Source organism: Thalassophryne amazonica, chromosome 6, assembly GCF_902500255.1.
Source record: "Thalassophryne amazonica chromosome 6, fThaAma1.1, whole genome shotgun sequence".
In the NCBI taxonomy this organism is placed as follows: domain Eukaryota; kingdom Metazoa; phylum Chordata; class Actinopteri; order Batrachoidiformes; family Batrachoididae; genus Thalassophryne; species Thalassophryne amazonica.
In genome coordinates, this window is record NC_047108.1 from 26,816,438 (window position 1) to 26,877,385 (window position 60,948).

Here is a 60,948-nt window from a genome sequence, read left to right on the forward strand (position 1 = left end):
GGAAGAGAACTGGTTGTGAACAAACAAGATTTATTTACAATAATAAATGCACAAAAGGTGCTGCACTGGGGATGCCTGCAGAGAGGAGACAAGTCCGCATGTAGCGGTGGAAATTAGGGAGCTGCAGGTCAAGCCGAGTCAGGCTTTAAAGGTGGAGAATGAACTGGGATCCTGGAGTATATGGAACTGGTACTGGAGCCAGGTGGAACGCACAGAGCCGAGGAACTAGGATGAGGAGAGACCGAGGTGAGTGATACACTCGTATCTGAGGCTTTGACAGTTCACTGTAGGTATGTTCACAGTTCAGGAAATAAAGTTCACAACTTAGGTAATAAGAAATTGATCACAGTTCATGAATTATCATCAGAGGTCAGGTGCTGCGCATCTTATGACACAATTCCAATTAAGCAGGACTTGGCTTCAGAAACAACTTGGGAAGTTCTTAATAGTTCAGCATCAGAGTTTATACCGTTCTTGCAACAGTTCTTGGAAACAGTTTGTGAATATAGTTCTTTGAAACAGTTCTTGAACACATTTCTTGGAAACAGTTCTTGGTCATGCACAGTCACAAAGAGGAGCAGCGTGAGACTGGGATCTCACAGACATTCAGGAACTTAGCTGAACATAGCAGAGCTATGCGCTTTCAGGTTGTGAGCAGATGAGTTCCACGTCGTGCAGAAGGTGGCGTGGGAGCCAGGAGCATGCAGCATGGAAGCCGCACAGGAAAGTGTCTGGAAACACCAAAAGATCAACAAGCTCTAATATGGGAATTAGAGGTGGCCAGGTTACCTTGAGATGAGCTGCGGGAAGCTCAAACATCAGAGCACATGGAAGCATCAGCGTAGACAGGGTCATGGATTTCTCATGGAAGGCTCACGGAGTATCATGGAAAGTCATGGAGAGTCATGGAAGACTCTTGCAGGTCGGGGTCACCGAAGACTCTGGCAAAGACTGAGCTCAGAGCTGGGGTTTAAGTAGCTGGTGCCTGATCAGGAGCTCATAAGCGTCAGCTGTGAGGAGAAGATGAGCTGCAGGTGTTCCTCAGCTCTGCAGCATGCCACCTCGAGCGAAAACAGACAAACTACAGACGAGGTTAAAAAGGGCAAGGACAAAGGCCGACCATGACAGTACCCCCCAAAGGGCACCTCCTGGTGACTAAACGGGGCAGGACGGAACCACCCAGAGAACACAGAGCCCGTGTGACTCTCCAAGGCCCACAGGGGAACAGGAACTGAGGCATGCGACTCTTCTAAGCCCACAGTGGAGACTATTAGGGGTCCGAAAAAAGAGTCCTGTTTGGAGGTAAGGCCAGCCAAGGGAATGAGGTCCATGGTCCGGAATTACAGACAGTCTGCACTATTATTGTCCAATTTGAGGTCATGGAGGACAGTCTACACTAGAAATGGGACTGCAGCTCCCTCCAGTCACTGTCTCAACTCAGCAGGACCCCCTAACAAAACATAAACTGAACTGGGAACCAGGGTACAAAACCCAGAACTGGTCTGGGAACCAGGGATCAAAATCCCGGAACTGGTCTGGGAACCAGGGGACATAACCTTTAGACTGGTCTGGGAACAAAAACTAGGAAACTACTAAATATATATATATATATAAATATATATATATATATATATATATATATGGAAGTGGAAGTTTGGGACCCGCAATGCACACAGGAAGAGACTTGGGAGTCTGAGAATGAGCTGGAGTATATGGAGCTGGAACCAGGGCCAGGTGGGATGCAGAGAGCCGAGAACGAGGTGAGTGATACACTCGTAACTCAGACTTTGACAAATCACTGTAGGTACGTTCACAGTTCAGGAAATAAAGTTCACAACTTAGGTAATATGGTACACTGTTCAGGAATTGATCACAGTTCATGAATTAACCTCAGAGATCAGAGGTCAGGTGCTGCACATCTTATGATGCAGTTCCAATTAAGCAGGACTTGGCTTCAGAAACGACTTGGAAAGATAATTGTTCAGCATCAGAATTTAGACAGTTCTTGGAACAGTTCTTGTAAATAGTTTGTGAATATAGTTCTTGGTCATGCACAGTCACAAACAGGAGAAGTGTGAGAACGGAATCTCACAGACATGCAGGGAAAACAGACAAACAACACACAAGAGGTTAAAAAGGGCAAGGACAAAGGCAGATCATGACACGTTTTATGAAGGTACAACCCCAATTCCAGTGAAGTTGGGATGTTGTGTGAAATGTAAATAAAAACAGAATACAATGATTTTCAAATCTTCTTCAGCCTATATTCAGTTGAATACACTACAAAGACAAGATATTTAATGTTCAAACTGATAAACTTTATTGTTTTTGTGTAAATATTTGCACATTTTGAAATGGATGTCTGCAACATTTTTCAAAAAAGTTGGGACAGTGGTATGTTTACCACTGTGTTACATCAACTTTCCTTCTAACAACACTCAATAAACATTTGGGAACTGAGGACACTAATTGTGAGTGTTATGATCGGGTATACGAGGTCTATTAGATAAGAAACCGACACTTTTATATTTTTTTTAACTGTATGGATTTGAATGACGTGCGATTACACCAATCATGCTTGAACCCTCGTGCGCATGCGTGAGTTTTTTCACGCGTGCCGGTGATGTGATTTCCCTGTGGGCAGGCCTTCAGTGAGATGTGGTTCAGCCCTCTCGGCTGAATTTATTTCACACGCTGCTCCAGACGGCGCGCGTTGCTTTATCAAAATTTTTTCTGGACCTGTGAGGAATATCCGAGTGGACACTATTCCAGAAATTTAGCTGGTTTTCGGTGAAAAGTTTAACAGCTGATGAGAGATTATGGGGTGTTTCTGTCGCTGTAAGGACTTCCCATGGAGTGGGACGTCGCGCAGCGCTTCCAGGCGCCGTCGTCGGCCTGTTTCGACCTGAAAACATCCTAATTTAAGGCTTAATTCACCCAGGACGTCGTGAGAGAACAGAGAAGATTCAGGAGAGGCCGGCATGAGGACTTTATGTGGACATTCCACTGTTTAAGGACATTTTGTAATGAAAGACGTGCGCGCAAATTCGCCGAGTCGTTTCCATGACGACTCGGCAAATCTGTGTGCGCCGCGACAGGAAAAACACCTCCGTGTTGAAAACCATTTGTAAAATTCAGGCGGCTTTTGATGGCTTTCAACAAGTGAGTAACTGAGAAATTGTTTAACAGCTTGGGCATGTTCCAACTTGCCCATTAAGGTTTCCAATGGAGGTGTTTTTCTTGTCGCGACCCCCCGCGTTCGGGTCCGGCCCGACATGCGACTCTGCCCGCACGTTCTTTCATTACAAAATGTCCGTTAACAATGGAATGTCCGAATAAACTCCTCATGCCGACTTCTTCTGAAAGTTCTCTGTTCTCTGACGACTTACTGGGTCAACAGAGCCTGAAATGTGGAAGTTTTCAACTTGAAACAGCGAGACGCTGCCGCCTCGAAGCGCAGATAGCCGTCAGGCGCCGTGGGCCGTCCTTAAAGTGACACTACCAGACTAAAATCTTTCATCAGCCATTAAAATTTTTACCCAAAACCAGCAGAATTTATCGAATGGTGTCCACTCAGTTGTGCCTTACAGTTTTTGAAAAAATTTTTAGCAAACAAAGCAGCAGTCTCTGAGCCATTCCTAAACAATGAAAAAACGATGAGAGGGTTTGCGACTCCTCACTCAAAGACTGCCCACAGGCAAATGACGTAACCGACAGGCGTGAAAAAACTCTCGCATGCCCACGAGGGTTCAAGCATGTCTGATGTAATCACACGTGATTCAAATCCATATGGTTTTTGAAAAAAATAATAAGGTCGGATACTTTTCTAACAGACCTCGTAAAAGGAGCATCCTAAAAGTCTCAGTGGTTTACAAGCAAAGATGGGGTGAGGATCACCACTTTGTGAACTACTGTGTGAAAGAACTGTCACCCATTGAAAATGTGTGGCACATTATGAAGCACAAAATACAACAATGGAGACTCCGGACTGTTGATTAACTTAAGTCATACATCAAGCAAGAATGGGAAAGAATTCCACCTACAAAGCTTAAACAGTTAGTGTCCTCAGTTCCCAAATGCTTATTGAGTGTTGTTAGAAGGAAAGGTGATGTAACACAGTGGTAAACATACCACTGTCCCAGCTTTTTTGAAACATGTTGCAGGCATCCATTTCAAAATTAGCAAATATTTGCACAAAAACAATCAATTTATCAGTTTGAACATTAAATATCTTGTCTTTGTGGTGTATTCAACTGAATATAGGTTAAAGAGGATTTTCAAATCATTGTATTCTGTTTTTATTTACATTTTACACAACGTCCCAACTTCACTGGAATTCGGTTTGTACTACTTCTCCTTGTGTCTACTTGTGACTCTATCTGTGCAAATGTAGTGTTCACATGCTGATTGTGATTCTGAAGAAAAACAACTGCATGTGGTGGAAACTTCCTCCGACACTTTTGTTGTGCTGTGGTTCCTTTTGGCTAGGTGAAATATTACACCCATCATTATTTTGTTGGCTGAACAGCATCACCTGTTTAATTCTTCTCAGACATTGGCTTGTGTATCAACAGCAAAGCTTCAGGTGATGCATAACATCCAGTTATAGACCAAGATGGGCAAATGCACATGTCCACCTTTATTTTACTCCCAGTCTTGGTTATTTTAACTGGATTTTTATTGTTTAACTCTGGGGTTTACACTGGGTTTTAAGGGTTTAGGGGTTTTTATATAACCAGACTGATTTATCATCATTTTCTTCATTGGTCTTGTTAATACGTATTTAGTATTCTATGAACCACAATTTTGCTAGCCAAGGATCCTTCTGGGCTTGTGTCTGCAAGCCACCAGATCAGTCGCTGTCCATTGTTCCTGCAGCACCGTACAGGTTCCATTTGTGGACCCATTGGGCGTTTTGGCTGCTGGTGTCTGAGGCTGTTGTCAGAAGCTGCTGCTGGAGCCCGCCTGCCTGCTACCTGCAGGAGCCTATGAGCTTGCTAGCCGCTGGAGCCTGCAAGCCATTGGAGCCCGTTTAACTTCAGCTGCTGGAGCCAGCTGGCCTACCGGGCACTGGTGTTTGCTGGCCATCAGTGTCGGTACACTGTTGGCAACTGGTTACCGGGAATGGTCCAAAACACAGCTAACATAACCGTTAGCTGCGCTCCGAATATCTTTGTGTTGTTAAATACAACCCCAATTCCAGTGAAGTTGGGACGTTGTGTAAAATGTAAATATAAATATAATACAATACATTTGCTCATTTTGAAATGGATGCCTGCAACACATTTCAAAAAAAGCCGGTTGAGGCAGCTACAACAAAGCACAATGATACAGCAGGGTCAAGAACTGTAGACAACTGGTTGAAGCACACATACACAACATTACCGTAGTCCAGTAGAGATGAAGGTAACAGTTATCAGGAGCTTCTGAGTTCCTAAGGAAAAATATGACTTAAGGCTATAAAGGAAACCTTGCATCACCCTTAATTTGGAGATCAAGTGTTTAAAATGAACTTTAAAAGAAATCACCATGTCAATAGTTTAACCCAAATGCTTGTAACTGCTGAGTAGCTCGAGTTTTACTTGAAGCAATTTTAATTGATGGTGTATTCTCCAAGGAAACAGGTGACTTTGAAAAAAAAAAAAAAACATTATTTTGGATATTTTTGCTTTCAAGATCAGTTTAAATTTATTCAAACTGGTCTTTGAGTTGTATGTCAATGCTGACATGCCCTCTTTGAATGTAAGGCGAAATACACATGGGATGACTCTGGTTTACAAGATTCTTATTGGGCTGGTGATGATCTATTTATCCAGTTTACTTTGGCATTCTGAAAGCCATTATGCTTTGCATTTGAATGACGTGCTTTCGTGTACCTCGTGGTCGCGCTGAAAGAGGAAAGAAAGCTTTTAGTTTTTCTGCTCCCTCTGATTGGAATGTCCTCCAATCTGAACTGAAACTGTCTGGGTTGATTTCTTTGAACGCCTTCCACTCTATTTTAAGAGACAGCGAATGGAATTCTTTTGCACCAAGCCCGTGCTTCTAAATTCTAATCTGTTTTATCCATATATTTTTCGGATGACCAAGCTGATTGTTTTTTTGTGTATATTGCTTGCATTTTATTTGTTTTTAATGTTCTCTTGATGATATTAGACTGTCTATTATGACGTGTGCTGCTGCCTTTCTTGGCCAGGTCAACCCTGTAAAAGAGGTTTCAATCTCAATGGGCTTTTTATCTGGTTAAATAAAGGTTATAATAAATAAATTAATTAACCTAAGTGTATAAGGTGGGCTCCTTACATGAATGGCATAGTAATGTGGGTTTAAATCTTCCAGTGGGATTCTCATTACTGCTTCCATTTTTAAAGCTTCCTTAGTGAACCATCGTGGGTCCTGGATAGGGACCACCCTGTTATGTTTAATAGCCACGAATGAATATAATTCAAATGCCAGAAGCAGGCAGCCAGGACTCAGAGAAATGTGTGGCAAAAACCAAGTGATTTAATAATTCCAAGGTGACAAAACATATACTGTGAGATCAGGAAGAAACAGTGATGGAACCAAGATTAAACGACCAACAAAAAAATACAGGACAACACAGAGGAGAAAATAACCAACAATACTCACTAACAAGTTATAGGAAGAAATGATGAACACTCTAATCAAAGGACAATGGACCTGCACCTGAACACAGAGTGACTACAAATACTGATGAATACTAATGACTGACAGGTGTGCAGGAGACACTGGAAGGATGTGTTTCTGAATTAACACTTGGAGATAAATAAATAATCTGAGACATATCATAAAATGGAACAACAAAGGGTGAGTGGAAAACATGATAAACAAAAAACAATCAACATCGCAGATGAAGAGAAATACATATGGAAATAATAGAAACCTCAGAGGTAAACATGAACAAAGAATGAAACATCCATAATAACAAACATACAAAATGATCACAAAGAAACCATGAACCAAAACCAGAATACAACAGATCAAACAAGGAACTAAAAGCCCAAAGTACACACACTAAGCACGGGGAATGCTGTGGCACAACCAGGAACTGACAGTCACCATCTTGGCAGTGCCTCCCAGCCAACCCATACCTAGGTAAAGAGGTTGAGTGTGGGCATGACTGGTACTCCAGCAAGGGCGGTCACATCTCCTCCTCTCTCCTCTATCTCTGCTCCAACCTTCAATGTCCCTACTTCACCGGACTGAGAATTCTTCAAACTATATTGGATTAACCATGGATCAGCTGGCTTCTGAACACTATTGACACCATTTTTTCAACAAGGAAATCAGGGCCGGGGAACCCTGCGTGCCCAGATGGAACCTACCCTGCGGGCTATGTTCTTGGTGCCTGGGAGAAATGGCATGTCGCATGCTTGGTGGCATTCTCTGTGGAGGATGATGAAGATTTATTTATATTTGGTTTTATTGTAGGAGGGCTGGTACTTATTGGTTTATGTGCTGCCCTGACCTACCGAAGAATTGGCAAGACGGCTGCCACCAGAACCCCGACCCCTCACCTGTCCGTCATGATTAACGAGTTGGGCAAGGTGATACATTCTCAGACTGCATTAACCCTTGAACCCAGACACAAGTTGGATAACACCTTGGAGCAAATGCACGCCGTGCAAAGGAAGATGTCAGAAACCAGGGAATGCTCAGAAATTGGATCTGGTTGTTCATGTGAGCTGCAAATGTGGTTTCACTGCTCAACCGTAAACATGGCAGGCTTATCACCCACTGAAGGACAAAATGCCCAGTTGTTTTCCTCCGGAACAATTTCTACGGCCTTGGTGAACCATTCGGCTGCCCTCTTATCTTCTGCAACTCCAGCACACACGGACAGAAACTGACATAAACTTAACTCATTTGCCACTCACACATGGACAGAGGCTGATATGCATGCTCCCACCCGCCCTACACCCTCCTTTGTGTTCCTGTCCCCATCCTGACTCCCGCTCATGCCACTCTGTTCCCTCTCCGGGGTGCAGTGCAGCTCTAGCTGCTGCAGCTTCCCCTTCCTCCCCAAGGTGGCTGCATGACCACATGTTTGTTGTGTGGGCCGCTGAAGAGGAGGTACTGCTTGCCCACCACCATCAGATGGCGCCCTGCTTGGAGTGCAGGCTCCAAGCACGAGAGGGCGTTGGAGCCGCTGGAGGTGACAGCTGTCATCTATCAACGCCAGCTGTCACCCATCACCACCACTATAAAGACCGGACTGCAACTCCACCTCCTCGCCAAGAAATCTTCTACCATACAGGTAATTTTCTCTGCTGACTTAAATTCGAGTATTAGTCTGATCTCTTTTTGCAGCTGTTTTCCTGGGACGGATACCCTGTCTGCGGAGTTGGCGTTTGGTGTGGACTGCGACGGCTTCGCCTCACACCCCACTCAGATAAGTGGTTATCTCAGGAGCTGCTTGAGTGTGTGATTGGAGGTGGAGGTTCTCCCTCCTTAACTTAACACAGACTGTGGGATTACTGAGTGTGCGGACTCACACTCATCCAGAACTGTTTCTGTTTTCTGCCAGCAGTACCGGGTCTGACTGCTGAAGACAGTGGCCACCTGGGGCGCAGGGCTTGGCGGCTCCGGTGTTCTTCAGGTCCGTTGGTGGTGAGGCTTGTGTGGGTTCCGGCTTTTCTCTCACCGGACGTCTCCTATCTTCGAGCCTGCCACACGTCACGTTTTTGTTTGATTGATATAACACATATTTGTATCTGTCTGTATTACATTGTGCACCTTCACAACATTAAATTGTTACTTTTTGGCTATTCCATTGTCCCTTCATTAACGCCCCCTGTTGTGGGTCCGTGTCACGACACTTCCCCAACAATGTTGCCGCGCCCCCCCCCCCCCCCCACACACACACACACACACACACACACATACACGCACTCACATTGCCTCTATTCTGATAACAGACTATTTCAAAGTTTAGCCTACATAAACAATCAAGTGTATATGTGCGGTTGTTTTAATTCTGATGTGTGCCATTATTACGTTCAATGAGTAATAATTGTGGATTAATTGCTGTATACTTGTCTGAGGTAATTGGGTGTGAAATGAATTGCCATTTTAGGGATCAATAAAGTTGTCTGAAGTCTTACCTGGCATAGATGAATGAATCCTGAACATGCCCCTGTTTCATAGTTACCAAACAAAGGCTACCAGGTTAACCTTCATTTGGGTGTTTGATTCGCACATTTTTGGGATGCGGAAAACAGTTTTCATCACAGTGGCTTGGGTTTGGGTTTTAAAAAGGACTGCCTAAGTAACCATACTTTACCTAATATCACAGAGAGATTGATAAATTTTAAATTCAAATTTAATAATTTCTATAGCGCCAATTCACGATAAAATCGTCTCAAGGCGCTTCACACAAAAAACAATTAAAAATAATAATAAAAAAATGACCATAAAAGAAAGACAACCATAAAAGAATACAAGAATAAAAACACTTCATAATACTAATGATAAAACAGAGAAAACAAATTAGTCTTTAAACGTGACTTAAAAATCTCCACAGTATCCGACTGCCGAATGTGTGCTGGGAGATCGTTCCACAGAGCTGGGGCACGGTAGGAGAAAGCTCTGTGACTGGCAGACTTTTTATTCACCCTGGGAACACACAGAAGTCCTGCAACCTGAGAATGCAGGGCCCGAGCTGGTACATAGGGGCTTACCAGGTCAGCCAGATAGGGAGGTGCAAGTCCATGAACGATTTTATAAACTAATAACAGTACTTTAAAATCTGATCTTGCAGGAACAGGAAGCCAGTGCAGGGACGCCAAAACGGGTTTAATGTGGTCAAACTTTCTGCTTTGTGTCAAGAGTCTGGCAGCAGCGTTTTGAACCAGTTGAAGACCCCTAATCCTGGACTGCGGTAAGCCAGAAAATAGAGCATTACAATAGTCCAATCTAGAAGAGACAAATGCATGAATCAAAGTCTCAGCATCAGCCATAGACAGGATGGGACGAATCTTTGCTATATTTCGCAAATGGAAGAAAGCAGTCCTCGTAATGTCTCTAATGTGGTGATCAAAGGACAACGTAGGATCAAAAATTACTCCAAGGTTCCTCACTTTATCCGTATGATGTATAACACATGGACCTAAGCTAAATGCTAGCTGATCAAATTTATGCCGATACCTGGCAGTTAGAGCTAGCACAAAGGTACAAATTAAATAGCATGCGGTTTTCACGTGATGGAAATACTGGAGCACTGACCACTGACTTCTTAGTTGGTCCGTTAGTATAATTAACCACACAGCAAGCCATATTATCTAGATATTTTTAGTAAAATGCTCAGAAAGGACAACCATGGCTGTACTCATTGCCAGGTAGGGTTGTTGAAACCAGCCTCTTCATTTGTTGGCGAGGAAAAGTTTACTGACCTTGAATTTGCAATTGATGAAGTGATCTTTGCTGAATCTTTAGACAGTCTGATTTCAGCACATGGAGAAGCTGAGTGAGAAATCAGTTTTTGTGTCTGCTATTCTCCTTGATCAAGAATTACATCTGTGGTTTCACTGACTTCCTGGACTCAACCATTAGAAATGCATCTCTGTGTGCTTGCTAATGTTGAACTTGAAAAACAACCACTCAGCCATTGAGATCTAGAGATGCCTAGGAAGAACTTAGGGTAGTATCTCACTGGGCCATGACTGAAGTAGAGTAGTTTGAGACACAAATTTGCGACTAAACACGGAAATCAGTGACAAATTCTCGGTTGTTACTGAGAATGGTCTTCATGGTCTCCGTGGTTGCGGTGAAGTATGGAGCTGCACCTAACCACCTAAACACAGAAGAATCTCCAAGGCTGAAGAATACTCAAATGATGCCCTGGTGCGCACCAACACTGCACAGACGAAACCAAGACCACCTAACAGATGCTGAATGCACGCACAATAATCCAAGCTGTTTGCCATGATTTATATGAATAAAATTCATCTTATAAAGTGCTATTATAAATTGCAAAATGAGTTTCTTGTTAGCTGATGTTCATCAAGTTCATCAGAAAGTTATGTGCTTGTTCAATACGTTGAGAGGAAATCAGGGAGAGAGCTTTGACGTCTGCTGTTCCTGCAGCTGATGGTTCATTATGGGTTTCAGAAAACTCCGGTGTCAATTCATCAGAGGTGGACATGGAGCTGCAGCTCTCTGACTCTCTCTCTCTTTCTCCAGAACGTCCATAATGTTCATAATATTCGACCTTAGACCTCAACAGTTTTTAGAAGAACTCAACCCTATTATTTCCTGTTAATTACATATTTTTTCAAATGTTAATTTGCTATGTTAATGCATTTAGAAATTGTTTTGGTTTGTGTTATCATACACACAGTATTATTACCATTATTAGTAGTAATATTACCATCATTATTATTGTTGTTTTATTTTATTATTACTTATATTGTCATTTGATTGTTTAATAGACCACGCACGCATGCACACTTTTAATATATAGATGATTTACCACCCTGTGCTGGAATGGCATGTGAGTCCAGTTTGTAATTATTAATGTCCATTGTAGAATGTTGTTAGCTAATATCCGTAGTTCCTCCAAAAATACTAGTCCTATCAAGATTTCATTTAGGCAGCATTCATCTTTTACCCAAAATACATAACCATACCAAACGGCAAATGTGCTTGAAGCTGCATGTACACAAAGCTTTTTGTCTTTTCTGCATTTTGCCGTAAGCAGGTGCGTTTAGTTTTACACACCCACAAACAGAGACAGTTGAGAAAGACACCAGATGCACTACACTTCTCACTCATGGTGACGGCTACATGACACTTAACTCACTCATGGTAATGGCAACATGACACTTAGCTAAACTGTCTAAACCACTTGAACTACAAAACACAGTAAATCAATAGCACTAACAACACTGTTAAACTAACATGAACTACAATAACAATATTTAAACCCCAAAACCCAAATTCCCATGGTGCATTGCAGCACAATGTCCATTGTTCACTGTTGTTAGCTAATATAGCAAATTTCTTCAAAAAATATTAGTCCTATCAACTTTCTGTTTTCACAGCCTTCATTCTTGATCCAAAATACATAAGCATACCTTGACAGCTCTGTGCGTATGTTTCAAGGACATCTGTCCCCCCACCAACTTTGAACTGCTCAAAAGTCCGGCATGACATGAGTGATGCCCTGCGACACAAGCAAAGGGATCGTGACACCTGCCAAATTTCATGTGAATTCTGTCTTAAATGTCATTTGCAAGCTGTTGCATCCTAGTGAGATAGTACCCTTATGGAGTCATGAGGTCACATAACAGAGGTGTTAGGTGATGCAGACACCTTTACAGAAGTAAGATGGTGCAGATCTTCAGGGTCCGGATGCTTCCTGTCTTACCATATGGTTATGAGACTTGATCACTAACTGATCACTGGCCTCACCTAAGGTGAAGATGGGATGTCTTTGATATTCTGTCTCTGCCAAGGATCCTTAGGTACAGCTGAAATGACTTAGATTTCATAAAAGTGGTTATGTTTCTTTCATTTGACACAAACTTGCATAACTGTGTTCTATAAGTAGGAATTTGCTTGACAGCCTGGAAATAAGCATGCACTGCTGAAACGCACACATTTGGTTTGATCTTTGTAATGGAACTTATGCTGCTTACAGAAATGAAGAATTAATTATGAACACTGCAGAAAGCAATGTTGTAAAAAAAATATGCCGAACAAATGTGTTTTCTGTTGGTCATATGGGACTTTAAGAGTATCTGTTTTAACTGCAGCTGCATGATTATTCTCTTCATTACCAACCTGACTTCACACAGAAAAAGAAAGATTCCCCAAGGGTTCACTGGCAATAGCACTGCTCACATGTATCCATAATGACTCACAGAAATGTCATTTTTAAAGTAGCTCTGTAGTTGTTAATAATAATGATGGCTATTTGATGCACTTTGAAAATGTCCCCTAACAGCCCCATTATAAATACAGCATGCTCTGTTAAATGTCAGATAAAGCAGTCAAAACACAGGCTGGAAATTTATGGCTTTAATAGTCAGACATTAACATCTGGGTAGCTGTTCTTGCTACATTAATCATTTGTAAAGACAAACGGGTGACTTGCTGTGCACTTAGTGACAGTCAGTAATTTACAACAACCACAGCGTGCTGTGGAAGTGGGTTAACCTTCAGTATAAAATGTTAAGGCTGACAATATCAAATGGATAAACTGAGACAGTACCATAACCATGAACCATAGTGATGTCAACAATGAACATATTAATCAGCACACTAATTTGCCCATCATTTTTTGGTTGGACAAAGATTTGTGTCTTCAAAATTTAATGTAAGGGTGTAAATGTCTGACAGCCATTTCACATTGGCTTTTACAACAACAATTCTGTGGCTCATAAAGCCTTCGCTTTTTGTTCCAGAGTTAATTTGATCCCATTTAATATTTACAAAATGTTCACATATTTAATTGTTGTTTCAAATAAAAACATAGTGGGAGAGATGGAAGCTGAAAAGGAACATAAATGTCAAAGTGTGAAATGTGATTCTTGTTGGGAAAGTGTAATGACACGGACCCACAACAGGGTGCGTAAATGAACGGACAATAGATGAGCCAAAAATACAACACTTTACTGTTGTGAAATGTGCACAACGAGAATACAGACAAACATAGAATTTGGATCACAAGCAAAATATACAAGGTGACGTGTGGGTAGGCTCGAGGATAGGAGACGTCCGTCCCGAGTAGAGCCGGATCCCACACGATTTCCACTGCCACCGAACCCGAAGGATACTGGAGCCGCCAAGTCCTGAGTCCCCAGGTGGTCACCGTCTCCGACTGTCGGATCTGGTACTGCTGGCAGGAAGCAGAAGAACAGATGTAATAAGTGTGTGAAAACAGACCCAGTAAACTGTCAGCAAGTTCTTCTTTTAATAGTCGGGTGGGAAAAACACCTCCACCTTAACACCAGATCACAGTGCAGAATCAATCTCCTATTTTTACGTGGTTCGGAGTAAGGAGTGAAAACCATTCACTGCTCGTCAATCCATGAACCTCCAGCCTCCTGCTGGAAATAGCGAGTTGAATCTCCTGCAAAAGATCACAAAAACCAGAACAGCTAGCAGGTGCGTAGGCACAATCAAGGCTGAGAATTTACCTTAGAGGTAGACGATATCTCGGCGACGAGGTGGAGATGTCGTCCGGCTTTTGTGTGTGTGTGTGATGACCTGGTGATTGGTGACACCACCAGAGTCACAGGTAGTGTCTTGTGTGTGATTAAAGGGAGAAGGGTGCCATCTAGTGCCCGCACCTTCAATGGTGAAGGAAGCGCCACCAGAGGGAGCCCTACCTCCCTTGCCCATCTACTGTCCAGCAGATTCCCTTCTGACCCCGTGTCCAGCAGTGTAGGGGCCTGGAGGGTTAGATCCCCACTCAGGATCGTAACTGGGAGTCGTGCAGAAAGAAGGGTTTGTCCCACGTGAATTTCTTGGCCCACCCTTAGCCCAGTTTCTAAGAGTGGGCGTTGGTGTTTAACCATTTGGGGCAGTCTCTCTGCTGATGCCTGCTTGAGCCGCAGATAAAGCACTCTCCACGGGCCAGCCTCCTTTGTCTGTTAGTGGCTCTGACTTCAGCAGGGGGAGCTGTCGCCACACGGAGTGCTGAGGCAGTGGAGCGTGGGGAGGGCGGTACCTTTTCAGACCCGGAAGGGAGAGGGATGGCGCGTACCTGACCATGCCCTTCGTCTCGCTCCCGACGGCGTTCCTCTGGCCGATTGTCTAATCGTATGACCAGATCAATAAGCCCATCTAAATCCCGCAGCTCATCCTTAGCCACCAGATGCTCCTTCAGGACTGACGACAGTCCGTTTACGAAGGCGGCGCAGAGTGCAGCGGTATTCCAGCCGGACCTCACAGCCACGATGCGGAAGTCGACCGCATACTCAGCTGCACTCCGACGCCCCTGTCTCATTGATAGCAGCGCTGTTGAAGCAGTCTCGCCTCTGTTTGGGTGATCAAATACTGTTCTGAACTCCCTCACAAACCCAGTATAAGAGGTAAGGAGCCGGAATTCTGCTCCCAGAGCGCCGTAGCCCAGGCGCATGCCTCACCTTGAAGCAAATTAATTACATAAGCCTGAGCGGTGAGAGCCTCCATCCTGCGATTGAGGATGACGTTCTGCTCGGTCATTAGATCCAACCGAGCAGTAAAGCCAGTGAGGATTTGCTGCAACTCACCAATCACGCCTTCTGCAGACGCCTGTGCACCCTGCTCTTCCATTGGCTGTCCAACAGATGGTTGACGCCCCTCGGGATCCATGACGATGGCTGAGATATCCTGTTGGGAAAGTGTAATGACACGGACCCACAACAGGGGGCGTAAATGAACGGATAATAGATGAGCCAAAAATACAACACTTTACTGTTGTGAAATGTGCACAATGAGAATACAGACAAACATAGAATTTGGATCACAATCAAAATATACAAGGTGACGTGTGGGTAGGCTCGAGGATAGGAGACGTCCGTCCCGAGTAGAGCCGGATCCCACACGATTTCCACTGCCACCGAACCCGAAGGATACTGGAGCCGCCAAGTCCTGAGTCCCCAGGTGGTCACCGTCTCCGACTGTCGGATCTGGTACTGCTGGCAGGAAGCAGAAGAACAGATGTAATGAGTGTGTGAAAACACACCCAGTAAACTGTCAGCAAGTTCTTCTTTTAATAGTCGGGTGGGAAAAACACCTCCACCTTAACACCAGATCACAGTGCAGAATCAATCTCCTATTTTTACGTGGTTCGGAGTGAGGAGTGAAAACCATTCACTGCTCGTTAATCCACGAACCCCCAGCCTCCCTCTGGAAATAGCGAGTTGAATCTCCTGCAAAAGATCACAAAAACCAGAACAGCTAGCAGGTGCGTAGGCACAATCAAGGCTGAGAATTTACCTTAGAGGTAGACGATATCTCGGCGACGAGGTGGAGATGTCGTCCGGCTTTTGTGTGTGTGTGTGATGACCTGGTGATTGGTGACAGCTGTCATAGTTGATGAGTGACAGCTGTCACCCCGGCTGTTCCTGTGAGGCGGCAGCGCCCTCTCGTGCCTGAAGCCCGCACTTCAGGCAGGGCGCCCTTTGGTAGTGGGCCAGCAGTACCTCCTCTTCAGCGGCCCACACAACAATTCTGTCTGTGCAGTTATTAAAACTATGTACCAGCCACAGAAAGTTCAAGTCAGATGTGGGAGCATAAGCTGCTTCTGCACATTCCACCATTCACTAAAGCAGGACACTGCCTTGGGTCCTGGATGACAACTACACTCAACAAAAATATAAACGCAACACTTTTGGTTTTGCTCCCATTTTGTATGAGATGAACTCAAAGATCTAAAACTTTTTCCACATACACAATATCACCATTTCCCTCAAATATTGTTCACAAACCAGTCTAAATCTGTGATAGTGAGCACTTCTCCTTTGCTGAGATAATCCATCCCACCTCACAGGTGTGCCTAATCAAGATGCTGATTAGACACCATGATTAGTGCACAGGTGTGCCTTAGACTGCCCACAATAAAAGGCCACTCTGAAAGGTGCAGTTTTATCACACAGCACAATGCCACAGATGTCGCAAGATTTGAGGGAGAGTGCAATTGGCATGCTGACAGCAGGAATGTCAACCAGAGCTGTTGCTCTTGTATTGAATGTTCATTTCTCTACCATAAGCCGTCTCCAAAGGCGTTTCAGAGAATTTGGCAGTACATCCAACCAGCCTCACAACCACAGACCACGTGTAACCACACCAGCCCAGGACCTCCACATCCAGCATGTTCACCTCCAAGATCGTCTGAGACCAGCCACTCGGACAGCTGCTGAAACAATTGGTTTGCATAACCAAATAATTTCTGCACAAACTGTCAGAAACCGTCTCAGGGAAGCTCATCTGCATGCTTGTCGTCCTCATCGGGGTCTCGACCTGACTCCAGTTCATCGTCGTAACCGACTTGAGTGGGCAAATGCTCACATTCGCTGGCGTTTGGCACGTTGTGTTCTCTTCCCAGATGAATCCCGGTTCACACTGTCCAGGGCAGATGGCAGACAGTGTGTGTGGCATCGTGTGGGTGAGCGGTTTTCTGATGTCAATGTTGTGGATCGAGTGGCCCATGGTGGCGGTGGGGTTATGGTATGGGCAGGTGTCTGTTATGGACGAAGAACACAGGTGCATTTTATTGATGGCATTTTGAATGCACAGAGATACTGTGACGAGATCCTGAGGCCCATTGTTGTGCCATACATCCAAGAACATCACCTCATGTTGCAGCAGGATAATGCACGGCCCCATGTTGCAAGGATCTGTACACAATTCTTGGAAGCTGAAAATGTCCCAGTTCTTGCATGGCCGGCATATTCCCCGGACATGTCACCCATTGAGCATGTTTGGGATGCTCTGGACCGGCGTATACGACAGCGTGTACCAGTTCCTGCCAATATCCAGCAACTTCGCACAGCCATTGAAGAGGAGTGGACCAACATTCCACAGGCCACAATTGACAACCTGATCAACTCTATGTGAAGGAGATGTGTTGCACTGCATGAGGCAAATGGTGGTCACACCAGGTACTGACTGGTACCCCCCCCCCCATAAAACAAAACTGCACCTTTCAGAGTGGCCTTTTATTGTGGACAGTCTAAGGCACACCTGTGCACTAATCATGGTGTCTAATCAGCATCTTGGTATGGCACACCTGTGAGGTGGGATGGATTATCTCAGCAAAGGAGAAGTGCTCACTATCACAGATTTAGACTGGCTTGTGAACAATATTTGAGGGAAATGGTAATATTGTGTATGTGGAAAAAGTTTTAGATCTTTGAGTTCATCTCATACAAAATGGGAGCAAAACCAAAAGTGTTGCGTTTATATTTTTGTTGAGTGTACATAGGCATATAACTGGATTATCTGGGCCCAAGGTGAAAGGCAGTGTGGTGGCCAACCAATTAGTGCACAAGTTTCAGAGCAGAAGGTCCTAGTTCAAGACCACCTCTGGCTGTTCTCCGTGTAACATGCAAGTCTTTGGAGTCTCGGTGCTTCCAGTTTTACTGTATAATTCACGTCATGGGGACGCACTGATGCACAGCACCTGTGATCATGATAGAATGTCTGGATTGGGCATATAATCACACATCCATTGACAGTCCAGCTCGTGTGTCAGAGGATTCATCTGAATTTTCATGTAATCATGGCTGTTAGACCCCCATCACATATGTTTGCAGTGCACGTCAATGCGTCACAGAGATGTACTGACGCACAGAGCCTGTGATTGTGGTAGAATATCTGAAATGGGCATGTAATTACACATCCATTGTCAGTCCACCTCATGTGTCAGAGGTTTCATCTGAATTTTCATGTCATCATGGCTGTTAGATCCTGTCCACCGGGCCGCATTGCTCATCAACGTGTCACAGAGTTGCACTGACTCGCTGTGACACATAGTGTGTGATGATTGTGACTTAGCACATTACAATGTTTCTTTTGTGCACCAAACAGGATGTGGGGGATGGCTCAGCGGGGGCACAATTGGGACATGCCAACGCAATCAGACTGCTCCAATTGCTGATGGGTTGCCATTTCAGATGCCAGTTGTATACCAGTTCAAATGCCATTCAGGCTAGTAGTCACACAGCAGTACGGACACCAGACAAAATATTGCCCAACTGGACTGCAGCACGACAATACTATGCATGCTCTCTACATTTGTGCTGGCCTGTCAATTTGGCGTATTTCCCTAAGTGCCACACGAATGCTGTGTGGAAAATTCGAATGCAGCTGGACTGTACCAGAACTTTGCATGAGTTCCATTCGAATGCCTCATACAGCATTCGTGTAATTCATGCTGCAGGACAAATGCAGTACAACTGAAGGTCGACTTGCATGAATTATGGTCGACTGTCCATTCCTATGGCAGTATGAATCCAGTACAAATGACTCCACCACCATTTGTATGGTTTCCAGCATGAGGCACACACAAATGTGCTGACTGGTGTAGGAATGCTGTACGAGGCCTTTGAATGCAGCATGACTTGCAGGAATGCTGTTCAAATGTCAGTTTTTATGGAATTTGTGCAATTCATGCTCTAGTGTGATGGGGTTTTACTGATGGCATGAGTGTGGAAAATGAACACTCACAACAAACAAAAAGCTTTGACTTCATTCACAAAGAAACATAAACAGTATTTTACTGCATGGTAAATCTATTTGAAGTAGATGTTCTCAAAAAATGACTATCTGAGCAAGAAAGAGATGAGTGAGTGAAGCCACCAAGACACCGCTAACAACTCTTTAAGAGCTATACAGTGCATCCAGAAAGTATTCACAGCCCTGCATTTTTTCCACATTTGTTTATGTTGCAGCCTTATTCCAAAATGGATGAAATTCATTTTTTTTCCTGAAACCTGTACACACAGTACCCCATAATGACAATGTGAAAAATTTTACTGAGATTTTTGTAAATTATTTAAAGAAAAAAAAAATCTAAGAAATCACATGTACATAATAATTCCGGGCCTTTGCCATTAAGCTGTAAATTGAGCTTGGGTGCATTCTGTTTCCATTGATCATCCTTGAGATGTTTCTACAGCTTAATTGGAGTTCACCCAGGGTAAATTGAGTTGATTGAACATGATTTGGAAAGGCACACACCCGTCCAAATATATGGTCCAATAGTTGACAGTGCATGCCAGAGCACAAACCAGGAATTTTCTGTTGACCTCTGAGACAGGATTGTCTCGAGGCACAAACCTTGGGAAGCATACAGAAACATTTCTGGTGTCTTGCAGGTTCCAATGAGCACAGTGGCGTCCATCATCCATAAATGGAAGAAGTTCAGATCCACAAGGACTCTTCCTGGAGGTGGCTGCCTGTCTAAAACGAGTGATTTGGGTAGAAGGGCCTTAGTCAGGGAAGTGACCAAGAACCTGATGGCCACTCTGTCAGAGCTCCAGCATTCCTCTGTGGAGAGAGGAGAACCTTCCAGAAGGACAACCATCTCTGCAGCAATCCACCAATCAGGGCTGTATGGTAGAATTTCCAGACAGATGTCACTCCTCAGTAAATGGCACATGGCAGCCCATCTGGAGTTTTCCAAAAAGGCACCTGAAGGACTCGCAGACCATGAGAATCAGGTGTCATGTTTGGAGGAAACCAGGCACCATCTCTACAGTGAAGCATGGTGGTGGCAGTTTTTATTTATTTAACCTTTATTTGACCAGGTTACTCCCATCAAGATCGAGATCTCTTTAACCAGGGAGACCTGGACAAATTTTAAAGTTTCCAATTCACCTAACCTGCATGTCGTTAGCATCATGCTGTGGGGACGTTTTTCAGCAGCAGGAACTGGGAGACTAGTCAGGATTGATGGAAAGATGAATGCAGCAATGTACAGAGACATCCTGGATGAAAACCTGCTCGAGAGTGCTCTTGACCTCAGACTGGGGCCATGGTTCATGTTTCAGCAGGACAATTACCCGAAGCACACAGCCAAGATAACAAAGGAGTGGCATCAGGACAACTCTGTCAATGTCCTTGAGTGGCCTAGCCAGACCCCAGACCTGAATCTTATTGAACATCTCTGGAGAGATCTGAAAATGGTGCTGCAATGAGGAATGGGCAAAACCTCCCAAAGATAGGTGCGCCAAGCTTGTGGCATCATATTCATCAAGGCTTGAGGTTGTGATTGCAGCCAAGGGCATCAAAATAATATTGAGCAAAGGGTGTTAATACATGTGAATTGTCATTTTTTAATTATTTTTTATAATGTTGCAAATAAAAAAAACTTTTCATGTTGTCATTATGGGGTGTTGTGAATAGAATTTTGAGGGGGAAAATGAATTTACTTCATTTTGGAATAAGCCTGTAACATAACACAATGTGGAAAAAGTGAAGCGCTGTGAATACTTTCTGGATGCGCTGTAGCCATTTGTGGGTGTGAGTAGAGAAGCTAATCATCATGCAACATTTGACTGCTGTATCACATCACAGCTTCATGGTGGACTGGGTTAAAGAAGGGGCTTTATATGAGAAAACTCATCAAAGCTTGTCTTCAGTCGCCCATGTGCTTTCTGGCAAACTGTAGGTGAAATATTATGTTTTTCTTTTAAGAACATCCTCTTGTTTGCCATGGGCACACTCACATTTCACCTATCTGGTCAGACAGATAGCTCCATTTGAGAGATAGGGATGGAATGGTTGTGTGCCTGAAGGCATTTCCGTATTGTGGTGGACGTTGCAAAATGAGGTTCCACTATATGTTTCCAGTGCTGACCTGACCTGAGGACAAACTCATTAAAACTTAGGGAACACTGATGCACCAGATCCATCCAAAATCAACATTTTTGAAATGTATGTATTTATTTAGGTATTTATTTACTTGCTGAGGTGATATCTCTAGATAGATGTGTCTGTCACGTGTTGGATGGTTGGATGTTGGGTTGATGATAGATTAGGAGGTGTGATGATCAGTGACACAGCTGGTTTATTTATGATTTTGTACATTTTGTTGCAGAAACTATTTCTGATTTGTTATGTTCTCACCTGGTCAAACCTCCACATCACCCTGCAGAAAGGATTTAGTTTAAATTTAGTTGCTGTGGAAAAGGAGTGAGGGAAATTGTTGACTGATGAATGGGGTCCATGAGAGAGAGAGAGAGAGAGAGAGAGAGAGAGAGAGAGAGAGAGAGAGAGAGAGAGCACACCTTTCCAGACAGAAAGTTACTAAATTAGAGAAATAAAAATATATGTCCTGATCATTTTACCAGAGTGGGTCTTCTGTGCTAAAATGTAGTGCTTTAATTTGAATAAATTTCATTTAAAAATGTTAACTGACTGAAGCTAAAGTAACATAGTGTAGCCTTTCAGTAATAATTAAACTTTTTTTGATTTAATTACATTTTGTCTTGCTGGCTCATGGGATTTATTTTCATTACGTCAGCTGAATGCTGACAAATTGACTGATGCCTGTGGTAAACACTGACATGAATGAATGAGTCGCTATGACTCTTTCAGCTTTTAAAATAAATGAATTGTCTTGTTGTGACACAAAGCACCGGCATTCTCTGGTTCAGGCTGAAAAATGCACTGGGAGAAGACAAACACAGAGGAATGTATTTTAAAACACTACGTTTCTCCGACAAGGAACAAAAGAATTTTCAGATGTCCTTTTCCAAAATCAGGAAGCTTTATGTGGATAGGTTTTCATCAGACTGTGATGATGAATCCAAGTGAAACGAACAGGTAATATTAAGACTTTATATTTACTCAGTGTGTGAGTGGATTTAATATTTGAAACAGTCTGAACTATTTGCATGCCTGCAACTTTCAGTTGTTGAGCCAATCAATGGACAGCATCAATGGATGTATTTCGACTTATGAGAAACTTACAAGAAATGTGTGTCTTATGGCCCATAAATGCGGGACATATGAGCCATACGCTGGCATGCATCGAAAATATTGTGGATGCCCAATTTATTTAATTATTTTTTTTAATGAACACACTGTACTACACCGTATACCATTGTGTTTCAATGTGCTCTTAACACACAAAACTTACTCATAACTTATTAGGTGTGCAGCAGCATGTTCGTCATGTTTTTCCATGTGTTGGTATATGCAGGGTAAATCGTGTGACAGGGCCATTAATTACATATTTTCATAAACTTTATGTCAAATTTAGCCAGCCCTGCAAAAGAAAACATTAAAATGTAGAGAAGCTCTCATAAGGGGATGGCTCTAGAATATTTATTTTTTATAATTAACATTACAACAATTAGGAAATTAATTGGCTGTAGTCGAGTTATCGACTCTAATAAGTGCATTCCCCAATAAAGGTTATGTGGTACTAAAATAGATAATGTGTGTGCCTTGAGATTGAGTTAAACAGGAATATACTGTAAATTATCTGCACCAATTTGATGTCAAACAGAAGATCTTGCTTTCAGACGTAGAAGATAAAATGAGAAATACATAATTGATCCCCAAAGGCAAATTAAATGTGTACACAGACATCTTAGATGAAGCTAAAAATAATCTCAGACAGACATTTTGTATCACCAGTTCTCCGTCTTCATGATGAAGTGGTATAGAGGAGGATTTTCTTAAAAAGAAGACCTGAAAGTTTAGCTACAAATTACCAGAAGGTACATCTGAGATGCAAGCCTGGATTTGATGTTTTGGTGAAAGAAAATCCTTTCTCTGCTGTACTCCACTGTGAAGCTAAGAGTAGTGATACAAAATGCAAAGCTTGCACTGTGCATAATTTCTCCAATCACAGCCACATAAGCCCATAACTTCTCCTGGGTTGTCTGGGTGTCTTGGTGGCTTTCTTCACTCTTCTCCTTCTTGCACAGTCACTCAGTTTTTGAGAACTGTCTACTCCATGCAGATTTACCATAAAGTGCCATATTGTTTGTATGTCTTTGTAATTAATGTAAATAAAGTCCAAGACATAATCAGTGGCAGAATTACCATCAGAGAGCCTTGTCCACAACTACCACAAAAGATTCTAAGCTGTTGCTGATGTTAAATGGGCAACACAAAAAATTAAGAACAGGGGTATGTAAACTTTGGGTCAGGTTCATTTGGGTAGTTAGTTCTCTTGTCACTTTGATTTACAGCTGAACACAGTTGTTTCACAATAAATGGCTTCACCCAACCACTAACCATGAGTGAAAAAAAAAGTTTTTGTGTTGTCATTCATATTCTCTGAAAAATGGCCAAAAAAAGCAAAAATTCTGCCAGGGTATGTAAACATTTGAGCACAACTTTAGCATAAGACAGTCAGTCTCATAGACCATTCCTTCTTGTTCATCATGCACTGATGAATGAATGTCTCACCTCATCAATCTTATTCGTTTATTATATGGCTATTATATATATATATATATATATATATATATATATATATATATATATATATATATATATATATATATATAAACGTCTGAGTGGATCCTCATCATTTGATTGTGCTTTGTATGTCACATGACACAGATTAATTCATCCCATTTGTGTTGCATCGCATTTAGAGTGCAGCTTGGTTCCATTTGGAGTGCAAATTTCCATACGTTTGGTACCATTGCACTCTGCACACACACACACACACACACAAGCGCCGACCAGGTTGCGGGTGTGCGTGCGCGCGCGGGGGACGACTCTCCCGAGACATAATTTGATTGAGCTAATTGACGCTGCTAATTCTTGTAAGACACACACACACAAAACAAATCCACTGTGCTGTCTGGAGGCTGTTAGCAGGAAGAAAGAATGAAAAGCTGGACTCATTTCTGGTATTTCTGATTTTTTTTTCTGCACTGATGATGTACACAGTCGGCCGACCCAGTTGCATGTGTGTGTGCACGCACATGCACGCGGGGGACAGTGACACTAGGATCTGATTGAGCTAACTGACGCTGCTAATTCTTGCAACATACACACATAAAATCCACTCCAAACACAGTAAAAAATATCATAGTATTTCTTTAAAGTAATAGGTAGGCTATTCCACAAAGTTACAACTCTATTTGAAAAAAAAAAATTCTCTTGTCATGGTCAGGCCAGGCTCGGGGTTTAGGTATTAGTTTATGGATTTATTTCCTCTGTGGTTTCCCATATGTTCATACTTTGTCTTTTAAGTCTCAGCTTTGTTTATTGCTTTCCTTTGTGTATACTGTAGTTCATGTGTTGTTTATCATTTAGTTTTGCAGTCATTCATTTATTCTTGATTTTCTGTAGTAATTATGTATTCTCTGGTTTTGCTTTATTTATCTTCAGTGTCTTATTGTCAGGTTGTGTTCTGTTAGTCTTGGGTTTTATTTTCCGTTATTGTTTATTGTGTGTTAGTTATTCATTGCTTCATTATGTAGTCACGGTTTTATTTTCTGCTCAGCATTTATTCGCTGTTTAACCAATAGTTTATTTGCTCACTTTTATTGTATTCACTTTTCTGTATCAGGTCCGCTCTAGTTTTAGTTGTAATCATTAGTTTTCTGGGTTTCCACTTTTGACTCGCCACCTTAGGTCTTAGTTTTGCCCTTTTGTTTTGTTCACGTTCATTATGGTTTGTCAAACGCGTCACGTTTTGCACAGTTGGTTTTTCTGCCACTTAGTTATCTTGCCCCAGTTCACTTTGCTTTGCCTCACTGCACTCTCTTGCATTTGCCTTTGTCTTCCCCAGTCACGCCCCCTTCCAGCACCCTATGCGCACCTGTTCCTCATTTCTCACCCTAATTATTCCACTAGTATTTAAGCCCTTACAGTCTCACAGACCCTCTCCAGATTGTTGTATTTTTACACTTTCCAGCCTCACGTTTCAGCCCTGTTCTGCCTTGTATTTTTGACCTTGCTTTTGTTAACTGACATCTGCCTTGCCTAATCCCTGAACCTTGCTCGTTTTTTTTTTTTTTACTTTGGCTCTGTCTCTGCCTATTGTGCTTCTCGTCGCCACAGTGTTTGAACTTTGCTTGTTTGTTTTTTTTTTACCTCACCTCAGCCTGTTACCTGCCTGTTACCTCTGCTACTCTGACTGTCTCCCTGTGTACCAAACCTACAGGTGTTCAGATAAAGCCTAGAAGTTTGAATCTTTGACTGGACTGGGTTGCTTGACCCGAGGAAGTTTCGCTTCTAATTGCAGAAGTTTCCTCAGCTAAATTTCTTGCTCTGGTAGTCTGACTTCTGTCTTGGCTCTTGTAGATTCTCTACTAAACTCTATTTTAGAAAAAAATTCCAGCCTGAAAAAAAAAAGATTTCAAAGAAATATTGACTGGAATCAATCTTGAAGATCCTGATATTGTTCCAGAAGAACCACCCTCTTTTGCTGAACAACAAAACTCATTGCTAAGAACAATTCACATTTTATTTTCAGTCATAAATTATTTTGATATCACCGAGGTATCACACAGTCAGTACAATGAAATATGCATCATTTATTTCAGTCCACAAAAAAAATAAAAAAATAAGAAAATATGAGAGGCATCATGAAAGACCAGACACCTGCCTTCAGTTTCTATCAAGCTGCCAAAACTGTGGAAAAATCACCAGCAAGCCCAGCGGTTTTGTATGATATTACATGATATAACTGACACAAAACGTTTGTAGTTTCAGAACTGTGTACATTTTTTGAGAAGCATCTGAGTCCTTGCATCATTTAAACATCCAGGATATCTGGGATAAACCGTGAGGCCTCACAGGCAGCATTCTCCTACCAGATGGAGGCTGACAGGATGACGCAGGGGACAGCTATCACTGGAGACCACCAGCTGACCATCTGGCTGGCACTGCGGGTGTTCACCAAACTGTTGGATGCTGAGTCGAGTAGTTCCCAGTCTGACAATGTGGACAGCTTTGTAGGGCGGATCTCAAGCCACACCTTTTTCCCTCAGATAAAATAGTATTTAGAGTAAAACAGAAATCATCAGTATTTACAGAATTGAGTTAATTTTGTAAAATCAATATAAACACAGAAAGGTGAATATATCAATGATACATGGATAACACGATAAAGCATAAATATTTATTCCCATTGTGGTCTATGTGAGGCTAAAACTTGACAGCATTGAGGAGCTTGATTAAACATGTACAGATTGCAAAAACATAATCTCATCAATTAATTTAAGTTGCAATAAGTGTATATATATACGAGGTCTGTTAGAAAAGTATTCGACCTTTTTATTTTTTTCAAAAACCATATGGATTTGAATCAGTCACGGTGGAGCCGCATGGCGCAAAGCAATGCCGTGATGAAGCCTCACAGGACATGTTCTGGCATGTCCAGGCTCATCCACAATTTCTCGGTTAGTCACACGACTGAAAACCCACTGACAGCCGTCTGAAAGCCATCTCAAAGCCGTCCTGTGAGACCAGCACAGAGGTGGTTTTGTGCCACACCATGAGCGGCACGGTGGCGCATACGTCTGCTTTTCTTTCCATGAAAAAAAAACTCCTGTAACAGTGGAATGTGCCGAAAAAGTACTGATGTCCGCATCTCCTGTCATTTTTGTGTAAGTCATACGACGTCCCGGATCAACAAAGCCTTCACGTTGGAAATGATCTGGTTGTTTCAGCCTGTCCATCGGCGCTCGGAGCGCGGCGCGCTCTCAGACGCTGTGGGCGGTCTTTAAACCGGCTGGAGCACTCCTTAATCTGTGTAATCCCCATAAAATCATCCCTCAAAGCCATTTGAATTTTCCGAATGGTTACCACCTGGAGGTCTATCACAGTTTCTGGAAAAAATTGATGCAGCGAAGCTCCAAATCATTCAGACATTTATTCGCAATAAAAATCCGACGAGAGGGGTGGACCACTGCTCACACAAAGCCTGCTCACAGGCGAATGACGCAACCAACAGGCGTGAAAAAACTCACGCATGCGCACGAAGGTTCAATCTTGACTGATGCAATCACACGTGATTCAAATCCATATGTTTTTTGAAAATACTCAACAAAAATATAAACGCAACACTTTTGGTTTTGCTCCCATTTTGTATGAGATGAACTCAAAGATCTAAAACTTTTTCCACATACACAATATCGCCATTTCCCTCAAATATTGTTCACAAACCAGTCGAAATCTGTGATAGTGAGCACTTCTCCTTTGCTGAGATAATCCATCCCACCTCACAGGTGTGCCATACCAAGATGCTGATTAGACACCATGATTAGTGCACAGGTGTGACTTAGACTGTCCACAATAAAAGGCCACTCTGAAAGGTGCAGTTTTATCACACAGCACAATGCCACAGATGTCGCAAGATTTGAGGGAGCGTGCAATTGGCATGCTGACAGCAGGAATGTCAACCAGAGCTGTTGCTCGTGTATTGAATGTTCATTTCTCTACCATAAGCCGTCTCCAAAGGCGTTTCAGAGAATTTGGCAGTACATCCAACCAGCCTCACAACCGCAGACCACGTGTAACCACACCAGCCCAGGACCTCCACATCCAGCATGTTCACCTCCAAGATCTTCTGAGACCAGCCACTCGGACAGCTGCTGAAACAATCGGTTTACATAACCAAAGAATTTCTGCACAAACTGTCAGAAACTGTCTCAGGGAAGCTCATCTGCATGCTCGTCGTCCTCATCGGCGTCTCAACCTGACTCCAGTTCGTTGTTGTAACCGACTTGAGTGGGCAAATGCTCACATTCGCTGCCGTTTGGCACGTTGGAGAGGTGTTCTCTTCACGGATGATGCGAAGGAGATGTGTTGCACTGCATGAGGCAAAAGGTGGTCCCACCAGATACTGACTGGTATCCCCCCCCCCCAGTAAAACAAAACTGCACCTTTCAGAGTGGCCTTTTATTGTGGACAGTCTAAGGCACACCTGTGCACTAATCATGGTGTCTAATCAGCATCTTGATATGGCACACCTGTGAGGTGGGATGGATTATCTCAGCAAAGGAGAAGTGCTCACTATCACAGATTTAGACTGGTTTGTGAACAATATTTGAGGGAAATGGTGATATTGTGTATGTGGAAAAAGTTTTAGATCTTTGAGTTCATCTCATACAAAATGGAACCAAAACCAAAAGTGTTGCGTTTATATTTTTGTTGAGTACACACACACACACACACACACACCAATAATCGCTTACACTGGGATACCCAAACAAATAAAATCAGTACAAGTTGAACAGAGAACAATAACATCTTAATAAATTAAAAATAAATAACAACTGTATCCCTCAGGAAGTGTAGAGGACAACACATTTAACACCAAGTTTTGGACAAGAAGACAACAACAAATTTAGCTTGAGATTCAGAATAGAAAATAATGGACTAGGAGATAAACTAGTCTTTTGGACCAGAAATCACATTAAAAATAAAACAAAAAATAAAAAAATAAAAGGACTGAGTTCCTCTTCCCTTAGCTGACTGAAAACAATTTACTTTAACTGTCATTTAAAACTTGCCTTGTTGCTAATCGGCTGCAATATCTACATTGTATTGCAGCAAAGATACCCTCATTTAGAATTAATTAAATAAGTGCATTAATTCTTTTCTCCAACGGGCTGATGTTTCAACTTAAAAGACTGTTGTTTTCACTTTTGACTTGAAATTCCTGGTCTCCAACTAGAGATATCTTCTGAAAAAATACGTCCAGCTGTGCTGTCAATTGTCTAGAATTTAGAGCTCTTCAAACTAGTCCCTGGAACCAGTTATCTGTGAATTTGGGGCCACTATAAGTTATAGGACATCTTAATGGCTCAGTGTCAAGGCAAGAGACTTCACAGACCAGGCTGGGATATGTCTCCCTTTCACTTCGGTGGGGAGTGGGGGGTGGACCTCTTTGTTTCAGTGTAAAGAAAATTATTTTATGTACATATTGAAGTTCTAATGTTTTGTTATGTGTTTTTCAAGCAAAATGCTTTGCATATGTTCAGTTTAACCTGACATGTTCCTGTTATACAACCCCAATTCCAATGAAGTTGGAATGTTGTGTAAAGTTATATAAAAACAGAACACGATTTGCAAATCCTCTTTAACCTATATTCAATTGAATACACCACAAAGACAAGATATTTAATGTTCAAACTGCTAAACTTTATTGCTTTTGTGCAAACATTTGCTCATTTTGAAATGGATGCCCGCAACACGTTTCAAAAAAGCTGGGACAGTGGTATGTTTACCACTGTTACATCACCTTTCCTTCTAACAACACTCAATAAGCGTCTGGGAACTGAGGACACTAATTATTGAAGCTTTGTAGGTGGAATTCTTTCCCATTCTTGCTTGATGTACGACTTCAGTTGTTCAACAGTCCGGGGTCTCCGTTGTCGTAATTTGCGCTTCATAATGCACCACACATTTTCAATGGGCAACAGGTCTGGACTGCAGGCAGGCCAGTCTAGTACCCGCACGCTTTTACTATGAAGCCACACTGTTGTAACACCTGCAGAATGTGGCTTGGCATTGTCTTGCTGAAATAAGCAGGGATGTCCCTGAAAAAGACGTTGCTTGGATGGCAGCATGTGTTGCTCCAAAACCTGGATGTACCTTTCAGCATTGATGGTGCCAAGTTGCCCATGTCATGGGCACTAACACACCCCCATACCATCAAAGATGCTGGCTTTTGAACTTTGCACTGGTAACAATCTGGAGTTTTAACTTGCACTTGTAGATGTAGCGACAAACTGTGTTAACGGTCAATGGTTTTCTGAAGTGTTCCAGAGCCCACGTGGTAAGATCCTTTCCACAGTGATGTTGGTTTGTAATGCAGTGCCGCCTGAGGGATCGAAGGTCATGGGCATTCAATGTTGGTTTTCGGCCTTGCATGTAGAAAATTCTCCAGATTCTCTGAATCTTCTGATTATATTATGGACTGTAGATGATGGAATCCCTAAATTCCTTGCAACTGAACGTTGAGAAACATGTTCTTAAACTGTTGCAATATTTTTTCCACGTAGTTGTTCAAAAAGTGGTGATCATCGCCCCATCTTTGCTTGTGAATGGCTGAGACTTTTGGGGATGCTCCTTCTATACCCAGTCATGACACTCAAAATTAGTGTCATCAGTTCCCAAAAGCTTATTGGGTGTTGTTAGAAGGAAAGGTGATGTAACACAGTGGTAATCACACCACTGTCCCAAATTTTGAAACGTGTTGCAGACATCCATTTCAAAATGAGCAAATATTTGCACAAAAACAAAGTTTATCCGTTTGAACATTAAATATCTTGTATTTGTGGTGTTTTCAATTGATTATAGGTTGAAGAGGATTTGCAAATCATTGTATTCTGTTATTTACATTTCACACAATGTCCCAACTTCATTGGAATTGGGGTTGTAGTATTCTGTTACTCACTCTGAATTGATTCAACCACAACCAACGTGTAACAATCAAAATGTATGACTCAGAATCCCAATGTTCAAGCAGTGAGACTGGCCATGCAAAATAACCATGTGACCAAGTGCTGCTCATATAGAAAACCAGAGCGACTGTCTCTGTCCTCTTCTCCATATGACTGGAATCCATTAATGTTTCTCTGATTATGTCAGGACGCCGCCACTGACAAACTGCACAATTTTCATGCGCTGGCTGTCAAACACAATTATTCCCAGCAAAGTTACTTATTCCTCCAAAGAAAATGGAGTTTCACACCAATTAAAAGCTGCAACAACAGAATCAGAATGTATTCTTTCAGACCTCCTCAGTTGCGCCCGCACCACCAAAAGTGTGATATGGCGAGCTCATCAGCGAATGGCAGCATGGTGATCAGAATGGCTCTGTGTTTCCTTCCTACAAGATAAAGTGTCAAAACAGAAGGGAGTGATATTAAGAGAGTTCACCCCACATGACAGTGAGGTGTCTGCTGGGACAAATCAGAAGATCGGGAGAACAGAAAGCATTCCTTTTAGTGAGGAGAGAAATAAGCACACTGCAGCTGTTGAAGGCTATCGTAGAGATAATTAAAATGTGCACAGTACCTGTCTCTGCTCCATTGGCTTTTATGACCAGATTATATTTAATGGAAATTGGGTTGTCACTGCTGCCTGAAGTGGTGAAGAAGAATTTTTTTATACACGCGTTAGCGAATCATCACATTGGTGCTCTGTAGTCGTTAACACTGTCATTAAAAACAACACGGATTTGCACACAAACAGGCGTGAGAGTCTCTGTGTCTGTCATGAAGCTCAGAATCCATGCTGCTGAACTCAATGGGCATCAAAACCCTTTTATTATGTTATACCAGTGGGACACTGCCTCTTATCAATGCTATCATCCCATTGGTCTCGTTGTGGGGGATTTTCTCTGTGGGAATCTTATTATTGATGTTTTTCTCATTTGAATAACTGTGCAATAACAAGAAAATGAATTTCCTTTGTCGTGGCCTGATAGTGTTTGTGAGCTAAAGGGAGTATCTGCTTTTAATAGCTCACCTCTGGTTGTTGTTGCAACACTTTGAACACAGTTTGTGGAACTATTAGAATGGTGTCTTTTTGGAAAGAACCTTCAACTAATAAGAGTATTTGTATTCCCGCCCCACTGTGCTTTTATTTGCTTATGATTAAATGTGTAGTTTTGAAGCATGTGCCTCGGTCACAAGTATGAAGCTTGAGCTGAGTTATAGGATGAAATGCAAAACAAACATAATAGTATTTCCAGAGTATAAATCAGACCTTTTTCTGTATCATCAGCTCTTTAATTTGGAATTTTTGTGCACTGTTGAAGTGTACACTAATTATTGCCATTTTTTTTAATTATTATTGGAGTTTATTTTGTTTGGTCAGGGGTGGTGGCCAAGTGGTTAATGCGCTTGGTTTCAGTTCAGAAGGTTCCGGGTTCAAATTCCACCCTTGCCACATTTCTCCATGTAATGTGGAGTTGCGTCATGAAGGGCATCTGGCGTAAAACCTGTGGCAATTCAACATGCAGATCCACCTTGGATTTGCTGTGGCGACCCCAAGTGCAAACAAGGGAGCAGCCGAAGGGACTTACTATTGGAGTTTATTTTGTTTAGTGCTTTGATTCTTGGGTAAGCCCTATATAAATAAAAATAATTATTATTACTTCTTTGTAAACTAAGTAAACATGCAGGTTTCCGGTGTCACCCACCAAAGGGTCCCCCTAAAAATCAATCCCCCCTGATGACGCGATTCACAGATTAACACCTCGTTTCTGCTTCAAACTGCACAGCAGTCATCATCTATCACAGTGACAGGTATATGAAGCTCTTGTAGAACAATCAGCTGATACGTTCACTGCACATTGGACATTTCAAAGTGTCACAAAATTTCACCTCGTTTCTGCTTAAACCTGACTTTAGAATGATTTAAGAGGTTTTACCTTTATCATCTGATGGTTTATAATCCCATTAATCCATTTCATTTCTTTGGGTGAAACAGACTCCGTCTCAGACATGCTGCTATGGTCCAAAATGACGCAGATGCAAAAGGCGGACCGATTTTTGGGGGAGGACCGTTCGGTCTGCTACACCGGCGCTGTTACGGACAGCTGCCTGCCAGAGTTGCTCCTCATTGTCATGTCTTTTTAACCACTTTTTACTGTTTAGCCTTAGACTCGTTTTTACTGTCATTCAGCATTGTCAGAGAACCAAATATCAATGCACTGTATGAATAAATAAAAGCACACAATAAATGTCCAAGGTGCATTCTAAAAAAGGAACTGCTGTCTCAATGAGAAAAATTGATGTCACAGTTTGCATAGATTTTTTTTAAAAAAATTTTCAACTTTCAACTGTTAATGGCACAAGACCTCTCTAGTTAAGTTGAAATAACTTTTTAAAAATCTATGCAAATTGTTGAATCACTTTTTCTCGAGACAGCGGTTAATTTTTTAGTGTGTGTGTGATAGCGATGAATTGGGTTTGAAAAAAAAAATGATAACTGTCTCTGTGTCTGTATATATACAGCATACAATAAATAAATAAAGGACACTGGATATTGCACAAATGAAGATGGTGCAAGGATAAAGTTGCTACCAGATGATACAGTGTATTCTATATCCTACATTCTATATTGTACAGTTCTTTCTATCGATTTGTATTTAACTGTCTTATGATGGTTGGGTAAAAGCTGTCCCTGAATCTGCATGTTTTGCACCTCAGGCTATGGTACTGTCTACCTAAAGCCCCTTTCACACCGGACTAGCTTTGAGTTGCATATGTTGCGTATCTAATACGCAGGAATGTCACAAGTTGCACGCAGCAGAGGGGAGAGCAGACTGGAGAGCAGACTGCCTGGACATGCAGATGGAGTTGATACATTGAAAAAAGTCAGAATACATTTTTCCAGGAGTCAATGAACTTTATTACTGATTTCTCTTATCTGATTTCTCTTCTGGATTATCATTTATCCTGTGCAGCGCTGCAGGTGTGCGCTCTGATTTCTCTTCCAGTTCATCTTTCTGCTTGTGCAGCGCTGCAGGAGCAAAGGAGTTTTCCCACACTATCATCATTGTTTACATACCACTGGCGGGCAGGTGCATCAAGAGCCAATAACATCATCACCTCAGCGACGGTGAGGCTGTAGAACCTACACCCCAGTGCTTTCATGGCAATCTCTGGGGATTTTAACCATGTTACCCTTTTAACATCACTTCCCACTTTTAAGCAGATTGTTAATTGGAAAAGAAGAAACAATAAGACAATAGACCTGCTGTATGCTAATGTCAAGGAAGCATACAGTGCCACAGCTCTCCCCGCCACTCAGAAAAGCGGACCATAACCTGGTCTATTTACAACCCCAATTCCAATGAAGTTGGGACATTGTGTGAAATGTAAATAAAACAGAATACAATGATTTGCAAATCCTCTTCAACCTATATTCAATTGAATACACCACAAAGACAAGATATTTGTTATGTGTCGACGCGGGTTGAGGAGCGGACCTGCATCAGACGGAACCCAGCGCTACAAATAACCAGAAAAGCGGTTCCAAAAACAATATATTTATTACACCCGCTGTGCATAAAAAGTGTAAAAACAAAAATAGCGTCCTTCTGGTGGAGTGACTGTTGGCACGCTCTCCAGCGCCCAAAAGGATCAAAGCCCGGCGCTCCTGGACCCACTACCACCGCCAAACACCCCCCAGGTGGACACGACAAACTGACTCTCTGTGAAGCAAAGAAGAGGTGAGGTAAGTCAGCAGTTACAACAATAACTTTCAAAAGACACACGCTATCAGCAACACATTCAGGTCTGTATCTTTTTTAACTTTATGCAAATGAGCAGCTTCTCATAACAGGTGGAGGATCACTTATCCGCACGCCACAGCAGTGAGAAGCAAACTGCACAATTCTCATCACAATTCAAGTATACTGTGTAACAAAACACCAAGTTACTATCAACAATTAGTCAAACACTTAATCACCTTTAATGTGTGCTGACAGCATGTGTCCCTCACCCTTCCTTGCTTCACGGGCTCGATGTGTCAAACCCAGGCGCGGTCCTCAGCGTCTCACAAACGAACATCACAAGGTCGAGTTCCCGGCAGTTCTGCTTGAATCACACATGACTTAAATGCAGAACGCCATCCAATTATCTGCTTCAGCTGAAAGTCTTTAAGGTTGCATGTGAGCACCCATCACAGGTGCTACACATGATGTTGATGAGGGTGAGGACTCTTCAGCCAGCACCTTCTCCACAGACAAATCAGTTTCCATGCCACCTGAAGAGCAAAGAAAAAAGAACACCAAAATATCCAGCCACACCCCCCAACACACAACAGTACCCCCCCATCAACGGGAAGCCTCCCGGCGACCGAACAGACCAGGCCCGAGAACAGCACCTCCCTCCGGGGTCCACGTCAGGAAGCAGACAGCACCACAGACAGCAGGACAGGCACCGCAGCTGGAAGGCCGGCTGGCATCAACAAAAGCCCCAAAACATTCCCCAGTACAATTCAACACAGAAAAAAACATAAAACCCACCCAAAACCTCCCCAGGGGACCGTCCCATCAAACCCCGGGAAGAAAAGAAAAACTCCCAAACGCAAAAACCCAACACAGCCCCACAAACACAATACAAACGTAAATGCATAAAAGAAAAATAACAAACAACCCCCCCAGAATGACCTGCAGAGCCCAACCCCCCCCCCCCCCCCCCCCCAGAAGGCCTTCATCGCCAGTTCCAGGAGGAACAGCCAGAACCATAATCCCACAAAGGTCCCCAGGTGTACATGGAGCAAACGGCGCCCCCCAGAGGACCGTACCATCAACCCCAGGAGGTACCCTCCCCACAACCCCGGAACCCCAGACCCGGTCACACTTGGCTAGTTGGCCCCAAGCCAATTCCCCCCCAGAGGACCGTCCCATCAACCCTGGAGGTGGAACCCGGAAGGAAACAGAACAAAATCAAAAATCAACCCCCGGAGGACTACCAAAAACAACCCCGGGGGGATATAAAACGACCGTAAACCCTGTTACCCTCCCCGGCACCCCGAAAGACCCCGGGTCCCTTCCAGAGCCCCTCGGCGGCTCAACTTTGGCGAATGGCTCGAAACATTAAGCCGGAGAAGGGAACAGGAAAAAACTAACCCAGCTCCAACCCCAAGGCGCAGCGGAGAACCGGAAATACGTCCGGTGCCCCAACTCGACCATACCCCAGCCTCTCGGGAGGGGTGGAACTACCGAAATGGCGAACGGCAACAGATCGGCCCACCCCTCCGACTGAGGTAAGTCTCCGCTGCACCACACCCCGGCAACACCAATGACGAACGGTACAAAGGCTCACCGAGGCTGGAGTGGAACCGGGCCCTAACCAAACCAAGAAAAACGCCTCTAACACACCCCCCCCCCCCTAGGTGCAGAGGTCTTCTGAGAATACTCAGCGTGACCAACCTGCACCACCCCACAACCCACAAGACAAACAGTCTTGGGGCAAGTGAGGTTGGGGTTAGGGATGTAGAGAAATAAAACAACAAAATAAAACGACCCAACAACCCAAACAGAAAATACCTAAAAACACATAGAAATTAACAATGACGTGAGCCCAGGCGGACTTCTAACCGCCTAACAGTCACTCCACCAGACACGCCTCTGACTCCCCAAACAAATTATAACCCCTATTTAAAGAAAACAAAACATTGACCCGTACTAGATATTTTTTTTTTTTTTTTTTTTTTTAATGTGTGTTATATTGCCTGTCCCAGAACACCTGGAGATACGTCACCATTATTTTTCTTGACGTTTATATGTCGGGGCAATACAGCAATCTCTGCTCGTCCGAGCTGCATGGGCTCGTCAACAGGAGGAGCCAGAGGTCCCGTCGGAGGAGCCTCAGTGGAGCGAAGAAGAGGCGGCCCAGATCTGTGTCGGGGAAAGCCCCGAGACAAAAAAAACCCGCTCTGATGGGTGTCCTCTCTCGCGTCCACGCTCCTTCATCCGATCATCTAGACGAATCACCAACGATATTAGCTCATCTAAATCGTTTGGCCCGTCACGGACTGCCGGCTCGTCTTTTAATGACTCATTTAACCCGTCTACAAACATTCCTCGTAAAGCTGCGGCGCTCCAACCTGACTGAGCAGAAACCAGAGAACATTGCATCACCACACAAGGCTCCGGACGACAAACAATCGGTTCGGACGCCGAATCTCTGGGTGACGGAGTTATCGGCACTAGTATCGATGATGCCGCAGCTGGAGCAGCAGGAAGCGGAGCGGCTTGCGCTGCAAGCTCTGTAACACGGACGTCTGTTTGTTTAATTTGGTTTGCGAGATGCTGTAATTGCTCCCATATTTTCTCCAAGTGTTCTTGAACTTTTTCGACAAAAGGAACCGCTTCTGCCGCTGGGCCCATTATGGAATGGCCGGGAACTCGACCTTGTGATGTTCGTTTGTGAGACGCTGAGGACCGCGCCTGGGTTTGACAGAACCCAGCGCTACAAATAACCAGAAAAGCGGTTCCAAAAACAATATATTTATTACACCCGCTGTGCATAAAAAGTGTAAAAACAAAAATAGCGTCCTTCTGGTGGAGTGACTGTTGGCACGCTCTCCAGCGCCCAAAAGGATCAAAGCCCGGCGCTCCTGGACCCACTACCACCGCCAAACACCCCCCAGGTGGACACGACAAACTGACTCTCTGTGAAGCAAAGAAGAGGTGAGGTAAGTCAGCAGTTACAACAATAACTTTCAAAAGACACACGCTATCAGCAACACATTCAGGTCTGTATCTTTTTTAACTTTATGCAAATGAGCAGCTTCTCATAACAGGTGGAGGATCACTTATCCGCACGCCACAGCAGTGAGAAGCAAACTGCACAATTCTCATCACAATTCAAGTATACTGTGTAACAAAACACCAAGTTACTATCAACAATTAGTCAAACACTTAATCACCTTTAATGTGTGCTGACAGCATGTGTCCCTCACCCTTCCTTGCTTCACGGGCTCGATGTGTCAAACCCAGGCGCGGTCCTCAGCGTCTCACAAACGAACATCACAAGGTCGAGTTCCCGGCAGTTCTGCTTGAATCACACATGACTTAAATGCAGAACGCCATCCAATTATCTGCTTCAGCTGAAAGTCTTTAAGGTTGCATGTGAGCACCCATCACAGGTGCTACACATGATGTTGATGAGGGTGAGGACTCTTCAGCCAGCACCTTCTCCACAGACAAATCAGTTTCCATGCCACCTGAAGAGCAAAGAAAAAAGAACACCAAAATATCCAGCCACACCCCCCAACACACAACAGTACCCCCCCATCAACGGGAAGCCTCCCGGCGACCGAACAGACCAGGCCCGAGAACAGCACCTCCCTCCGGGGTCCACGTCAGGAAGCAGACAGCACCACAGACAGCAGGACAGGCACCGCAGCTGGAAGGCCGGCTGGCATCAACAAAAGCCCCAAAACATTCCCCAGTACAATTCAACACAGAAAAAAACATAAAACCCACCCAAAACCTCCCCAGGGGACCGTCCCATCAAACCCCGGGAAGAAAAGAAAAACTCCCAAACGCAAAAACCCAACACAGCCCCACAAACACAATACAAACGTAAATGCATAAAAGAAAAATAACAAACAACCCCCCCAGAATGACCTGCAGAGCCCACCCCCCCCCCCCCCCCCCCCCCAGAAGGCCTTCATCGCCAGTTCCAGGAGGAACAGCCAGAACCATAATCCCACAAAGGTCCCCAGGTGTACATGGAGCAAACGGCGCCCCCCAGAGGACCGTACCATCAACCCCAGGAGGTACCCTCCCCACAACCCCGGAACCCCAGACCCGGTCACACTTGGCTAGTTGGCCCCAAGCCAATTCCCCCCCAGAGGACCGTCCCATCAACCCTGGAGGTGGAACCCGGAAGGAAACAGAACAAAATCAAAAATCAACCCCCGGAGGACTACCAAAAACAACCCCGGGGGGATATAAAACGACCGTAAACCCTGTTACCCTCCCCGGCACCCCGAAAGACCCCGGGTCCCTTCCAGAGCCCCTCGGCGGCTCAACTTTGGCGAATGGCTCGAAACATTAAGCCGGAGAAGGGAACAGGAAAAAACTAACCCAGCTCCAACCCCAAGGCGCAGCGGAGAACCGGAAATACGTCCGGTGCCCCAACTCGACCATACCCCAGCCTCTCGGGAGGGGTGGAACTACCGAAATGGCGAACGGCAACAGATCAGCCCACCCCTCCGACTGAGGTAAGTCTCCGCTGCACCACACCCCGGCAACACCAATGACGAACGGTACAAAGGCTCACCGAGGCTGGAGTGGAACCGGGCCCTAACCAAACCAAGAAAAACGCCTCTAACACCCCCCCCCCCCCCCCCCCCCCAGGTGCAGAGGTCTTCTGAGAATACTCAGCGTGACCAACCTGCACCACCCCACAACCCACAAGACAAACAGTCTTGGGGCAAGTGAGGTTGGGGTTAGGGATGTAGAGAAATAAAACAACAAAATAAAACGACCCAACAACCCAAACAGAAAATACCTAAAAACACATAGAAATTAACAATGACGTGAGCCCAGGCGGACTTCTAACCGCCTAACAGTCACTCCACCAGACACGCCTCTGACTCCCCAAACAAATTATAACCCCTATTTAAAGAAAACAAAACATTGACCCGTACTAGATATTTTTTTTTTTTTTTTTTTTTAATGTGTGTTATATTGCCTGTCCCAGAACACCTGGAGATACGTCACCATTATTTTTCTTGACGTTTATATGTCGGGGCAATACAGTAATCTCTGCTCGTCCGAGCTGCATGGGCTCGTCAACAGGAGGAGCCAGAGGTCCCGTCGGAGGAGCCTCAGTGGAGCGAAGAAGAGGCGGCCCAGATCTGTGTCGGGGAAAGCCCCGAGACGAAAAAACCCGCTCTGATGGGTGTCCTCTCTCGCGTCCACGCTCCTTCATCCGATCATCTAGACGAATCACCAACGATATTAGCTCATCTAAATCGTTTGGCCCGTCACGGACTGCCGGCTCGTCTTTTAATGACTCATTTAACCCGTCTACAAACATTCCTCGTAAAGCTGCGGCGCTCCAACCTGACTGAGCAGAAACCAGAGAACATTGCATCACCACACAAGGCTCCGGACGACAAACAATCGGTTCGGACGCCGAATCTCTGGGTGACGGAGTTATCGGCACTAGTATCGATGATGCCGCAGCTGGAGCAGCAGGAAGCGGAGCGGCTTGCGCTGCAAGCTCTGTAACACGGACGTCTGTTTGTTTAATTTGGTTTGCGAGATGCTGTAATTGCTCCCATATTTTCTCCAAGTGTTCTTGAACTTTTTCGGCAAAAGGAACCGCTTCTGCCGCTGGGTCCATTATGGAATGGCCGGGAACTCGACCTTGTGATGTTCGTTTGTGAGACGCTGAGGACCGCGCCTGGGTTTGACAGAACCCAGCGCTACAAATAACCAGAAAAGCGGTTCCAAAAACAATATATTTATTACACCCGCTGTGCATAAAAAGTGTAAAAACAAAAATAGCGTCCTTCTGGTGGAGTGACTGTTGGCACGCTCTCCAGCGCCCAAAAGGATCAAAGCCTGGCGCTCCTGGACCCACTACCACCGCCAAACACCCCCCAGGTGGACACGACAAACTGACTCTCTGTGAAGCAAAGAAGAGGTGAGGTAAGTCAGCAGTTACAACAATAACTTTCAAAAGACACACGCTATCAGCAACACATTCAGGTCTGTATCTTTTTTAACTTTATGCAAATGAGCAGCTTCTCATAACAGGTGGAGGATCACTTATCCGCACGCCACAGCAGTGAGAAGCAAACTGCACAATTCTCATCACAATTCAAGTATACTGTGTAACAAAACACCAAGTTACTATCAACAATTAGTCAAACACTTAATCACCTTTAATGTGTGCTGACAGCATGTGTCCCTCACCCTTCCTTGCTTCACGGGCTCGATGTGTCAAACCCAGGCGCGGTCCTCAGCGTCTCACAAACGAACATCACAAGGTCGAGTTCCCGGCAGTTCTGCTTGAATCACACATGACTTAAATGCAATTATCTGCTTCAGCTGAAAGTCTTTAAGGTTGCATGTGAGCACCCATCACAGGTGCTACACATGATGTTGATGAGGGTGAGGACTCTTCAGCCAGCACCTTCTCCACAGACAAATCAGTTTCCATGCCACCTGAAGAGCAAAGAAAAAAGAACACCAAAATATCCAGCCACACCCCCCAACACACAACAATATTTAATATTTAAACTGATAAACTTTATTGTTTTTGTGCAAATATCTACTCATTTTGAAATGGATGCCAACAACACGTTTCAAAAAAGCTGGGACAGGGGCACAGTGCTCAATGAACACCTGTTTGGAACATTCCACAGGTGAACAGGTTAATTGGAAACAGGTGAGTGTCATGATTGGGTATAAAAGGAGCATCCGCAAAAGGCTCAGCCATTCACAAACAAAGATGGGGTGAGGATCACCACTTTGTGAACAACTGCGTGAAAAAAATAGTCCAACAGTTTAAGAACAATGTTTCTCAATGTTCAATTGCAAGGAATTGAGGGATCCATCATCTACAGTCCACAATATAATCAGAAGATTCAGTGAATCTGGAGAACTTTCTACACGTAAGCGACAAGGCTGAAAACCAACATTAAATGCCTGTGACCTTTGATCCCTCAGGCGGCACTGCATTAAAAACAAACATCATTGCGTAAAGGGTCTTTCTGCGTGGGCTCAGCAACACTTCACAAAACCATTGTCAGTTCGCACAGTTCGTCGCTACATCGACAAGTGCAAGTTAAAACTCTACCATGCAAAGTGAAAGCCATACATCAACAGCATCCAGAAACGCTGCTGCCATCTCTGGGCCTGAGCTCATTTGAAATGGACAGACGCAAAGTGTAAAAGTGTGCTGTGGTCTGATGAGGCCACATTTCAAATTGTTTTTGGAAATCACGGATGTCGTGTCCTCTGGACAAAAGAGGAAAAAAACATCCAGATTGTTACCAACACAAAGTTCAAAAGTCAGCATCTGTGATGGTATGGGGGTGTGTTAGTGCCCATGGCATGGGCAACTGCGATGGCACCATCAATGATAAAAGGTACATTCAGGTTTTGGAGCAACACATGCTGCCATCCAAGCAATGTCTTTTTCAGGGACGTCCCTGCTTAGTTCAGCAAGACAATGCCAAGCCACATTCTGCACGTGTTACAACAGCGTGGCTTCATAGTAAAGTGTTCAAGTGTGCAAGTACTAGACTGGCCTGCATGCAGTCCAGACCTGTCACCCATTGAAATGTGTGGCGCATTATGAAGCGTAAAATATGACAACAGAGACCCCGGACTGTTGAACAACTGAAGTCATACATCAAGCAAGAACAGGAAAGAATTCCACCTACAAAGTTTCAACAATTAGTCTCCCCAGTTCCCATACACTTACTGAGTGTTGTTAGAAGGAAAGGTGATGTAACACAGTGGTAAGCATACCACTGTCCCAGCTTTTTTGAAACTTGTTGCAGGCATCTATTTCAAAATGAGCTAATATTTGCACAAAAACAATAAAGTTTATCAGGTTGAACATTAAATATCTAGTCTTTGTGGTGTGTTCAATTGTCTATAGGTTGAAGAGGATTTGCAAATCGTATTCTGATTTTATTTACTTTTTACACAATGGCAAAACTTCATTGGAATTGGGGTTGTAGAGCCACTCTACATTCCTACACATTGCCTTGTTGGCAATGTGTGATCACCAGAGAGGCACAGAGGTGGTCACAGGAGGCAGAAGTCTGTCTTCAAATCAAATCAAATCAATTTTATTTATATAGCGCCAAATCACAACAACAGTTGCCCCAAGGCGCTTTATATTGCTAGGCAAAAGCCATACAATAATCACAGAAAAACCCCAACGGTCAAAACGACCCCCTATGAGCAAGCACTTGGTGACAGTGGGAAGGAAAAACTCCCTTTTAACAGGAAGAAACCTCCAGCAGAACCAGGCTTAGGGAGGGGCAGTCTTCTGTTGGGACTGGTTGGGGCAGTGGATGTTTTGAGGTGGCAGAGTGGTGTATGCTCTGTGATGCGCAGGGGGAGGACATCAAAAGCGTTACGGACGGCATAACAGATCATATCAACTTTTCTACAGACAATATCATTCCAACCAAGACCGTGCACCATTACCCCAATAACAAACCGTGGCTGACCAAGGACATCAAGGCAATACTGAACAGGAAGAAGGCTACTATCAGGAGTGGAGACAGAGAGGAGCTGAAGAGAACTGAGGAAGAAGATCGCAGAGGGGAAGGACAGTTAGTGGAGGAAGCTGGAGAGCAAGCTGGAGCAGAACAACATGAGGGAGGTGTGGTGTGGGATGAGAACCATCACTGGTCATAGTAAGGTCAGACCAGATGATGGAAGGAGACATACATGAGGCCAATGAGGTAAACCTGTTCTTCAAGAGGTTTGACTACATGGACTCTTCCCACGCTTTCCCGAGCTCCATTCATTGCTCCCCTCCCCTGTGCACTCTCCTCATTATTATTATTATTTTTCAGAGAATATGAATAATAACACAAATACTTTTTTCTCAGTCATGGTTAGTGGTTGGGTGAAGCCATTTATTGTCAAACAACTGTGTTTACTCTTTTTAAGTCATAATGACAACAGTAACTACTAAAATGATGCTGATCAAAGTTTACATACCCCTCAGAAACTGAGTGACTGTGCAAGAAGGAGAACAGTAAGGAAATTCATTTTTTTTTTGCTCAAACATCTACACACAATACCATAATGACAATGTGAATTATATATATATATATATATAAAATTTGCAAATTTCTTCAGTAATAGTTTTAAAAAAAACCGCTAAGAAATCACATGTACATACAGCGAGGAAAGTAAGTATTTGAACACCCTGCGATTTTGCAAGTTCTCCCACTTAGAAATCATGGAGGGGTCTGAAATTTTCATCTTAGGTGCATGTCCACTGTGAGAGACATAATCTAAAAAAAAAATCCGGAAATCACAATGTATTATTTTCACCTGCATGTCACTGCTGCAAATAAATATTTCAACACCTGCCAATCAGTAGAAATTCTGGCCCTCGAAGACAGCCTCTAAAAAGTCCACCTCCACTCCACTTACTATTCCAAATTAGCAGCACCTATTTGAGGTCGTTAGCTGCATAAAGACACCTGTCCACCCCACACAATCAATAAGACTCCAACTACTAACATGGCTAAGACCAAAGAGCTGTCCAAAGACACCAGAGACAAAATTGTAGACCTCCACAAGCCTGGAAAGGGCTACGGGGCAATTGCCAAGCAGCTTGATGAAAAAAGATCAACTGTTGGAGCAATTTTTTAGAAAATGGAAGAAGCTAAACATGACTGTCAATCTCCCTTGGACTGGGGCTCCATGCAGGATCCCACCTCGTGGCGTATCAGTGATCCTAAGAAAGCTGAGGAATCAGCCCAGAACTGCACGGGAGGAGCTAGTCAATGACCTGAAGAGAGCTGGCACCACTGTTTCCAAGGTTACTGTGGGTAATACACTAACACGTCATGGGTTAAAATCACGCATGGCACAGAAGGATCCCCTGCTTAAATCAGCACACATCCAGGCCCATCTTAAGTTTGCCAATGACCATTTGGATGATCCAGAGGAGTCATGGGAGAAAGTTATGTGGTCAGATGAGACCAAAATACAACTTTTTGGTCTTAATTCCACTCGCCGTGTTTGGAGGAAGAAGAATGCTGAGTACCATCCCAAAAACACCATCCCTACTGTGAAGCATGGGGGTGGAAACATCATGCTTTGGGGGTGTTTTTCTGCACGTGGGACAGGACGACTGCACTGTATTAAGGAGAGGATGACCGGGACCATGTATTATGAGATTTTGGGGAACAACCTCCTTCCCTCAGTTAGAGCATTGAAGATGGGTCGTGGATGGGTCTTCCAACATGACAATGACCCGAAGCACACAGCCAGGATAATCAAGGAGTGGCTCCATAAGAAGCATATCAAGGTTCTCCAGACCTAAACCCAACAGAAAATCTTTGGAGGGAGCTCAAACTCTGTGTTTCTCAGCGACAGCCCAGTAACCTGACTGATCTAGAGAAGATCTGCGTGGATGAGTAGACCAAAATCCCTGCTGCAGTGTGTGCAAACCTGATGAAAAACTATATGAAACGTTTGACCTCTGTAATTGTAAACAAAGGGTACTGTACCAAATATTAACACTGATTTTCGCAGGTGTTGAAATACTTATTTGCAGCAGTAACATACAAATAAATTATTAAAAAAATCATACATTGTGATTTCCAGATTTTTTTTTAGATTATGTCTCTCACAGTGGACATGCACCTAAGATGAAAATTTCAAACCCCTCCATGATTTCTAAGTGGGAGAACTTGCAAAATTGCAGAGTATTCAAATACTTATTTTCCTCACTGTAAGTATTCACAGCCTTTGCAATGAAGTTTAAAATTGAGCTCAGATGCGTCCTGTTTTCACTGATCATCCTTGTGATGTTTCTACAGCTTAATTGGAGTCCACCTGGGGTAAATTCTGTTTATTAGACATGATGTGAAAAGCACACACTTTCCACAGTTGACAGTGGATGTCAGAGCACAAACCAAGCATGAAGTCAAAAGAATTGACTGTAGACCTCTTAGGCAGGATTCTCTCGAGACACAAATCTGGGGAAGGGTACAGAAACATTTCTGCTGCTTTGAAGGTCGCAATGACCATGGTGGCCCCCATCATCTGTAAATGGAAGAAGTTCCGATCCACCAGGACTCTTTCTCGAGCTGGCTGCCTGTCTAAATTGAGCAATCTGGGGACAGGATGCTGAGTCACGAAGGTGACCAAGAACCAGATGATCACTCTGTCAGAGCCCCAGCATTCCTTTGGACTTTCAGGCCACAAGAAACAAAATTCTCTGTTCTAATGAGACAAAGATTGAACTCTTTCACATGAATGCAAAGAGTTATGTTTGATGAAAACCAGGCACCATCCCTACAGTGAAGCATGGTGTTGGCAGCATCATGCTGTGGGGATGTTTTTCAGTGGCAGGAACTGGGAGACTATAATTAGGATTGAAGGAAAGATGAATGCAGCAATGTACAGAGACACCATGGATGAAAACCTGCTCCAGAGTGCTCTTGACCTCAGACTGGAGCAATGGTTAATTTTTCAGCAGGACAATGACTCGAAGCACACAGCCAAGATATCAAAGGAGTGGCTTCAGGACAACTCTGTGAATGTCCTTGAGTGGCCCAGCCAGAGACCACACCTGGATCCAATTGAACATGTTTAGAGACATCTGAAAATGTTTGTGTACCGACGCTACCCATCTGACCCAATAGTGCTTGAGAGGTGCTGCAAAGAAGAATGGGCCAAACTCCCCAAAGATAGGTGCACTAAGATTGAGGCATCATATGCAAGGAAAAGTGAGCCTGTAATTGCTGCCAAAGGTGCACCAACAAAGTATTGAGCAAAACGTGTGAATTCTTACGTACATGTGATTTGTTTGTTTGTTTGTTTTTTTAATAAATTTGCAAAAAAAAAAAAAATCAAAAAACTTTTTTCATGTTGTCATTATGGGGTGCTGTGATTAGAATTTTAGGTTAAAAAAAATACTCCATTTTAGAATAAGGCTGTAACATAAAAAGTGGAAAAAGTGAAGTGCTGTGAATACTTTCCGGATGCACCGTACCACACACAGTACTTTCTCCTGAAGCAGTGAAATGTTTTTAATTAGTTTAAACTTCACTAGTGCATGTCTTAACAGTCATGCTGTCACACGCTGACAGCTGTTGTACGATGATCTTCATCCAGGCAGAGCATTTGTAATGAATAAGTTGCTTTGCCAATGTTACACACAGTTGAATAAAGACACTACAAATTCATTTTTTAGCACAGTGGTTTAAAAAGAACAAGAACCCTGAAGGCAACGGAAAGAAAATAATTATTTCTTCAACTTTTCAAAAGTGATTCTGTAACTTGATGAGTAACCCCGTACCTGTTCCTGCACAATGTCTGAAGCCTTTGTCTCTTTGGATTTTTGTGCCAACACATCTTGTTAGTTGAGATTAGTTGAAAAGAAAACACAATTCCCTAATTAACCAAAGAGGAATCGTGGGCTTCAGAGTGCTGCTGTCTTTGATCACGACTCTCTCTTAGATGCAGTAAAAACCATGACAGAAACTGCCATCAGTTTGGATTGACGAAATAGATAGTATTTTGTGTCCCAAACACAGGGATGCTGTTAGCGTGTTCACAGGGCGTCCTCTGTCTCCTGCCAGTTGTCAGATATTGTACTGCAGAAATCATCCCAACAATCAGAAAATGACAATCAGAAAGTTCCAAAAAAGTAATTCAAGGCCTGTCAACATGCCTTGCTGCAGACAGCATCGCGTCTGGAGAAAATGAGGCATAAGTCTGGAGGAGCGTTATCACAACCTTCACTCGGCTTGTTTTCACTGCTCAGCTGGCAGTACGTGGACATGCTCAGTGTCATACATGCACTCCTGGCAAAGTTGAGAATGAAAAGGTGTCAGCTATAATAACTCAGGTCATCTTTGTCACAGTTGAAAGTCAAATAATTTTATCTATGTAAGATCAAGAGGACAAAATTATTTGGGCAGAATGTCCAGCATCCATGAGATGTGTGAGGGATGTGAAACGTGACGGAGAAAGAATAGAAACGTTTTTGACACAGTGGGAAAATTCTTCTTAAAATGTGGCGGCCTGCAGATAAATCAAAACTGACCAAATGAGTCTGTGATTTGGCTGAAAACCTCTTTTTTATTTTATGTACTTCAGTGTGAGAATCAACATGAGTCAGAAAGCATTCAGAAAATTTAAACTGCAACTTTATCTGTTCTCTCATAAACCATCCACATCCTTTGAAATGATGACAAAGTGTTGTGCTGTGCTGTGTGTATATATATATATATATATATATATATATATATATATATATATATATATATATATATATATATATATATATATATATATATATATATATACAGTTAATGCATTGCACAAGGGGTGCCCAACCTTTTTTGAACCAAGATCTGCTTTTACAGTGGATAGTGTATCAAGATCTACCAAACCATATCAAAAGCCATAGTGTAGCCACAATATATTGTGCACCAATATAATAACACAATTTTCTGGCACAAAGATAAAGTTTTAACAATAAAAATACATTACTGAAGTAAATGTACATGGTGCAAAGAATAAGCACAAGTAGGCCTAGGACTGGCCTGTAACAACACAACAACAAACAACCTAAATAATGCAATGCCTAATTCAACTTGGAAAAGTTGTTCCCTACCTTAGCTGGAATTCTGGCACTGAGAGGTATCTGCATGTCTCCTCCAGCTGCGCACATAATAAATGCAATTATATGTGCTATTATATGTATGTGCACTGCACATATACTATAGCACATTCTATTGTTAGAAGCAAATACAGTAAAACCTGCCTAAACCATCATTATATACATAGGATATTCACACTCACCAAACAAAAGCAAAAGTCCCAATGGTTTTCGGCCCATCCTGTCTTTGGTTGATGCAGAGACCCTGATTCATGCATTTGTCTCTTCTTGACCAGACTATTGCAATGTTCTATTTTCTGGTTTACTGTGGCCCAGCCCAGCATTAGGGGTCTCTAATTGGTTCAAAATGCTGCTGCCAGACTCTTGAAAAGAAGCAGAAAGTTTGACCACATTACACCCATTTTTGTGTCTCTTCACTGACTTCCTGTCTCTGTGAGATCAGATTTTACGGTTCTGCTGTTAACTTATACAATTATTCACAGACCAGCACCTCCCTATTTGGCTGACCTAGTCAAGCCCTGCATACTAGCCTGGGCTCTGCGTTCTCAGGGTGCAGGGCTACTTTGTGTCCCAAGGGTGAAAAAAATTCTGTGGGCCACAGAGCCTTCTTCCACCTGTTTTGTGGAATGATTTCCCTGTGGCAAGAAAACAGTCAGATTCTGTAGAGACCTTCAAATCCAGACTTAAAACACATTTATTTTCCTTCTCGTATGGCTAGCATAGTGGCATAGCATGGTGCAATGCTTCCTATCCATTAAAATCCATTTTATTAGTAAACGAAGTGGGTCTCATCCTCAACTTTATCTAAATTCTGGGTCTGTAAGTGAAGCTTAGGGCTAGCAGCTGGCAATCTCTTATCTTATTTTGTCTGCTTTCCTGTTGCTTATTGCTAATGAATTTTACTTTAGGTGTAGTTTTTCTTGCCGAATTATTCTGCTTTTTTTCTCTTTGTCCGAGGTACAGATGCAATGTGCTGGATTTGATGACTGCATAATTTCTGAAATGGATGTGGAACGGACTCTGTTGCACAAACGGGCTCAATGAATGGTATGACGGATGACCCCTGCCTGTGGACTGGACGCCTGCATTGGCTTCTCATCAAATTAATCTTTTGTTGTATTTGTTCTGTTTTGTAAAACTTTGCAAAATCCTGTAACTGTTAGAATGGCCTAAGCAGTGGGTCACCCCTTTGAGTCTGGTTTGCTTGAGGTTTCTTTCTCAATATCATCAGAGGAAGTTTTTCCTTACCACTGTCACCTGTGTGCTTGCTAGGGGTTGGTTATAACCTTACTTGTGTGAAGTGGTGAAGCGCCTTGAGGCAGCTTTGTTGTGATTTGGCGCTATATAAACTAAATAAATTAAACTGAATTAAATGTTTTTGGATGGTTTGCCATTTAATAAACACCATATATACCGGATTTTGTATAATGGATATTCGTTCACATCGGACAAAACCTCCTGTCTGATCGCAATGTATTTTCATTAAAAACCCCTCACATATACTGGACAGAGCAGTCTGGACATGCCCAGTAACAGAGGTATCAAATGAAGTTCAGCACTGACACTTGACAGTTCGAGGAAAGAGGGTACCGCAGTTCCTTGATTAAAAGACCGGGCTTTTTTTTTTCAATCAGTACTCAGACCTGGCACCTAAACAAGGCAGGCTGTAATTCAAGGCCAACGATTATTAACAAAATGCTGCTTGCTGCGTACACTGTAATATGGTGTTAAGTTTTACGCACATATTCCTGGGTGTGGAGAACCATAGATAAGCACTTTAAATTGGAGCCCTCTGCGTGGTTGTGAAACCACACACCTGCTAAATGACGGAGACCGCAAAGGGCAGTGATTTATCATTTTTCTGGTTTCACTCCTATCATATTTAATAGTTTATGCGGTGCACACACTGATTACATGTCAGTCATGTACGTTTGACAGAAAAGTCCGTAAATATGACCAACTTTGCAACAAAGAGTCAGAAAAAGATGCTGAAATGACCTGCAATTTATGGAGGGAAATTGCACGTACCATTGGTTTGGAGGTTAATGACTGAATATAAAGAACTGGAGTTGATGTCATGATTGGGACTTCTGGGTGGCTTTGTATTTTTGTATTTGTTCTCACTGTTGTTATTTTTTGTGATTGGGTTTTGTTGGAGGGATTTTTCTTGTCTGTGGGCCCCACCCAAAGTATGGCAAAAAAAAGCATTTTTCACACTGTTAGATTTATTGCATAAAACCTTTTCAAAACACTTTCCTCTAATTTTGCATACAGAATATTGAGCAGGCTGTCGACAACTGTCCTGGGTGTACCCCGCCTCACGCTCTATGACTGCTGGGATTGGTTAATTGGACTAAGCAGTAGACGATAAGTGTGTGTATACGAGGTCTGTTAGAAAACTATCCGACCTTTTAATTTTTTGCCAAAACCATATGGATTTGAATCACATGTAATTGCATCAGCCAAGCTTGAACCTTCGTGCGCATGCATGAGTTTTTTCACACCTGTCGGTTGCGTCATTCGCCTGTGAGCACGCTTTGTGGGAGGAGTGGTCCAGCCCCCTCGGCGGATTTTCATTGTCAGGAAAATAGCTAAGCGACTGCCGCTTTGCTGCATCAAAATTTTTTCAGAAACTGTGAGAGACAGCCAGGTGGAAACCATTTGGAAAATTCAGATGGCTTTCGGTGAAGATCCTATGGGCATCACACAGATTAAGGAGCATTACAACCGGATTAAAGATGGCCCACAGCGGCTGAGGGTGCGCCGCACTTCGAGCGGCCATCAACAGGCTGAAATGACCAGATCATTTCCAAAGTGAAGGCTGTGTTGATCTGGGACGTCGTCTGACTACCAGAGAAATGGTAAAAGAGGTGGACATAGCGCTTTTTCGGCACATTACACTGTTACAGGAGATTTTGTAATGAAAGATGTGCGGCGGAATTTGTGCATCAGGACAGAGCCGCGTAATGGTGCAGAACAAAAAGCACCTCCGTGTTGGAAGTCTCACGGGACATGCCCAGCTCTTCCACCATTCGGAAGATTCAGACAGCTTTGGGTGGCTTTTCAGTCGAGTGAGTATCCGAGAAATTGTCGAAGAGCTGAGCATGTCACAACATGTCCTGTGAGACCAACACGGAGGTGCTTTCGTTCCGCGCCATTAGCGGCTCCGTGGTGAATTCCTCCGCTCCTGTTTTCATGACAAAATCTCCTTTAACAGTGGAATGTGCCGGGAAGTGCTATGTCCACCTTGTCTGCCATTTCTCTGGTAGTCAGACGACGTCCCGGATCAACACAGCATTCAGTTTGGAAATGATCTGGTCGTTTCAGCCTGTCGATCGCCGCTCAGAGCACGGCGCGCCCTCCGCCATTGTGCGCCGTCTTTAAACCGGCTGTACCACTCCTTAATCTGTGTGATGCCCATAAAATCGTCCCTGAAAGCCATCTGAATTTTCCAAATGGTGTCCACCTGGCCGTCTCTCACAATTTCTGGAAAAGTTTGATGCAGCGCTGCTCCAGCTGTTCAGACATTTTCTTCACAATGAAAATCCGACGAGGGGGGAGGACCAGTGCTCACTCAAAGCGTGCTCACAGGCAAATGACACAACCGACAGGCGTAAAAAACTCACGTATGAGCACGAAGGTTCAAGCTTGGCTGATGCAATCACACGTGATTCAAATCCATGTGGTTTTTGCAAAAAATTAAAAGGTTGGATAGTTTTCTAACAGACCTCGTATATATATATATATATATATATATATATATATATATATATATATATATATATATATATATATATATATATATATATATATATATATATATATCATTGTCCCTGAACTGTTGAAAGCACCCACCCCCTCCACTGACCAAAAACAAAAAAACGAGGTGGGGGAGCATTTTCACACTGTTCAATTTATTGCAACAAACAATCCTAGTCATGATAAGTTGTATGCTCCAATTGAATTCCCACAGGTAAGAAAATTGTCACTGAATCACTCTTTAGGCCCCCAAAAAGGCCAAAACTACATTTTGGAGATTCCCAATTTATTGCTGAAAACTGTTTTCTATAATTTTGCACATATATTATTATGTAAATACTGTGATGTTGTTATCTTTGAAATGTTATGGCAAAATGGGTTTTAAAAAATGAAATGGAACTATTTAGTATAAGTTAACTATCGCCATGATTATTGGAATTACAGTACTCACAAGACCCTCACGAGAATTACAGACAATCACAAGAGGATGAAATCCATCAGTCGCATTTCATTAGTGAGGTGCAGATATCACACGCAATGATTACGGGGCCTTGGTGTTCACACTATAGCATGCATAATTTTGCAGCTTAAGTGCACAACAGGAGGACATTATCACACCATGGGGCCCTACGTACAATGCATGTTTGGTGTTTATGGAGGAGCAGCCTTGTTCTCTGGTGTCATTCTTGCTCATCTTAGTTTTTCTATGATCTCTGATTTTCCCTCCTGCATTCGATTGTCTATGGTGCTCGTTGCACCTCTTCTGTATGCATTTCATGTCAAACCCCCTGCGCTCCAGTGTAGCTCTCTTCTGTGAATGTTGTCATCATGACCCCAAGCACTGTTCTTCCCCAAGCCAACTATCGCTGTGTTCACTGTTATTCTGTTTCAACCCTTGCTATATGTCTCCCCCTGGTTTCCTAGTACTATTCCCTGTCCAGTCACCCCACGCGTTTTACTGTATATTGAGTTTAATTAAAATACAGCTGAATCTGATTTGTCATCTTCTCCCTCAGCCAATATTAGAGGCTTCCTTTACCCTTTTGGTTTGCTGGCTTGTAATTCACGGTCTCCTGTGTTTCCAGTGCTCCTTGTTGTGTTCCTAATGATTGCACCTGAGTTATCAACCCACACTCTTGCTCCATGTTTCCTGAACCTGTCTGCCACTCCCAGTGTTGTACGCCTGATTAAACTGATCTCTGTGCTATGACCCTTTTCTGGTGTTCTGTGTTTACCCATCTGCCTGATCCCTCATGGGCACCTCTGCCTGTAAACTGATTACCTGTGCATGGCCTTAGATTGTCCCTGTGTTTCTAAAATGAATTACTTTCAATGATTACTTTCAATTAGTTCAATGATAAGGTGCAGTTTGAAAAAAAAAAAAAAACAGCCACAAAAAGTTATTTTTCAGTTGTTTTTGTTGTGATGGCAGGATGTGTACCCAAAGGCAGGCTATTATATATATATATATATATATATATATATATATATATATATATATATATATATATATATACTCAACAAAAATATAAACGCAACACTTTTGGTTTTGCTCCCATTTTGTATGAGATGAACTCAAAGATCTAAAACTTTTTCCACATACACAATATCACCATTTCCCTCAAATATTGTTCATAAACCAGTCAATCTGTGATAGTGAGCACTTCTCCTTTGCTGAGATAATCCATCCCACCTCACAGGTGTGCCATATCAAGATGCTGATTAGACACCATGATTAGTGCACAGGTGTGCCTTAGACTGCCCACAATAAAAGGCCACTCTGAAAGGTGCAGTTTTATCACACAGCACAATGCCACAGATGTCGCAAGATTTGAGGGAGCGTGCAATTGGCATGCTGACTGCAGGAATGTCAACCAGAGCTGTTGCTCATGTATTGAATGTTCATTTCTCTACCATAAACCGTCTCCAAAGGTGTTTCAGAGAATTTGGCAGTACATCCAACCAGCCTCACAACCGCAGACCACGTGTAACCACACCAGCCCAGGACCTCCACATCTAGCATGTTCACCTCCAAGATCGTCTGAGACCAGCCACTCGGACAGCTGCTGAAACAATCGGTTTGCATAACCAAAGAATTTCTGCACAAACTGTCAGAAACCGTCTCAGGGAAGCTCATCTGCATGCTCGTTGTCCTCATCGGGGTCTCGACCTGACTCCAGTTCATCGTCGTAACAGACTTGAGTGGGCAAATGCTCACATTCGCTGGCGTTTGGCATGTTGGAGAGGTGTTCTCTTCATGGATGAATCCCGGTTCACACTGTCCAGGGTAGATGGCAGACAGCGTGTGTGGCGTTGTGTGGGTGAGCGGTTTTTTTTATGTCAATGTTGTGGATCGAGTGGCCCATGGTGGCGGTGGGGTTATGGTATGGGCAGGCGTCTGTTATGGACGAAGAACACAGGTGCATTTTATTGATGGCATTTTGAATGCACAGAGATACCGTGACAAGATCCTGAGGCCCATTGTTGTGCCATACATCCAAGAACATCACCTCATGTTGCAGCAGGATAATGCACGGCCCCATGTTGCAAGGATCTGTACACAATTCTTGGAAGCTGAAAATGTCCCAGTTCTTGCATGGCCGGCATACTCACCGGACATGTCACCCATTGAGCATGTTTTGGATGCTCTGGACCGGCGTATATGACAGCGTGTACCAGTTCCTGCCAATATCCAGCAACTTCGCACAGCCATTGAAGAGGAGTGGACCAACATTCCACAGGCCACAATTGACCTGATCAACTCTATGCGAAGGAGATGTGTTGCACTGCATGAGGCAAATGGTGGTCACACCAGATACTGACTGGTATCCCCCCCCCCAATAAAACAAAACTGCACCTTTCAGAGTGGCCTTTTATTGTGGACAGTCTAAGGCACACCTGTGCACTAATCATGGCGTCTAATCAGCATCTTGATATGGCACACCTGTGAGGTGGGATGGATTATCTCAGCAAAGGAGAAGTGCTCACTATCACAGATTTAGACTGGTTTATGAACAATATTTGAGGGAAATGGTGATATTGTGTATGTGGAAAAAGTTTTAGATCTTTGAGTTCATCTCATACAAAATGGGAGCAAAACCAAAAGTGTTGCGTTTATATTTTTGTTGAGTGTATATATATATATATATATATATATATATATATATATATATATATATATATATATACGAGGGCTGTCAATAAAGTATAGGTCCTTTTTATTTTTTTCAAAAACTATATGGATTTCATTCACATGCTTGAGATTTTTTTAATGAAAGACGTGCGGACGGGTCCGCGCGTCGGGACGCAGCCGGCGCGGTGCGGCGGCACAGGAAAAACACCTCCGTGTTGATAACCATTTGTAAAATCCAGGAGGCTTTTGATGGCTTTCAGTGGAGTGAGTATATGAGAAATTGCTTAACAGCTGGACATGTTCCAACTTGTCCTTAAGGCTTCCAACGGAGGTGTTTTTCCTGTGGCGGAGCGTCGCGGCGGCTGCGAGCCGACGCTGCAATCCGCCCGCACGTCTTTCATTTAAAAAAATCTCCTTTAACAGTGGAATATCCGGATAAAATGCTGAAACCGACTTCTTCTGAAACTTCTCTGTTCTCTCACGACGTCCTGGATCAATAGAGCCTGAAATGTGGAGGTTTTCAGCTTGAAACTGGCTGACGACGGTGCCTGAGAGCGTTGCGCGACTTCTTGCACCGTGGGAAGTCCTTAAAGCGACAGTATCACCTCAAAATCTCTCATCAGCCGTTAAAAGTTTCACTGAAAACCAGCTTAATTTTTCGAACCGTGTCCACTTCGATGTGTCTCACAGGTTTAGAAAAAATTTTGATCAAACAAAGCGCCAGTCTCTCAGCAACTTCTCAGACAAAGGAATTCCGACGAGGGGCTGGACGACTCCTCCCACAAGGAGTGCTCACAGGTGAATGACGTCACCGACAGGCGTGGAAAAACTCACGCATGCGCACGAGGGTTCAAGCATGTCTGACGTAAAAACATATGAATGAAATCCATATAGTTTTTGAAAAAAATAAAAAGGACCTATACTTTATTGACAGACCTCGTATATATATATATATATATATAAACAAACACACAAATGCCCGAATATGAAAGCTGCTGACAGCTAGTAGACAGAGCTCATAGTCAGAGCGGAAGTGAGGCCGTTCGCTTCAGCAGCAGAGGTGAAGTTCACATCAAAAAAAAAAAGCAAAAACACAAAACAACTTCGCCTCCTCTGCTCACATCAGAGCTCTGAAGCCGAGTTGAGCAGTGGCTCATCTCAGCTCACCTCCGAGCTGTCGGCCAGTGTCCTGATAGAACACCGGAGCAGAGCAGGAACTTGTTAACAGATGGTCCGGTCGTTAGCTGGTAAACTTTCAATCTGCGTGTTTTTTTAGATATTTATGGAGTACGTCCATGTCCGACTTGCTTTTTGTAGTTGCATTTTTAGCTTCTGGTTTGGAAAGAAAAGATGCGTTTCGGACTGATTGTCATGGAAACCAATCCAAGATGGGAAAATGTCCGACCGGCAATCAGTTAATCCGAGCGCGTGTAGCGTCGCAGCCATATAATACATTTTTTTATTGATCACACCAAAATATGTGTCACATTTGTCCTGCCTAGATGACCTACTATTCATGACAAAGAACTGGATTGTTGCTCAATGATCAAAAGGTGGCGAGCCCCTTCCTGGAACACCACTTATCATTGTGAAGGGGCCTGTGTGCTCCAGTGATCCAGAGAGCTGTGTTGTCTGGAGGATTTTCTCCTAATACCCCTACCCTTGGCAAATTGGTCACAGGTGACCCTGCAACATGTGATCCTCACTCTATATGACCAAAGTAGGAGCTGTGTCAGTATTCTTGACTTTAGGCTGTGTTCTGAGCCCTCTACTGTACGCCCTGTGCACCTACGACTGCTCGCCAACCCATCCAACTAACTGCATTATAAAATATGCAGATGATACCACAGTGGTTGGACTCATCTGCAAGGGTGATGAGACAGCGTACAGGGCTGAGGTGGAGAAACCATTGCTCTGGTGCTCAGAGAACAACCTGACCCTGAATGTTCATAAGACAAAAGAAGTCATCATGGACTTCAAGAAGAACAGACAGGATCACCTCCCCCTCCTTATAAATGGAGAACAGGTGGAAACTTTCAGGTTTCTGGACACCCACATCTCCACAGACCACTCCTGGACCTTCAACATCTGGGCTTTGGTTAAAAAGGCTCAGCAGCATCTATACTTCCTGCGTGTCCTCAGGAAGAACAACATGGACATGAAGCTGCTGCTGGCTTTCTATATATATTGATATATAGATGGGGACACAAGTCACTATCCACACAATGCTGCAAAGAAGTTGTGCAGTATTTTTCAGCAGCACGTTGAGAAAATTTTTTCAGATGTATTTTCTGATTTTAAGTGGTCTGCAGATTCGAGGCAGATATTTCAAGAGATATGTGATGTGCTTGGCATAACATCCACCGTGCCACAACGTTACATCAACCACAGATGGTTGTCAGACTATGATGTGGCCTAGGATCATGTTCGCCTCTCTGATGCCGTCATCATATTTTATTACTCCTTCCTATGGAAGACAGCTCGAGCCATCTACCATCCTTTCCTAGGAGGAGTCTACCAGAAGAGGAAGGTTACCAGTCAAGGGAGACACACCATCTGCTCCTTACATGATATTCTGGCTAAGAAAACCGTGAAGCAGGAGGGGAAAGAATGAAAGATCCGGTTTGTGGAGCTTCTGTTTTATCAGTAAACACTGATGAGGCTCATTTTGCAATTCTACATCTCTGTTTTGACTCTGCTGAAGAAGTATGTTCTCTTGTTTGAAATTAAGCAGTCCATCATATACAAGCTCCAGGAACTGAGTCTACGTGATCTGTTGAAGACTGCGGACATATTTGTTGGGGCAGTTGCAAAACAGATTATGGATGGATGTAGGAAGGATGATTCAACAATCCTGAATTTTCTGCAAAAGATCAAGTCAGCTTACACTGAATGCGGCCAATACCTACAGGAAACCATGCCATTTCACAGTGAGATACTGCAAGCTTTTTTCAGCAGTGGACCCAGTCACCTGTGGACACATAGTCACCTTGCAGTGTCTAAAGCGCATGCCAAAGCTTGTCCAAAATGTTTTGACGAGTACTGAAGTTGACAGCTATGACATGTAGGTTCGGGCCTGTCTCATAGACAATCATCAGCCTGCATAGACACCATCCAGTAAAGTTGATGATTGGTGAGCAGCTGTTGATGCTACAGGAAAGTACTCCCTCCTCCTCAAGATGGTGAAGGCAGTACTCAGCTGCTTTCATGGCCCCAAGGTGGAAGCTACATTCAGTTTAATGGGTAATGTGTTGGATTCTAGGGCACCAAGTATGCATGTCAGCACATTGAGTGCTATTCAAACAGGAAAATACACAATCATGCAGCATGGAAAAACAGCAGCTGAACTATACAAGAAGAAAGATTTCCTGCATGATCGTGCTGACAAAAAGTTGTGCCACAATCTACGAACAGCCTACAACGCCTACGACGATGAAAAAGCAGGGAAGGCAAAGAAGATTTGATTTGATTTGATCATTTATTTAGTCCCCATGGGGGCAATTCAGGTGCAGTCAGCAGTAAAAATTACATTACATTCATAAAACCACATCATACAAATTCATAAAAAACATAAAAACATAAAAAAACATAAAAACACAGCAGAATAAATATATAAAACAAGAGCCCAGAAATAAGGTGCGAGTCAGTATAGACTTAAGTGCAACAGTGAGTCCTTAGGTGTTATTTAGGAGAGCAATGGCTGTGGGAATAAAAGAGTTTTTTAGTCTGTTGGTTCTGCATCTGGGCATTACCAGGCGTCTGCCCGAGGGCAGAAACTTAAATTGTGGGTGCAGAGGGTGTGCAGAATCGGCCATAATTTTCCTGGCTTTTGACACAACCCTTGTTTTAAAAAGGTCCATAATGTCCATGCACTGAGTTCCCACAATTTTACCACATTCCTTGACAATATTACAAAGACGATTGCAATTCTTAAGGTTCAATAGGTTAAGCCAACACAGGAAGGAAAAGGTTAACACAGACTCCACAAAGCAACTGTAGAACATTTTCATGAAGACACCATCTACATTATAATTCCTAAGTTTTCGCAGAAAGTGCATTCTCTGATGAGCCTTACTGCACACTGCATTAACCTGCAATTCAAAAGACAATTTATTGTCAATTTGGGTGCCCAGATACTTATAATTCTCAACAATATCTATGGGCTTCCCATCAATGGACATATGATTCAGAACAGGTGGTGTTTTCCTGAAATCAATGTGCATTTCTTTGGTTTTATCCACATTTATATGTATAAAAGATGAATGGCATCACTCTAAAAAGTCCAGCAAGACCAAACTATGGTCTGTGGAGTCATCACCGTGCAAAAGGGACAGGATGACTGAATCATCTGCATATTTTATGATGTGATGAATATCATGTTGGCTTTGACAGAGATTAGTATAAAAAACAAACAACAAAGGGGATAAAATGCAGCCCTGAGGGACTCCAGTGGATGATACAACAGCATCGGAGAGAGTTTCATTAACTCTGACTCTCTGCGATCTGTTTGTTAAAAAGTCAATAATCCATAAGATTAGGCCAATATCAATATTCATGTCTCTTAATCGCTCTGCCAATACATATGGTTGTATGCAGTTAAAAGCAGAGGAGAAATCAGTAAACAACATCCGAATAAAGGTATTTGCACCTTCAAGATGCTGCAAAGCCAGATTGAGTAAAGTGGAGATCGCATCATCCACGCCCCTTCCAGATCTGTATGCGAACTGGAGTGGGTCTAACACTCCCTGTGTTTGTCTTAAAAGCTCCTCTTTAACAATTTTCTCAAAAGTCTTCATAACAAGAGATGTTAGTGCTATAGGCCTGTAGTCATTCAGTTCTTTAGGTGACTTATTTTTTGAAGAAACAGGAGAGAGGACAAGAGAGGGGTGTGAGACCAAGAGTAAAGTTACCGTTATAAAGGAAAGCTAAAGAGATGCTTGAAAGGCAATCAAAAAGAGTAAGAAAAAATCGTACCAAAAATCAGCAGGAAAGAGTAAGTCAGCAAAACTGAAGAAGATGCTGATGAAGAAAAGAAATATCCTAAAACATTCAATTGTAAATATTTTTAGTTTAGAATTGTTTTCACTGGCTATCAAACAAGAATTCAAACAAGAATGGAAGTGACTTTTTTACTATGGTATGTTGATATTGTTCCATGATTTTCAAAATATTCTGCAAGCTTTAGTTGTGGTTTTTGAAATGCTTTAACAGTCTTTTCTGTCACATCGTTTAATTGTTCTGAGTTAATGCATAATTTGGTTTACAATTAAAAGGAAAATCATTCTAGGTCCGACTTCCACGTCATATTCTGTTATTTCAACATTATCATTGACAGTTCACATGAAAGGTTGACTCTAGGATCATTTAAATATGCACTTCTTTTGAGATTTTTTTTCCTTCCAGGAGATGCTGAAAATGTAGATACAAAATTTATTTGGCTGCACCCCCCGCCCACGACCCCTGCAAATTTTTCCGTGAATTTGATCATTTTCATTTCACACCCCTGAATCTATCTCCACCCCCATACAATATATATATATATATATAATAGAAATAGTCGGCAGGGGTGGTGGCCAAGTGGTTAAGGCGCTTGGTTTCAGTTCAGAAGGCTCCAGGTTCAAATCCTACCCCTGCCACATGTTGCGTCAGGAAGGGCATCCAGCGTAAAATCTGTGCCAATTCAACATGCAGATCCACCTTGGATTTGCTGTGGCGACCCCGAGTGCAAACAAGGGAGCAGCCGAAGGGACTTACTTATATATAATAGAAATAATGAATGTTTATCAGTTC

At 43.1% G+C, this 60,948-nt stretch overlaps 1 long non-coding RNA gene across 1 annotated transcript; it reads left to right on the top strand.

Moving 5' to 3' along the window:
• Window positions 1-33,415: 33,415 nt before the first annotated feature.
• Window positions 33,416-47,167, top strand: LOC117511589. The gene is made up of 3 exons (XR_004560979.1): window positions 33,416-33,544; window positions 42,392-42,393; window positions 47,155-47,167. It is a non-coding gene; the product is annotated as an uncharacterized LOC117511589 (long non-coding RNA).
• The last annotated feature ends 13,781 nt before the right edge of the window (window positions 47,168-60,948 follow it).